General features: G+C 44.5%; 1 protein-coding gene and 1 pseudogene across 9 annotated transcripts; one reads left to right on the forward strand and one right to left on the reverse strand.

The window, feature by feature from the left end:
- Positions 1-7,093: 7,093 nt before the first annotated feature.
- On the reverse strand, positions 7,094-9,055 carry LOC100579771 (annotated as a pseudogene).
- A 7,016-nt stretch (positions 9,056-16,071) lies between these two features.
- CHST10 (carbohydrate sulfotransferase 10) lies at positions 16,072-42,306 on the forward strand. Of its 9 annotated transcripts, none has more exons than XM_030827406.1 (10): positions 16,139-16,395; positions 18,595-18,665; positions 24,323-24,406; positions 24,661-24,778; positions 26,201-26,353; positions 27,382-27,513; positions 31,442-31,533; positions 35,966-36,200; positions 38,482-38,587; positions 40,381-42,306. In XM_030827406.1, exons 6-10 carry the CDS (start codon positions 27,414-27,416, stop codon positions 40,916-40,918), a joined length of 1,071 nt encoding a protein of 356 aa, XP_030683266.1. In that variant the 5' UTR covers positions 16,139-16,395; positions 18,595-18,665; positions 24,323-24,406; positions 24,661-24,778; positions 26,201-26,353; positions 27,382-27,413; the 3' UTR covers positions 40,919-42,306. The 9 variants fall into 9 exon arrangements, with proteins under 9 accessions (XP_003274897.1, XP_030683266.1, XP_030683265.1 ...); XM_030827405.1 differs by having other exon boundaries at positions 24,712-24,778; XM_030827402.1 differs by having other exon boundaries at positions 24,323-24,778.
- The last annotated feature ends 29,340 nt before the right edge of the window (positions 42,307-71,646 follow it).

Below are 71,646 nucleotides of genomic sequence, written 5' to 3' on the forward strand. Positions count from 1 at the left end.
AATCATGGAGGCTGGGAAGTTCCACCACCTGCCCTCTGCAAGCTGGAGAATCAGGAAAGCAATTTATTCTGAGTTCAAAGGCCCAAGAACGAGAAGCTCCAATGTTGAAGGGCAGGGGAAGATGAATTCTCAGCTGAAGGAGAGAGAGAGATAATTTACCCTTCCTCCACGGTTTTGTTCTTTTGGGTCCTCAGTGGATGGGGTGATGGCTGCTCGGATGTTCTTTCCTCAGTCTACTGATGCAAATGCCAATCTCTCTCAGAAATGTCCTCACAGGTACACCCAGAAATAATTTCACCACTATGTGGGCATCCCTTAGCCCAGTCAACTTGACATATACAATGAACCATCACAGTCAGGGTATTTTTAAATCAGTACACACCGACAATTTATCTATCTATCTATCTATCTATCTATCTATCTATCTATCTATCATCTATCTATCTATCTATCTATTATCTATCTATCTATCTATCATCTATCTAATCTAATCTATCTATCTATCTATCTATCTATCTATCTATCTATCTATCTATCTATCTATCTGAGATGGAGTCTCACCCTGTCACCCAGGCTGGAGTACAGTGGCATGATCTCAGCTCACTGCAACCTCTACCTCCCGAGTTCAAGCAATTCTCCTGCCTCAGCCTCCTGAGTAGCTGGGATTACAGGCACATGCCACCATGCCCGGCTAAGTTTTGTATTTTTTTTTATTAGTAGGTTCAGGGTTTCACTATGTTGGCCAGGCTGGTCTTGAATGCCTGACCTTGTGATCCGCCCACCTTGGCCTCCCAAAGTGCTGGGATTACAGGCGTGAGCCACCACATCTGGCCCACACCCACATTTTTCAATAACACCTTTATTGAAATATAATTTCACGTTATTACAAAACTCACCCATTTAAAGTGTGTAGTTCCAAGATTTCTAGGATGTTCACAAAGTTGTGCAACAATCACAGTGTCATTTCAGAATTTTCATCACCCCCCAAGGAAACCCTGTACCTATTAGTAGTCATTCTCAATTTCCAGCCCCCAATCACCACTAACCTATGATCTGTTTATAGATTTGCCTTTTTTGCATATTTCACGTAAGTGGAGTCACAGAATCTGCGGTCCTCTGTGATTACCTTCTTTGACTTAGCATAATGTTTTCAAGTTCTCCATTTTGCAGCATGAGTCAGTACTTCATCTCCTCTTCCTGACAAATAATGTTCCAGTACATGAATGTACCACATTTTAAAAATTCATTCACCACTGGGCTAGGCATGGTGGCTCACGCCTGTAATCCCAGCACTTTGGGAGGCCAAGGTGGGCAGATCACTTGAGCCCAGGAGTTCAAGACTAGCCTGGCCAACATGGTGAAACCCTGTCTCTACACAAAATACAAAAATTAGCCAGGCACGGTGGTGCACACCTGTAGTCCCAGATGCTCGGGAGGCTGAGGCAGGAGAATCGCTTGAACCCGGGAGGCAGAGGCTGCAGTTAGCCCAGATCACACCACTGCATTCCAGCCTGGGTGACAGGAGTGAAACCCTGTCTCAAAAAAATAAATAAATAAATAAAAATAAAAGTTCATTCACCACTTGATGGAAATACGTGTTTTTTCTACTCTGGCTATTACAAATAACAATGTCTTGAACATTAACATACAAGTTTTTGCATAGACATATGCTTTCATTTCTCTTGGGTATATACCTAGGAGTGAAATTGCTGGGTTATATGGTAACTCTACATTTAACATTTTTAAAAACTGCCAAAAATTATTATTATTTTTTGAAATGGAGTCTTGCTCTGTCGCCCAGGCTGGAGTGCAGTGGCATGATCTTGGCTCACTGCAACCGCCGCCTCCCTGGTTCAAGCAATTCTCCCTCCTCAGCCTCCCGGGTAGCTGGGATTACAGGAGCATGCCACCATGCCAGGCTAATTTTTGTAATTTTAGTAGAGACAGGGTTTCACCATGTTGGTCAGGCTGGTCTCGAACCCCTGATCTCAGGTGATTCGCCTGCCTCGGCCTCCCAAAGTGCTGGGATTACAGGCATGAGCCACCACGCCCAGCCTGCCAAAAGGTTTTCCAAAGCAACTGCACCATTTTACATTCTCATCAGCAATGTGTAAGGGCTCCATTTTCCACAACTCACTGACACTTGTTGTTGTCTTTTTTCATTATAGCCATCCTGGTGGGGGTGAAGTGGTATTTCATTGTGATTTTCATTTGCATTTCCCTACTGATGAATGATGTTCAGCATCTTTACATGTGCTTATCAGCCATGTGTATATCTTCTTTGGAAAATGTCTATGCAGACCCTTTACCCATATTTAAATTGGGCTATTTGTCTTTTTATTATTACACTGTAGAATTTGTAGATATTCTAGATGTTAGTCCTTTATCATATTGCTATAGTTTGGATGTTTGTCCCCTCCAAAACTCATGTTCAAATGTGATCCCCAATGTGGGAGGAGGGACCTAGTGTGAGATGTTTGGGTCATGGGGGTGGATCCCTCATGAATGGCTTGGTGCCCTCCTCATGGTAATGAGTGAGTTTTCACTCTATGAGTTCATGTGTGATCTGGTTAAAAAGAATTGGGGATCTCCCCACTCTCTTTCTTGCTCCTTTTCTCACTGTGTGACATACCTACTCCCCCATCACCTTCTACCATGAAGGAAAGCTTCCTGAGGTTCTGACCAGAAGCAGATGCTAGCACCATGCTTGTCAACCCCATGCTTGAACAGCCTGCAGAACCGTGAGCCAAAACAAACCTCTTTTCTTTATAAATCATCCAGTCTCAGGTATTCCTTTACATCAATGCAAAATGGACTAATACACATATATATGATTTGCAAAAAAAAATTCTGTGGGTTTTCTCTTCATTTTCCTGACAGTATCCTTTGAAACACAATTTTTTTTAAAAACTTATCTATTTTTTTCTTTTGTTGCTTGTGCTTTTGGTGGCATATCTAAGAAAATACTGTCTCACCCAAGGTTACAAGATTTATGCCTATGTTTTTACTAGATTTTTAGTTTTAGCTCTTGTTAGGTCTATGGTCCATTTTGAGTTAATTTTTGTGTAAGTGTGAGAGAGGCATCTAAATTCATTCTTTTGCATGTGGATATCCAGTTGTCTCAGTACCATCTATTGAAAAGGCTATTCCTTTTTTATTTTATTGTCTTAGCACTCCTGTTGGAAACCAATTGGCCATAAATGTGAGGGCTTATTTCTGGACTCTTAATTTTATTCCACTGATTTATATATCTGTTTTTATGCTGTTACCACTCTGTCTTAATTACTGTGGCTTTGTAGTACATTTTAAGATCAGGAAGTGTGATTCCTCAGACTTTGATCTTCCTTTTGAAGATTGTTTTGGCCACTCTGAGTGTCCTACATTTTCATGTGAATTTTAGCTTCAGATTGGCTATTTCTACCAAGAAGCCAGCTGGAATTTTGATGAGGATTGCAATAAAGTTGTAGATCAATATGGAGAGTATATCTTAACAGTATTAAGTCCTCTGATATATGAACATGGGATGCATTTACATTTATTTAGGTATTCTTTAATTTCTTTCAAAAATATTTCTAGAGTCTATGTTTTGAACCTCTTTTGTTACATTTATCCCTAATAATTTTATTTATATCTATTTTTTTATTTCTTTTCATGATCTTATAGCCTGTAATTTTCCTGAACTCATGTATTAGTTCTAATAGTTTTCTGGTGGAGACTTTGGGATTTTCTATGTGCAAGACTATGCCATCTGCAAATAGAGATAGTTTAACTTCTTCTTTTCCAATACGGATGCTTTCTTTTTCTTGCCTAACTGTCCTAGCTAGAGCCCCAATAAAATGTTGAAAAAAACTGATGAAAGCAGAATGTTGAATAGACATGATGAAAACAGACATCCTTGTCTTGTTCCTGATCTCAGAGGGAAAGTTTTTAGTCTTTTCTCATTGATGTCATTTGTGGGTTTTTGTAGATAATGTTTATCAGGTTGAGGAAGTTTCTTTCTATTCCTAGTTTGTTGCATGTATTTATCATGAAGGGGAGTTAAATTTTGTCAAATGCTTTTTCTGATTCTATTTAGTCATATGATTTTGTCCTTTGTCCTACTGATATATATTAACACAACCTTTAATTCTTGGGATACAATCCACTTGGCTATAGTATATAATTCTTTAATTTAATGTTGCTGGATTCAGTTTGCTTGTATTCTGTTGAGAGTTTTTGTGTCTATAGTCATAAGAAGTATTGGTTTCTTGTTTTCTTGTGATGTATAAGTCTGGTTTTGGTATCAGAGAATGGGTTGGGCTGTGATATGGTTTGGCTGTGTCCTCACCCAAATCTCATCTTGAATTGTAGCTTACATAATTCCCTCATGTTGTGGGAGGGACCCAGTGGGAGATAACTGAATCATAGGGACAGTTTCCCCCTCACTGTTCTCGTGGTAGTGAATAAGGCTAATGAGATCTGATGGTTTTATAAGGGGAAACCCTTTTGCTTGGCCCTCATTCTCTTCTCCTGTCTGCTGCCATATGAGATGTGCCTTTTGTCTTCCGAGGTGATTGTGAAGCCTCCTCAGCCACATCAAACTGTGAGTCCATTAAGCCTCTTTCTTTTGTAAATTGCCCAGTCTTAGGTATGTCTTTATCAGCAGCATGAAAGTGGATGAATACAGGATGTATTTCATCCTCTTCTGTTTTTTGGAAGCGTTTGTGGGTGCTGGTATTAGTTCTTTTTTAAATGTTTGGTAGAATTTAACAGTGAAGTTAAGTAGGCTGTGTCTTTACTCTGTAGGAAAATTTTAAGTTACTAATTCAATCTTTTACTTCTTAAGGTTTGATCCAAATTTTCTATTTCATCTTGAGTTAATTTACCAGTTTGTTCCCCTAGGAACTTGTATATCCCATTAGGTCCTCTAATTTGTTGGCATACAATTGATATATGACCTTTTTGTTTCCATAAGGTTTGTAATAATGCTCCTTCTTTCAATCTTGATTTTAGTAATTTGATTCCTCTTTTTCTTGGTCAGTCTAAGAAAAGGTGTATCAATTTTGTTGATCTTTTCAAAAAACCAACTTTTCATTAGTTGATTTTCTCTATTGTTTTTCTATTTTCTCCTTCATTTGTTTCTACTCTTTATTATTTCTTCATCTTGCTTTGAGTTTAATTTGCTATTCTTTTTATAGTTTCTTAAGGTGAAAGATTAGGTTAGATTTCAGATTTTTTTTCTTTTTAAAAGTTGACATTGACAGTTATAAATTTCTGAGCATTGCTTTCAGTGCATCCCAATAAGTTTTGGTATGTTGTACTTTCATTTTCATTCATCTGAAAGTATTTTCTAATGATATGGCTTGGCTGTGTCCCCACTCAAATCTCATCTTGAATTCCCACGTGTTGTGGGAGGAACCCAGTGGGAGTTAATTGAATCATGGGGGCAAGTCTTTCCCGTGCTGTTCTCGTAATAGTGAATAAATCTCACGAGATCTGATGGTTTTTTTTTTCTTTTTCCCAAATGGCTGAATTTATTTGCTTGATCAATAATGGTCCTGGCAAAAATGAGTTAAGCAATGCTGAGACATTTGTAATGAAATACTAATTTTAAAAATCCATGACACCTTGATAAAAATTAGAGTTTACAACAAACAAAAAAGGAACCTTCAATATTGCCAGCAACTATAAAGTGAATGTACTGAGACCGACAAGACAGCAAGAAGGCATTTGCACATTTATATCTGACACCTGACCATACTTTCAGTCACCAGAATATCTTCTCTTCAGATTTAAAAAATAGTACGCTGATTTCTATAACAAAGCTTTTTTTTCGTACAAAAATCAGATAATGGCCAATGAGTCACAACAGTGCAATAGGTAGAGGATTAAAAACTGCATCAAACAGGTGCTGAAAATAAATACTACCTAGGAGGAGGAGGAGAGCGCCCACGTGTGGAGTTTGTTTTCGTTTCCTTGAGTGTGTGTGGGGTTTGTCTTCTGAGCCACGAGCCTGGCCTGTCTCGCGGTGCTATTCACTCTGACAGAGTGCGCCTGCAGCACGTTGCCTCCAGAACCCGGCCTCCCAGAAGCTTCAGAGCATCAGCGCATCTGTCTCATCGGACAGACCAGAAACAAAGAAATGGGACGGGGTGAATCACAGCTATCATTAAAAGGAAAGGAATTTTTTTATTGCTCAATCTTGTCAATTGGGAGTCCACCAGCAGGTTCACTGAGACGATATGGATAATTTCAAACTTTTGTTTAAGAGCATAGGTATGGCTTATTCAGGCAAGAAGACATGTATATTCTAACCCAAGCAAGCAATCAGAGTCATTCTGTTTTTAAGGAAGGTCAGTCATTTAAAAGATTTCTGGTTTGAGCAACATCCTCTGTGAATGCACCAGGCCAAGGTGACTACCTTTGATCAATCCAGTGAGAAGGCCTTTGCTGGTCGCTGCGGTAAGAAACTGGCAGGAACGGGCGGCCTCTCGGCTGGCCTGCACTGCCCGGGGTGGGTGGGCTGGCTCCACAGGCAGCCCGTCTATGGCCAGATAGGCCGTCCTGGTGACTGGGGCTTATGGACTGTGGTTTAGAACTGCAGAAGGAGAGAGTTAGGAGGGTGGGCCAGGAAACACCCACCAGGCACTGCTCTGACCAGTCAGAGAACCTGAGGCAGCTCCCCCATAGGGATCTGCACCGAGAAGGTGCTGAAGGCACAAGCAAGAGTGAAGGTGACCTGGTGTGGTTCCCCCCTTGAATGATCCTGATTCTGCTGTGATAAAAAAGCAGAGAAAGATGATTTTGGGTTTAAAAAGAAGCCACTAAAGGGTTAAAATAGTTACTTCAAGTTAAGGAAGGAAATTAATCTTCAAATATGCTGACACTATCTGGAAAACTAATCTGTCCCTAAAGCACACAATGCATCCACTGCTTCGTCCTCCCATGGAACTAAGCCTGACGCGAAGAAGTCAGACGTGTGACAGAGGAAGAGTCTGAGAAGAGAAGACACTTTTACAGAATGTACAGTGAGAGAGCCGGCCTGGCCCCCGGGTTACAGTAAGATGCACGAGTCCTTTCAGTCTCACGGACTCCGGATGGCCACGGAGGCTGCTCAGATGGACGTCTCCTTCCTGTCCCTGCTGGACGATGGCTTTGCCGGCTTCTTGCCTGCCTTCGGTGGCTATTTAGCTGCTATTGGCTCGAGGATGCCATTCTTGGGTGGCTGGATGGCATCCCCACGCCAGTCGGGCTCCTCGGCCTCCTGCCTGCTGCTTGGCCTTGTCTGGCTGCATCTGGAGCAGCCAGAGCTGCATGCACAGGTCAATGATGGCCTCACTCTCCTTGTGAATTGCTTGATTCAAATGGTTGTTCTTTATTTCCAGCTCTTCGTTGTGTCTCTGTAAATCTTCCAGAATGATCTGCAGCTCCTCCTCATCCTCTCTCTCGCTCTCGGAGGAGTACTTCTCAGTCTCGCTTAGGCCCTGCTGTTGGCGACTCTGAATTTCCGCAATCTCGGCTCTGAGGCATTCAATCTCTTCTTTTTCTGAGGCAATCTGCTGGCGCAGAAACTGCTCCATGGCCAGGAGCTCCTCCTGTTTAGTCAGGATCTCTTTCTCCTGAACAAGGAGAATATTTATAACTTCTTCATTTTCATTCATCTTTTTTTTGGAAACGGCCTCTTTTGAAAGACTGGCTATCTCTTGTGCAATCTTGGTTTCACACCCCTGTCTTTTAGCTTCTCTCAGTTTTCTTTTGAGACCTGTCAAAATTCTTTGTACTTCCCATAATCTTACTTCTTCAGACAAATCCTTTATCCCACCCTGCAGATCTTGATGTAAACAATTCAAAAGCAACTCCTGTCTCCTGATCTCCTCCTTGATGCCTGCCTGGGTCTCTGGCAGCATGGGCATCGTGGCCATGTTAGACCATCGCCAAGGTTTCGTCACTTGCTTTAGAACCACATTTCCAAAGAGTTCTTGCACATGTGTGAAGAACACATACAGGACTAGATTGCTGATCTGCACAGTTGGGCTGAGCACTATATAAATGTTCTGTATATTCATTTTTGCTTCCAGTTCCTTTGTGATGACATGGTCCATGTGCACAATGAGCCAAGAAATCAGAAGATAGTTACCTTCTGGCAGTTCTTTGAGTAAACGCTGGAATTCCTGCACTTTCTCAGTCTCCGTGGTCCTCCCATAAGCCTCTTCAAATCTGGGCATAAGCTCTTTGGTAAGCAAATTCTCTGGAAGGTCTCGCAAATACTGCTTCTGCAAACTGGCTACAGTGTTAGGCTCATATTCTTCCAAGTTTGTAGACTCCTCCTGGTCATAGGCTGCTTTTAGCTCATCCACCTTTGATTTAATTCCTGATACTTTGTAGATGCCTTCGCACTTCATGCCATACTTCTCTACGTAATTCACGGAAAATGGCCGGCAGCCAAATGGCATCATATATCATGGTCCTCTCTACTGCACCAGACAAAGGAATTCCAAAATGGGTTTGAGACTTGGAACATCAATCTCAGGCACCTCTAGCTCCCGAAATGGCTTTTTCTTTTACTTCTTTCCCTTCCACTGTTTTAACAACATCAGCTGCTGTCAAGTCTTTTGACAGTTTTTTTTTTTTGACTCCTTCTCTTTTTTTATTCTTTGTGCTTTTCTTCTTTACACTTTTCTTCTTTGGGTGTCTTTTATTTTAAAATCCTTCTCCTTCTTTTTAGAAAAGCTGGGATTCTTGAACACATGGATTCCCTTGGGCCTCCTCATTTTAGAAGGACTTTCTGCCTCATCTCCAGAGCTATCTTCCTGAAAGGCTGCATAGCCTTCAGTCCTCTTTTCTTTTTTCTTAAAATTTCCTTTTTTCTTCCCATGGTCTTTCTCAACATCAGACACTATATCAGGAGGATTGTGGAGGATGTCATGGGGAGGTGAGGGCTCGCCAGTGTGGTACAATCCAGGAAATTAGTAGGGCTGATCTCTTCAGAGCTGGGGGTCTGGGTAAGCCCACTGCCATGCTCCACCCTGTGGTGTTCACTGGGGCTGCTGGTGGTGGGTAGGAAGCACTTGGTCATGCTGATGCCCTGACTAGGAAGGGATGAGGTCTTCTCTGTTACCTATCCATTACACCTGTGCCCGCCACCGTGAGACCACCTGCCCCGCCGCAGCCACCACCTCCTCGCACTCACATTGCCACTACAGCCACTGGAGCCATCTCCTGACTATCTGACGGTTTTATAAAGAGGAGTTCCCCTGCATAATTTTCTCTCTTTGCCTGCTGCCATCCATTGATGACGTGACTTGCTCCTCCTTGCCTTCCACCTTGATTGTGAGGCCTCCCCAGCCATGTGGAACTGTAAGTCCATTAAACCTCTTTCTTTTGTAAATTGCCCAGTCTCAGGTATGTCTCTATCAGCAGCATGAAAATGAACTAATACATCTAATTTTACTTGTGATTTATTTGACCCATTGGTTATTTAAGTATGTTATTTGATTTCCACATTATTTGTAAATTTCCTAGATTTCCTGCTGTTGTCTAATTATTAACAAGTTTAATTCTGTTGTGGTTAAAGAACATACTTTGTATGATTTTAATTTTTAAAAATGTACTGGGGCTTATTTTACAGATTAGCCTATAGCATATATATGAGGATAAATGTTCTATGTGTCCTTGAGAAGAATGTATATCCTACTGTTACTGGGTGGAGTGTTCTACAGATGTTTATTAGATCTGATTTTTATAGAAGAGAAAAATGAGATCCAGATGGGAGTAATGGATTAATTCAATGTCATATACCAAGCTGGTCAGGGGTCACATGAATTACTGGGGTGAATCATGTGAAACTGCCACTTGAACATCAAAAGCTGTTAAAAACCAACAAATTCTTTTAGTTCAACATCATAGAACACAAGCCTCCTGACTTTCTGTCCAGCATTTTCATCACTGAACTGGTAACCTGTATTAGGGCAGGCTGTGCTGTGTAAATCATATGTCCTGAATTATCCTTGGCTTAAAACAATAGGTATCAACTACTTGCTCATCACATTCCTTGAGGATAATGCAACTTTCCTCCAAATGGTGATGTAGGGATCACAGCTGCTTTCATCTTGTGTGTCCACCTTCTAGAACACATGGCACATATCAGGGGAAGAAAACTTCAGGATCATAGGTATGTTCTTAAGGGTGAGCCCTAGGGGTGGCTTAGATCACATCTATACACGTCTCATTGGCCAGAACCCAGTCACGTGGCCCAAACCAACTCCGTGGGGTCACCTTACTTAGAGCATAATTTTGTATCCTTAGCCAATTCTATTGGGAATGCAGTCTAACTGGACAGTGGGAGGTGTCTGTGATCTCACCTCAATAATTCAGCACTTTTTTAAATTTTCCCATTTTGGTAAGTGTTAAAATATATTTTCAGGAATTCAAAATGTAGGTCTTGGCAGGGCATGGTGGCTCACTCCTGTAATCTCAGCACTTTGGGAGGCCAAGGCAGGAGGATGGTTGGAGGCCAGGAGTTCAAGGTCAGCCCAGGCAGCATAGCAAAACATCATCTCTAGTGAAAATAAAAATTAAACGTAGGTATGGAAAATGTCTCTTGGGCTTAAAATATGAAATAATTCCTCTTGTTGAATTTTTCCAAATGTGCAGTCCTATTATGTTTTAGATAATTTAGAAGTTCTTAACAAGGCAAAACAGCTCCCCATTAAGACTGTAATAAACACACCAAAGGTTTCCAAGGGCTGGAGTACAGAATCCAGCTTGTTTCATTCAGCCATCTCCTACTTAAAAACAAAAAGTCTTTGAACTGCATTGCCATCTATAAATAGGAAAGGGAAATCAACTTGTGTGGGTTTGTAATCCCTGCCTCCAACTCTACATCTACTGAAAAGGGCCCTCTGGCTGAACATTTCTCAGTTACGGTACAACACAGAGATGCCTGGCTGTGGTCACTACAGTTCTGCAACTTTACCTGGACAGAGTCTCATTTCAACTCTGGTAAGCTTCTCATATATCCACCAAGTGAGCCAAATGGAAATTTTCAATGTGCTCAGAGAAAGGAACCGAGATATGTACTCTCTGCAATTTTCGATTACACTTACTGCCAAGAGTGGCCAAGAAGTCATTTCCAAATCTGCTTCTTAAAGGACCCCAAGAAAGGCTGAGTGACTGGTAGCCACTGTGTATAATGAGAGGAGAGTTCAGGACTAAGAGTGCCAGGATTCTAGGAATTGTCCCCTCCTCTGGCTGACATGGAAACTGCAGGAGCTTCTCTGTGGCACAGCTAGGAGCTGGGGAAGAGGCTGGAGGGAAAACAAAGTCAGATTCTAGCACCCAGCACTAAAGGACTCTGAGTTCATACAGGTTGAACCCAAAATGAAGAACAGGGGAAAAATTTATCAAATCATGATAGAATATTGAGGGGAACTGGCAAATCCCTACCTGTGTAGGAGATGATTCTCCACATGTCCCCATCCCTGTAAGAGATATCTTGGTTTTTCTAGATGCATCTGTTCTATTATTCCACTTTCAGGAAGGGCCTTGGTTTGATTCAAAACAGAAATATTCACTTCATAGTGGGTGGGGTGGGAGTAGCGGGTTGTTAAAGAACCTGGTATATTTTCCTTTTACTATTAAGAATTTGGGTTTCTTTGAGAACAGAAGTTCTCAATCATTTTGGCCTGAGAACCCATTTACACTATTAAAAATTATCAAGGAACCCAAAGAGCTTTTGTTAATCTGGACTATATCCATCTATACTTATAACATGAGAAATTAAAAACCTTTATTAATCCATTTTAGAAAATGAATATTCCCATTATATGTTACTTTAAATAGCATACTTTAAGGAAAAGTAGCTATGTTTTTCAAAACAAAAATATGGCATTGTTTACCTTTTTGAAAATCTCTTTAACGTCTGGCTTAATAGAAGACAGCCGGAATCACATACTTCTTTCTGCACTCAATCTGTTGCAATATTTTAGTCAAAGAATATGAAGAAACTCCTTCCTCACATAGATAAGTAGAAAAAAGAAGAAATATTTTAATCTTTTCAGATAATTTGGGGGTATTTTGAGTTTCCACATCCAAACCCAACAAGTGGTAGCCATCTAAAGGTTAGTACAATGTGTAATCCAAAACCCTATCAATAAATATTTTATATTTGGTGACATTAAAATTCATCAGTTTGGCATGTTTTCCAACACCAACAACCATTTATCTGATTCTCCACACACCAGTTGGCTGTCCTACAATTCAATTTAATGATGACACTAACTACCTGGAGTTACAGTCAGACCCCACAGGTTCAGGGCTCAGTCTCAGAAGACTTCCCTCACTTCGGATGCCAGTTGCAAGAATTGGATCCCCAGATTATCCCACTTCTTTCCAGCTTGGCTATAAGTCGGGGGTTCCATGACTCCCTCCCTCCTGTTTGGTAATTTGATAGAACAGCTCACAGAATTTGGGAAGACAGTTTATGTCCTACTATGTCCAGTTTATGTCCTGTTATAAAGGATACAACTCAGGAACAGTCAGATGGCAGAGATGCATGGGACAAGGTAAGTGGAAAGGGTGCAGAGCTTCCCTGCTCTCACTGGGTACACCACTCTCCCAGCACCTGAATGTGTTCACCAACCTGGAAACTCTCTGAACTCTGTGGTCTAGAGGTTTCCATGGAGGCTTTATCATGCAGACATGATCCATTATTAACTTAATCTCCAGCCCCTCTCATCTCTCCAGAGAACTGGGTATAGGGCTGAAAATTGTAGGCTTCCATACGAGGCCTGGTTTTTCCAGTGACCAGTCCCCATCTGAAAATATTTAGGGGCCCAGGAAGAGTTGCTTCATTAGAACAAAAGATACTCCTATCACCCAGGAAACTCCAAGAGATTTAAGTGCTTTATGTCAGTGTATTAGTCCATTCTCACACTGCTATGAAAAAATGCCCAAGACTGGGTATTCATAAAGAAAAGAGGTTTAATTGACTCACAGTTCTGCATGGCTGGGGAGGCCTCAGGAAACTTACAATCATCGTGGAAGGCATCTCTTCACAGAGCGGCAGTAGAGAGAATGAGTGCGGAGTGAAGGGGGAAGCCCTTTATAAAACTATCAGATCTTATGAGAACTCACTCACTATCAGGAGAACAGCAGCACGGGGGTAACTGCCCCCAGGATCCAATTACCTCCCACAAGGTCCCTCCCATGACACGTGGGGATGATGGAAACTACAACTGAGATTTAGGTGGGGACACAGCCAAACTCTATCAGTCAGGAACCAGGGTCAAAGGCCAAATATATATTTCTTATTACACTACAACTGGTTGATCGCTATACAATATTTTTTTACAACTAGTTGTTAGTACTACTTCTGATTTCATCGGAAAAATCTTTAAATATTGAGAAGCTGTCAAACTTACAGTGATGGATACAGGTTTTGCAAAAGTCTGATTTTTCACTTGAAAGCTTGGATGTTATCACTGGCAACAAACACTATCATTTGTTTTTCTTGAAGTGACAGGCTCATGTCATTCATTTTGGAGGAAATGTCTGCCAAATGCCCAAATCTGAGTAACTGCAGTTTGTCTGTCAGTTCTGCTTTCAAGTAAAAATGGCGTTCCATAAAAAAGAGCTGCAGCTTGTGCATTGCAGGCCATCGCACAAGGGCACGGCCTTCAGCAACCATCATCCTTGGGATGCAGCAGGAGTGTTTCTGTGCATTTCCCACCCTGTCATGACGGGCATGACTGCTTCATGGGGGACATTCTTCAGTGACACTTTGTGTTTGTTTTTACTGCAAGTGCATGGTGGTGAAGGATGCAGTTACTACTGATTTGGTGTTGTCCCACTGCTGGGATTTGTGCTTACTTTTGCACAATCAGAGCAAATGTCTACATTGTAAAGAGGACAAATAATGTCCCAGTACAACTATGAAAACAGCTTTGTCATTGTAGATCCCTAAAAGGATCCTGGAGACTCCTAAAGATCCACTTTTTGGAGATCACTCTTTGCGAACTGCTATTTTAGAAACAATCCTCCTGCTACAAAGACTAAATATTTGGCTCACATGTGTAATCCCAGCACTTTGAGAGGCTGAGGCGGGTGGATAACTTGAGGTCAGGAGTTTGAGACCAGCCTGGCCAACATGGTGAAACCCCGTCTCCACTAAAAATACAAAAATTAGCCAGGTGTGGTGGCACACACCTGTAATTCCAGCTACTTGAGAGACTGAGACAGGAGAATCACTTGAACCCAGGAGGAAGAGGTTGCAGTGAGCTGGGATGGCACCACTGCACTTCAACCTGGGTGACAGAGCGAGATTCCGTCTCAAAAAAAAAAAAAAAAAGACTAAATACTAATATTTTCCTAGAAGTTCATTTATAGGAAAAAAAAGAGGAACTAGAATAATTTGGAAAAACTCCAAAAAAAAAAAAACCTCAGTTACCTTAGTTGTCAATGTGTAAGCCTCTAGAACAGACTCCATCTTTTAAAGTTTTGAACAGTATCTTGGGAATGCAGTAATAACAGTGACAATAGTGTGTGTTTGCTGCAATGTTTACTACTGGGGGATGACTGTGCTTTGTAGTTTAAATGCATCCTCTACAATATTCTTTAGTACCACACTCTTCTTTTTTTGAAGGAGTTTCGCTCTTGTTGCACAGGCTGGAGTGCAGTGGCGAGATCTCGACTCACTGCAACCTCCGCCTCCTGAGTTCAAGCGATTCTCCTGCCTCAGTCTCCCGAGCAGCTGGGGATTACAGGCACGTGTCCCCACGCCCAGCTAATTTTTTTTGTAGTGTTAGTAGAGACAGGGGTTCTCCATGTTGGTCATGCTGGTATTGAACTCCCAACCTCAGGTGATCCACCTACCTCTGCCTCTCAAAATGTTGGGATTACAGGCATGAGCCACCACGCCCGGCCTAGTACCACATTCTGTAGATGAGAAGACTGGGACACAGAGAGATGAGAGTGCGACAAGGTCACAGTCATACGTGGTGACTAAGGCTCTGAATCCATGTGGTCTGATTCCCAGAGCCTTGATCTTTAAATCCTGCATAATATGCTGCATCATATCTAAGCTTCACATTTACTTACTTCTTTTCTGCCGTGCACGTGCATTGATTCAAATCCTCAAAGGGAAACCCAATGTCTCATCTCAACCATAGGGCCCCAAAAAAGGGCTCAGTAAACGTCTTCTGCATGAGGGACAGAACCTTTAAACCATGATTAGTAATGGGGCTAGAAGTGAAATACTCAAACAGCCAGCTCCCTCAATATTATTAACTCATTAAGGAGGGAACCAATAAAAAAGAAAAAAAACAAAAACAAAAACGCTTGTTCCTTGAAAGCTTTGATGAAAATTGTGTGTGTATGTGTTTGTGTATACATACACGTATCTATTTTACTTGTTTCCTAAATAGACACCGATATAGTCGGGTAGTTAACAAACATGTGGTCGTATAAACATAAAACTAGTTTATCTTCTTTTGGGCAATAAAATCCCAATACCTTTGAGGTTCACTCAGGCCTTATCCATTTCTGCAGGTTAAGAAGTTACAACTCTTCAGGTCTGTAAACTGTTCAGGCCGTTATCATTGTCCTTTGTTAATCCACTATACCTGGACAAGTTACATCCCCAACCCGGACAGCCAACGGGGTTCTTTAAAGAATAGAACGTCCCCCTTTCACCAAGTAGGCTTATTAGAAAATGCTAGAAGTTACCCTTAACGCAAGCAAGTGGCCTTTTTCCAAGCTGGGGATTTAAGAAATTTACTTATCTATCTTTTGCATTTTTCCAAGGTGGTTTTGTGTGTGTGTGTGTGTGGCTTTGTTGTTGTTGTTTTGGTTTGTTTTTTTGCCTTTTTCCAAGTTCGAGTTTTTTTTTTTTTTTTTTTCATTCTCAAAAAGCAAACCTGTTTTCTGGATGGAGGCCCAGCGGGACTTGTTCCGGCAGTAGGTCTCAGTCAGAAAGAACGCTCTTGCAGCGGCAGGAAAGGAGGCTCGGGATCTGGGCCTGGGGTCCCGCGGCCGCGCCCCTCCTCACTCCCCGCGGCCCGCTGGAACGCGCACGGCCGGGGACGGCGGCGGGGACGCGCGCGGGCAGGCGGCGCGCACGGCCGGGTAGGCGCGAGGGGGCCGCGTGGGGCGGCGGCGTCCTGGCCCCCAGAGCCGGTCTCGCGCGCCGGGCGTCTTCCTTCCTTCCGCTGCCGCCGCCGCCACATCCCGGGACCCGACGGGCCGCGGCGCGGAGGCCGCCGGTGGCGGCGTGGAGGCCTCGAGGCAGGGTAGGGCGGGCCTCCCGCGCTCCCGGGACCCCGCGCGCTTCGCCCACAGGCCCGGCGAGGCCCGACCCGCGCTGCGCCCCCAGTGCCAGGGGAGGAGCCTAAGGACCCGGACGAGCGCCGCTCCAGTAGGGTGAGCTCGGGGACGCGCAGGCGGGTGGGTTTCAGCGCTCGGGCCCCTGCCCCCGCCGCGGGGCGCACCGAAAAACCGGAGAACCTGCGGGTTTTGTCCTGGCGAGCCACATCCCGGTGTGTTTTGGCGACTTGAAGACCTCCCTAGTTCGCGGGAGTAGCGGGAAGAGCCTTCCTCGCGTTAATTATGCAATAAGAAGGCGTCCTCGTGCGGGATGCTGTGACCCGCGGAATTATTGATACTTGTGCGAGCCTACAATTTACTTCTTTCATCCTTGGCTGAGAATTTGCTTTTGTAATTGTCGATGGAGAGAGGAAGAAAGGGTTCCGCTCGGGTCCAAGGAGCATGCAGAGGAAGGCAGGGAAGAAGGAGCATGTGCAGCCTCGGTGCGAGGGGAGGCAGGGGTGGGAATACACGTTCCGTGCCTGTGGGGCCCCGGGGTGCCCTGAGCCTCTGATCTTCGCTGTCAGGAGACCTGTCCGAAGTTGGAGGTTGAGGCATGCAGTTCTGCACTTCTGGCTGGGAAGGTGAACCAGGTTTTCCAAAAACTGTCATTTTTGTTTTCCAAGTCTGCAAGGCAGGAAAGGGTTGGGCAGTGAATGAAAAGTAGTGCAGCCAGGTTCTGGTTAGCTCAGCGGCAGGACTGTCATAAAGGTTTTTTTGTTGTTGTTGTTGTTTGTCTGAAAACCAGAGTCTGGGGCTTTGGGCCATGAGGAGTTGGGTTATTGCATTGCTTAGAGTGCCAGAGTGAGAAATGTCTCAGACGCTGTTAAAATTAGGCAGCTCAGTTTAGCTCTGGCTCTCTGATCACCAACCACCTCCTCCTTCACTCTTTTCAGTGACTGGGTTAAAAAGAAAAGACACAAAGAGAGAAGTGGTCTTTCCCCTTCCCTCCCCATTATAATTAGAGCTTAGTCCATCTTGGCTCAGAATTGGAATTCGGAATTCAGAATTCAGAATTGCCCTTGACCCTGAAGCTCAAAGAAATACCTGAGCAGAAAATTCTTTCCTTCGCTGAAATGAAAATTGGGGTGTTTGCAAAACTGAACAGAGAAAGAATTTGTAAACATCACAGGCAACTTGCAGTTATATTCGGATCAGTTTTCAGTGTTTGAGGAGTTCATACAATAAAAAGGTGAGAGAGAGCCAGGAATAGAAACAGGGGAGAGAGGTGGTTGCAGGACCATAGAGATTGCAGAAACCCAGGAGTTCATTTTCTTTTCATACACGTCTGGATAACCTGGATGTGAGGACCATCAAATGCCATACATGATGTTTCTGACAATGATGGACCACATATACAACAGTGGTCCCATAAGACTATACTACCTTATTTTTACTCTACCTTTTCTAATTTTAGATACACAAGTACTTACCATTGTATTACAGATGCTTACAGTATTCAGTACAGTAACAGCAGTACAAGTTAGTAGCCCGGAGCAATAGATGATTCCATATAGCCTAGGTGTGTGGTCAGCTGTACTATCTAGGTTTGTGTAAGAACCCTCTGATGTTTGCAGAAGAACATCGCCTAACGACACATTTCTCAGAAGGTATCCCTATTGTTAAGTGATGAATGACTGTATATAAAGCTTAACCTTTCAATCGACACAATAGGAAATTACTTTTAATTTTAGCATTGAGTTCTTAGAGTAAAGGGAGGCAGAGAGAGACCGTGCTGCATGTGTCCCAGTCAGCTTGGGCTTTATTGTATGTTAAATGAGTTGTACGTAAATCCATGATCTCTCTAATTCCATGAATTTGGCTTGTTTCTGGTTATTTATGATATGGCATTTGGCTAAAATTTTCCAGGTGCTAAAGGTGTAAGGAGTACAAAAATCCAGAGAACATTTTGCATTGGAAGAATTAATCATCTTATATAGGAATCCTTTACCTATTTCAAACATATGAAACAGGCATAATTGGATTTGATTATTTTTGCTACAAAAAATGTTTCATTTTTCACACTAAGTTACATGGAAGAGTCTTTTAAACAGCTAGTGGTTTTGGTACATTTAGAATATTCATTTACCAAGAAATCCAAATATAACCTGTCTTTGTAAGAGACCCATTCTGTCGAATATATTTGAATCATCAAAATGGTTAACTATTTCCTTCCTAAGTATAAACCAAGTTGTGTTAAGTAAGTTGATCCTGTAACTTTTAATGATGCTTTTAAAAAAAAATTTTCCTATCCAGTGACAAGAGGAACCAAGAACCTCAGTTCAGGGGAAACACAGCAAGGAAATGTGAGCCCCAGGCTGCAGAAGGTATGCAAAGGAGAATGTGAGCTCATTAGTTATTTGAGCATGCCATTCAGGATTGTTCCTGCCTTTTTTCTTGCCTGTGCAGATTTTAAACTCTTGATAAGGAGTATGTAAATGTGTGCTTAGAAACGTTTCCTTAAATATAATAATAGGAGCATGCTCTGAGGCTGGGATTATGTGAGTTAGTACCTGCTGAGACCTGTGCTTGGTACAGAGTGAACCCCATACAGGTGTTTACTGTGTATTATTATTATTGTTCATGAAAACCTGTCGTAACTACAGGTGTATTTCTCATTGGACAGTTAAGAATATGTTTTCATTCTCCTAATTAAGGGTGGTTAATTGTTCCAAGGGAGTAAATTGTAAGGATGACAACAGAGAAGACAAAGGAAATTTCTGAATGCAGATTGAGAGAAACCTTTACTATGAATTTGAAAGTCTCAGTGACATGCAATAGAACTTTATAGTATAAATTCATATGCCACACTTTGCATTATGAAGTTGTAATTTAATGATTCTATTGATAGGGTAATGCATTGTAGTTCAGAACGTGCTCAGGGTTGATGGTGAAATGTCCCCGTTTCTGCAGCCCTGGTCTGTCTAGTTCTCATCTCCCCTGTCATCCTCCTGGGGTTACCAGTTCCTTGTACATTACCAGATTTGTGTGTGTGTGTGTGTGTGTGTTGTGTGTGTGTATGAAGTTTCCTTTAGAGTCTGGCTGTGTTTTAAAAGTTGAGCCCTGGACATGTGATCCCTGGTGTGTGTATGAGGTGAGGTTGTCAGTAAAGGGCCATTGACAGGCCTTCTCATCTGACCCACCCCTGTCCCTGCTTGCCCACTCTGCATGAGGAACACTGGCCTTCTTGCCACTTTTGGAATTCTGGGACCCAGACCACAGTCTTTGCCCAGGAGTCTGCATGGCTTGCTCCCACGCTCTGTCCTGCCTTTTCTCAACATCCTGCCCGTGTCCTTGTTTGTTAGCCGGTGCACCTGTCACCTGGCTTGATCGTATACATTGATCACTTGATTTGTTTATGGCGCGTCTATGTCTGTTAGTAGGAAGCACTGTGAGAGCAGGGAATGTGTGTTGCTATATCCCCAGGGCCTAGAACAGCCCTGGCTCAGAGGAGGACTTTGGTAAATATTGCCGAATGAAAAAATGTCTGCGAAAAGACTGGTTAAGCAGAATTAAGTGGGCTCATTTACCATGGGACTTTTCAGAACCTTTAATAAGTGAATGCGCATATTAGAAGTGGGGCCTGGCAGGTGGGAGGCAAACTCATCAGCAGAGTAAGAAAGGCACTGTGCTTCTGGATGACACCTCAGACTTGGGGAAAAGCTGCTGGCAGGAATGGTATTGGCAGCTGAGCAAAATGAATTTACAAGTTTCCTTTTCAAAATGCAGGGGAGGAAGGATTTGCATCAAGAGATGGTAATAGTAACATTTCCATTGTTAGTAATTACAAACATGTACAATGTGTGCTATTTTTCTTTTATTTAAGGTGGGGAAGGGGGTAGATTAGGGCTTCTTGTAGATTCTTTCTTCCTTGACCCTGCTTTCCCTATAAGGCCTTAAGTTCTTTGGCTGCCAGTTCAGCCTTGTGGGTTGAATTGAGGAACCAAACCCTCTGATTTGGTTTCAGATCCTGACATCTTGACTCGCGAAAATCCCATTTAATGACTGGAAGTAGAAAAGCTCTGAAGATGGATATGCAGATTCTAGGGGTCAGGAGGCTCTGTTCAGGGCCTGCGCCATGACTGAAGGGAGGGCGTGCAGGGGCTCAGGTTCTGCTCCCACCATTAGCTCTAGAGGCACTCTGGGAGTTGTCTTGGCTCCTTGAACAAAGGGGAGTTAATTACAGAAAATGCCAGGCTTTTTAAAGGCCATTTGTCCCCTAGCTGTAGGGAGAGCAGCAGCCCTTGGCAGAGTCCTGAGGAAGGACTCTTTATGTCAGGCCCCAGTCCTCTTGTAGACAGAAATAATGAGCCTTGGTGGTGTCATCCTCAGATAGGAGGCAAACCCCATGGTGAAATTCTGTATTCAAGGAAACAATGCAGAGAATGGGGCAGACTTAGAGGAGCTGGGGAGAAGTGAATTTGGAATGCCTCTCTTTAAAAAAAAAAAATGGGACAGAGTTTTGTGTTGTTTTCCAAAGTCAGACAAAGCCTAATTCTACACAGTCTAGTTAACCGTAGGTGGGAGGGCTGGAAAGGAGAGTGAGATGAAGGCAGTGATGGAAGGTCTTAGATTCTAATTAAACCTCTTTTAGCTGTGTATTTGGAACACTTGTAATTCAGAGCATCAATAGACTCTCGTTGACTAGATGCTTTTTTGCTGCCAATTTTCCTTCTTAAGATGGAAGGAGGTGGTGGGAGAATGGCATTTATGCCAGAATGCCTAGAGTCTGCATTTTAACAAGATCCCCAAGGGGATTCATGTAGGCATTAAAATTTAAGAAGGGGTGAGGTCCTGGACCAGCAATTCTCAGTCCCAGCTGCTCATTAGAGTCATGAACAGAGCTTTTAAAAAATGCCTGGGTACTGCCTCCAGAGATTTGTGTTGTCTTGGCTGGGGTATTCTTGGGGCCCGGGGTATCACTGTGTTTCTTGGAAGTTTCCCAGGTGTCCAGCTAGGGCTGTGATCCACCACCCCAGACATAAAGCCAGACACCTTCAGGTAGATGTCTAGATTCAGAAGGCACATAATCCCGAAGCAAATGACACCGCGCTTAGCTGGGCACACCACTCTTTAGGATTCATCAAAACCCACCACACCAGATAATGTGGATCCTCCTAGCTCATCTGCTGGCTTCTAGAGCCACAGCCAGAGATGATGGGATGTGGAGCACCCAACCGGGGTTGCTTGTACCCAGTTAGAATTCTCCCTCCTCCATGAATGAAAATGACCTTGAGACTGGGCAGTGGCTGAGTGGACATTTGCTTTTTGCACCTTTGACTCTGCTGCTGAAGAAACTGTTTCAAAATTTAAATCAGATCATGACATCACCACCTCTCTTCTCATGTAAAACTCTCTTCAGGGTCTCCCATTGCTTGCAAGGAAAAGACCATAATAGCTCTGGAAGGCCCCATGTTGTCTGGCCTGCATCTGCCTCAACCTGTGCCCCAGAACTCCAGCCACATGGGCCTGCCTTTAGTTACTCAGGGGCCTGTTCTCTTGGCCTGGAACCCTGCCCTTCACCTTAGGTAACTGTGCTGGCCCAGACCACTCTGCCCAAGGCACATCCCCTTGTATTTTCTCCCCACAGCACCATGTGCCTCTCACACTATCAAGTACCACTCCTCAGATAGATTCTTTCCTTCGTGTGGGCCTGTTAGATGACAAGCTCTGTAAGGACAAGAACTGTGTGTGTTTGGTTAGGGACTCAGGATCATATCCTTGGCAGCTGTTTTACTGGCTGAATACACTGGATAATGAATAATGAGCTTGAAGTCATTATTTTTAGGTTATTTTGTCCTTAAACTTGTATGCACATACACACCTACTCATGTTTGAGCGCTGTATTTTGTTAACTGTAGAGATATTGGACCTGAGGGAAGTGGGTATTTTGAGAGAGGACCAGGCTGTAGTCTTACTGGTTCTGATTGGCTCATGTAGGATGTGACTTGTAGAACAAGTCCCAGTTTTCTAAATTTTTAACTAGGCCGGGTGCGGTGGCTCACGCCTATAATCCCAGCACTTTGAGAGGCCAAGGCAGGTGGGTCACTTGAGGTCAGGAGTTCAAGACCAGCCTGGCCAACATGGTGAAACCCCATCTCTACTAAAAATACAAAAATTTTCTGGGTGTGGCGTGCCTGTAATCACAGCCACTCAGGAGGCTGAGGCAGGAGAATCGCTTGAATCCAGGAGGTGGAGAGGATGCAGTGAGCCAAGATCGCACCACTGCACTCCAGCCGGGGCAACAGAGAGACACCCTGCCTCAAAAAAAAAAAAAAAAAAAAAAGAAAAAATGCTTATTGCAAATATTTAAAATATGAATTGTATAAAGTACAAAAAGACCTCTTACTGTCCTCTCATGATTTTTATTGTATGTATTACATATATGTGTGTATGTTTGTATATGTGTGTAATCATATATATTTCACACATACATGATTTTTTTAACAAATGGGATCATACAATCCATCCTGCAACTTGTCTTTTTCGTTTACTGGTATATCTTGACACTTTGGATATGGATCTGTGTCATTGGCTTGCCTTTCATCATAGAGTTTTATTTAAAATGAAAATGTTTTTGGACTTTGGCATGATTTCCTAACCGCCCCCCCCAATCAATGTGTTTTAAGTAGTAAGTGTATTTGAATGCAGATACATACTGTGGCTTAGATCATTTTGTTTTCAAATAATACTGAAGTCTTTATAGCATTTGGTTGTTTTCTAGTCTCAGTTAATGGATATTAAATATAGAACTGCTCTGTGGAGACTAGAGAAATATTTTGAGGTTGAAAGGGGGCCTCATTCTTGAAAAAGCCTGGAGACCCTCAGGGAGAGGGTTGGGCAGGCTGCCTCCTGAAGTACCTTTCCACGTTCCTGAGTTCTAGTAAGTTGCTCAGTTGACACAGTCATTCAGCAAATAGTGATTGTTGGCTCGTGGTACGCCAGGCACTGTGCTGGTCCCTCCTGTCCTGACCAGCATGAGCCCACATTCTGCAAGGAGAGCCAACGGCACACAGCGAGAGCATCTGGGCTGTGCTAGGTGCAGTGGAGGAAGTGGAGCAAGGTCAGGTGGCACAGAGCGGTGCTGGGGGTACCACCTAGGTGGTGATGAGGTAGAGCTGACTCTTCCTCTGCTCCCCATGGGAAAGGGAGCAGGCCCTGCTCACCCCGAGTGTACAACAAGCCCAGTGGCTGGGAGCAGCTCCTCAGAGAGCTCCCTCCTGGACTCCGCAGTGACTGCCCACAGGCTCTGTGGCCTGCAAGGGGCGCTACAGCCAGATATGGGCATGCTGGCAAGCAGCTGTGCTTGAAATGCTGTTAGGGGCCTGGGGTTTAATGCTCTTCTCAAGAGAGTGGTTTTGGCAGGGCTAGGGTTTTGCCCCTGAAGCTTTGCAAATCCGTATCCCCCACTGGAGTCTCCACGTGTCCTGGTACCATCCCGGGGACAAGAAGCAGGGAATAAGCAGGGGAAGGAGGTGGGAACCCTGTAGTCCATCCTTCTCCTGTCCTAATGGAGTGGCCAGGGAAGGGACTCTCTGTATATCTTAGTTTAGTAAGAGTTTGCAGAAGTCAAGTTAAAAATGGATTTTTTGGGCCGGGCGCAGTGGCTCACGCTTGTAATCCCAGCACTTTGGGAGGCTGAGGCGGGCGGATCACGAGGTCAGGAGATCGAGACCACGGTGAAACCCCGTCTCTACTAAAAATACAAAAAAAAATTAGCTGGGCGTGGTGGCGGGCGCCTGTAGTCCCAGCTACTCGGAGAGGCTGAGGCAGGAGAATGGCGTGAACCCGGGAGGCGGAGCTTGCAGTGAGCCGAGATTGTGCTACTGTACTCCAGCCTGGGCAACAGAGCGAGACTCCGACTCAAAAAAAAAAAAAAAAAAGGATTTTTTGAAAATGAAATACCCATCTGAAAGAACACATTGGATGATACATTGTCAGTTGCATGATTGTTGAGACAGTCCTCTGACTGATGGGTGTGCAGTTAGCTGTTTGTTCTCGTGGATGAAAAATGGGAGCCCGAAGAGCTCTTCAGTGACACACCCACAGCCACCTAGCTGGGGAGAGGGTGAGTATAGACCAGTCCCTGACCCCCTGCCCGGGTGAAAGACTAGCTACGGAGATGGTGAGTGCAGACCAGTCCCTGACCCCCTGCCCGGGTGAAAGACTAGCTACGGAGATGGTGAGTGCAGACCAGTCCCTGACCCCCTGCCCGGGTGAAAGACTAGCTAGGGAGAAGGTGAGTGTAGACCAGCCCCTGACCCCCCGCCCAGGTGAAAGAAGCTAAGAGCTCCTGACTTTAAATGAAAATCCAATACTTAGGAAGGCACGTGTGGCTTCAGGATAGTGCGCCTCTGTTTTCACCTCGCGCAGATGGAGAAATCCTATCCCTAGGCCACCTGGCTTCCTGGAGAGCAGAAGAGGTGCTCTTCATTTTCAGGTAAGGCTTCATTATCTTCCCACTTTACCTGCAGATGAGCTCAGTGGGCGAAATCATATTAGATTCCTTTAGAAGACTAGTTCCATTGGAAAGATTTGATTCTTAAACTATAAAAACCTCCCAAGTGCTGTCCTGAGGCCGGGCAAGGGTGATCAGGGGTTGGAAACCTGGAGAGAATGAGCAGAGCAGGCAGTGGAATGTGCAGTTCCCAGGTCCTCCCGCCACATGCTCTGCAGAGTCAGCGCGTCACGTGGAGGAGGGAGGCAGTGTCTTTTATCACTGTTCCCTTTTTCATAGCACTGATCCTAGGAGAGGGTGGGTTGCAAGCCCCAGGACACTCAGAGCCAGGACCTCTCTGTTCAGAATTGCATGCAACCTGCTTGGTACATCCTGTTCTTTTTACTCTCTCCCCAACCCACCCTGGTGCCTCTGCTGCTCGGTTAGAAATGGCCTGCAGCTGGCATTTTTCAGGGGGGTGCTCTCACTGTGACCCATGAGGATGGACCCCCCTGAGTGTGCTGTCTTAGAGGGATGAGCTCAGTGGACTTGGTACTGCTGGGCCCTGCATCCTCTGGCCACAGTCTAAGCCTCAGTTTCTTGAAGGGAAGTTAGCAGTTGCTGGAATGAGAGTGTGTCTTGTTTTTTTCTCTCTTCTTGATGTAGACCATACTGTTGCGTTAATTTCTGGCAGCCACACTGAGAAGGGTATAGATTAAGCTGGAAAATCACAAAGAGTGCCAAGGGATTGGTCAGTTTTTACTGGGGGTCTGCACCAGGCCAAATGGGTGCTGGTTTTTTGTCTACATTGTCTCATTTAATCCTCATGGCCACTCTGGTAGGAGGAGGGCCTTCTATTAGAGATGGGACATTGAGGCTTAGAGAGGTTAAGTGACTTATGGAGTCATAGAGCTAATGGGTGTGAGCAGGGACTTGAACCAGGTCTGGGGTTCTCTGTGCCTCACTGCCTCTGACAAGGAGTGGTGGAAGGAGGAGGGGATTGTGGGATGGAGACAGGAGACAGGACAGCTGGCTTCGAAGGAATTTGGCATGCCCCCTGCTGGGTGGTGTTGCTGATAAAATACAGTACACTCGGTTAAATGTGAAGTCCAGGAAACAACACATAGGTTTTTGGTTTTTTTTTTTAGTATAAGTATATGTAATATTTGGGACATACTTTATGCTAAAGAAATTAACTGAAATTAAACCTAACTGGGTATCCTGTGTTTTTATTTGTTCAACCTGACTTGGGGAACCCAGGAAGGATACTGGGCCTCATATCTGGGCACAAAAAATACTGGTTTTGGGGGGGGTTGTATAAGTATGTCTTATGCAATATTCGGGTTATACTTACACTAAAATTTTATGTTTTCTGAAATTTAATCTTAACTTGGGGGTTGTCCTGTATTTTTATTTGTCTATCAGGCAACCCTATTGGTGATCCCAGGAAACACACGAAGCCTTATACATGGGCACCTGAGGGTGGCCTGCGAGCCATTCGGAGAAAACCCAGGCAGCTTGGCAGGTGTTGAACTCCCCACTGCAGGCTGTATTCAGGTGTGGCCGGATAACCACGTGGTGTGTGTGTCATGGATCCTATTTGCATTCCAGATGCCTGGTTCCTGTGAGATTCTAGGATGTAAATGTTGAGACAAGGAGAGTGATTTACCTGGGTCTTCATGGAGCTCTGACCCACCCAGGGTTAGGAGGCTCTCTCTGAAATTATTTGCCGTCAGCACCGTGTTGAGGGGACCACTTCTCCCTGCCATGCAGAAGTGATGAATGGCCTCAGTCAGTTGGTGGAAGCCAGCTCAGCCCAGGGTCGTGTCTGTACGTGGAGAGCTTTGGCTTGAAGAAGCACTGTGTTAAAGGTGAAACGAAACACACTTTCTTGTGTCACCTGCCAAGAACTGACAGTGACTTCCCAGTTCTTTATGTGCCTCCTGCAGGAGAGTGTGGCTTTTGTGCCAGGCTGAGGACCGACATGCCCCATGTTGCTCCCTGGCTGTGATAGCATGAAAAACACCCACCTCAGTGTTCTACCCAGGCCGTTGCTGACGAGTGGGCGGAGGCGAGAAGCGTCAGTGTTCATTCCTTTGCTTTTTCAGAGCTTCTCTAGGTGTGGCTACATCTTGTCAGCCAGTCAGAATTTTAAACACAGCCAGCTTGTAATTGTCCCAGCATGGCTTCTGCCCACTATGAATGACCCTCAGCTGAGGCCTAGTTCTTGGCAGGCCTCTTACTGCCACCTGCTTCCAGACCATCGTGGGAGCTCGCTGGGACCTTAGCCTGGGCCCAACAGGAGTCAGGGATCAAAGGTGCAAAGGAGTCTTATTCTGTGTTCTGAGAACACACGGAGGTCTTCTCTCATTATCATGTCTCTCCATTAGGGTGTTCTAAATTTGATTTTATTATTGAATCAATCATTTATATTATTAATTCAATATGAAATGTTAAATGCCAAGTCAAACTATCTATTGTAGCAGTGGAAAAAACCGGAAATATTTGTGCTGATACTGCTGACTGAAATCACCTGCTGTCTTCATTCCTCTTTGTTGACTTGAAGTATTTGTAAGCAGCAGGGGCATCTCGCTTGTGTTTTCCAGGAAGAGTCAGTGAATGGCTGCAGTGTGACAACATGCACCACCAGTGGCTTCTGCTGGCCGCATGCTTTTGGGTGATTTTCATGTTCATGGTGGCTAGCAAGTTCATCACGTTGACCTTTAAAGACCCAGATGGTAGGTATGCTTCATGGTGGAATGAATTTTGGCTAATTTAGACCTTGCTGCAACACTGTTCCTAGGTACATGCACAGATGACTTCTGTCACAGAGTCAAAGGACTTTCATGCCAGCAGGGACCTTGGAGGTCATGGCCTCCATTCCTTCATGTTACAAAGGTGTGAGGGGAGGTGGGGTGGGAGGGGCTGGAGGGTCTTTTCAAGCGTCTCCTCTGGAGGAAGGAAGGTGTTCTTTGTGGCTGAGGCCTGAGTGGTGGCTGAGGCCTGGGTGGTTCCTAAGGAGCAAGGAGCAGGGTCTCCTCCCAGCAGCACAGTGGCCTTATGCCTTGCAGGAGGGCGCCTCTCAGGCTCGCAGTTGGGAATTGTCTCAGCCTCATGTCATCATGAGAGGTGCAGCCTCAACTGCTCGGCATGCCCGTGTGGTGGCCATATGTTTGAAGGTCACCCTCTGTGCAGTGGAGGAGGGTCATTTAAATGTATGTCTTCAGGTTGTCTTAGAGGCTTTCTTAGCTCACCTTTACTGAATGTAGGCATTCAGATGAGGACGGATAAAGAGCATCAAATTGGGTCTCAGAATGTTGATTCTACTTCATGCTCTTGTCATTTGCTTATCTACATCACAGTGTTTCTTCCACCAAATGGACACCCTGCCTGCTCAGGCACTGCCCATGATTGCCCTGAGCATGGTGAGGTGCTCTGTGGTCTGTGGAGTGCTGGATATGTCCAAAGAGGTGTGTGATGTGTTCTCCAGCCCTGAGGCCACTTCACTGAGTGGCCAAGCAGGCAAGCACGAGGAGGCCAGACACATGGAGTCATTGAAGTCCTCATTTGTGCCGTGGATTGGCCCATTCCTTTAGGCTGATCAGGAGATACTGGGGAACGTGGGTGAGCACAGCATCTTTACTCTGCGCTGTACTTTGTGTGTCCTCCTGCCGATGGTGACCTTGGGAAGGGGCAGTTAGAGATGTCTCTGTGCCAGCAGTTCTTCCTGGAGGCTGCGCTGACCTGTGCTGTCTGTGTGAATGTGGGAGACAGGCCCCTGCTCCACCCCACAGAGCTCCCAGGCATGTCCCTAGCTGTGTCAAGGACTGCCCAATGTCCTACACCTCCTGCCCCATCCTCTCTCTGCCCCATCCTGTCTGCAGAGGGACAGCAAGGTTAGAAGGGAGGTCTGCAGGGAAAAGAGGGACACCCTGAAATTAGCCCACATGGTGGTTCTCCCTGTGACAGTTGTTGGTCCCTGATTGGCTGTCATCACATGTCCCACCTCATCCTCCAGGAGCCCTGGAGAGAAACCTGTGAGGTCTGCACAGCCTCGGGAGGTGGTATTACACCTGCAAGTATCTGGGCAGGTGTCACAGAGCATGACAGCTCACATCCGGGACTCAGAGTTCCGTCAGCAGAGCAAGGGTCGATTCTTGGAGGGTTGCTGGAATGTGACACGATGATCTCAGTTTGACAGTTTGGACATTTCCATGGCAGCTTCAGCACAGTGACATGCCACTGAGAGATCCCTCCTGAAGCCCTAGAGCCGGGTTCTCATCCCCGCAGCCCTTCAGAATCACCTGTGGGACTTTACAGACCTGCTGCTGCTTGAGACCCAGTGAAGGAGAATCACTAGGGATGGGGCCCAGTTGAGAAGCACAATTGTAGATCCTAGCTGGAGAACTGAAGAGAAACAGAGCTGCTGCGAATAAGAAATAGGTGTTACTCGGGATTCTCCTAAATGTCACCTCCTGGTATGGAAGGCACTCAAAAGGCAGGTCATGAGGTTAAATTGTTTATGGTTTATTTTGTTTAGAAAAGTAGGAGTAGACATAATACATTTTAGTGAGACTTCTATCAGTAATAGTTAAATAAGACGTGTGCCTTTGTGTTTTACTGTTATCTGGCAGAGTGGCCTCTAAAGAATGCCTTGTTTCCCAGCGGCATCTGGTAAATGAGTTCTCATTCTCCTTTGATGTATCAAGTTTCGTGCTGAATGTTTTCAGTGTAGACACTGATCCTGGAAGGTAAGCAGGGGTGGGCCCGGTTAGAAAAAAAGCAAGTGTAGGCGCAGAACAGGGTTTTGTGAAGAGGAGAAAAGGAGTGGTAGGGAGTGTTAGAAGATAAAACCTATGAAGAAAGATGAAGGGCTTTCGGATTTTACACCTGGAGAGGAACACCGCAGCGGTCCTTAATACTGCCTGTGAGATCTTTCCAGCCGGCTGCCTTAAGGCAAGTAGAAGGGGGCGCTTCCCCTGCTCTGTGAGATCTGGTGTGGCATGTGGGTGCTGGGTCACTGAGATGGGAGTGCTGCCCCTGACCCCGAGGCAGGGGCTGCTGGTGGTGAGGATGCTGTTGGCCGCACAGTGTGCAGTGAACTCAGCAAGAATCTTCTGTTGTGGGCCCACTCCAGTTGCGGGGTGGCCACCACAGCACTACCCAGCCTGCCTCACTCATGTGAGATGTTACCTAATTGTCCCAAGGGACCTGGTTAAGATCCTGAAGGTGGATGTCTGCCAGCTGAGTTCTGGATGCAGGATGCGAGCTGACACGCAGCATCTTGCCAGTGCACAAGGACACTGGGCTGAAGCGTCAGGAGCATGTACACTCAGAGCCCGCCCCTGCAGGTGTCAGAGAGGCCCTGGGCTGGGGTGCTATAGGCCTCTCCCCTGGAGCCTGCCCCTCCAGCACTGTGCTTTAGAGAGTGTGTCCTGGAGTCTGGATCTTGGGCAGCACAGGAACCCCTGTAAGCTCATGGCCATAAAGGGTTTCTCACATGTTGGAGTTTATTTCACACACGTTCACAGTGTTTTTGATTATGAACCAGAAGCCCATTGCGAAGTGTCAAGACCAGGAAATTACAGACGTGGCAATGTCCATGGTGGGGAGTTCCATTTCCTGGAAAGTGCGTGGAGAAGCCTTGGCCTCAGTGCTCCCAGGCTGCTCCTTTCAGCTCTGTCCTCTGGGGACAGGGCCAGCCTCAGAACCCCCATCAGTGGTGTGCATGTTCTTCTCACCTACCTGCCTTTCCCGGTTTCTCCTGCCACTGGAGCCCCTAGGAAGAGCATGGTTGTCTTGAGTTGCTGTTTAAAGCAACACTTACTTTTTTTAGTGTTACAGTTTCTGTTCAGCTCAGCAGTGGAGCCAGTGATATTTGTGGCAATGATTTATCTTCAGTTAGCAAATTTCAGTATCATATTGAACTAGGATCAGGTGTTGTAACTAGACTTTCTCATAAGAAAATAAATCCCCCTCAGCGAAGAGAATGTGATAGAATCATATGTTGAGACTCAAAATGATGCCCTTGTGGACCTGGTTTGTGTTGGTAGGCGCTGGTTTTTCCTCTCTCCTGGTTGACTTCCTCATTGGTTCTGAGCTGCTTGAGGGCAGAGCCTGTGATGTGAAGGTCTCTGCAGCCTTGACCATCTTTGCATGTACTTACTTGCCATCTGTGGATACTCTCCAGTGAAATGTCTGGGTGTATCATACCTATTTTCTAATTGGATTGGTTGGTTTTTTAATTGTTGAGTTTTGAGGGTTTTTATATATTTTAGATAGGAGTCCTTGATCAGATAAGTGGTTCATAAATATTTTTTCCCTGTCTGAAGCTTGTCTTTTCCTCCTCTTCAAATGGGCTTTCACAGTGCAGATTTTCTCTTTGGTTGTTTTTTAAAAATTCACATTCAGGTCTGTGATCCACTTTGAGTTCATTGTTGAATAAGGGGTGAGGTTTGGATCAAGGTTTGTTCCGTGTGTGAATGTCCAGGTGCTCCAGCACCATTTGTTGGACAGACTGCCCTCCTCCGCTGAATGGCTTTTATGGCTTTGTCAAAAGGCATTTGGGCATCTTTGAGAGCTTCTATTTCTGGGGCCTCTGTTCTGTCCCATCCACCTGTGTGCCTTTTCCTTTTAGAGAAGACATTCAACCTCTCTGTCTTCCAGTGTACAGTGCCAAACAGGAGTTTCTGTTCCTGACAACCATGCCAGAAGTGAGGAAGTTGCCAGAAGAGAAGCACATTCCTGAGGAACTGAAGGTGGGCACAGCCAGGCCATTGTCCTTGTCCTCTCGAACACAGCACCCCTGTCACGGGGAGCTGGCCTTCCCCTGTGGCCGGTTCTGCTTGTCATCACGTCTGCATTAGAGCCTTTTCCTGTGTTACTTCTCCATGTTTAGTTCACCTTGTTAATATCCATCTGGGGGAGGCACAGGTCACGTCAATTTTTGTGCCCCTCACAGAGCTCTGTGCATCAGGGCTGCTCTGTCACTGTTGGTCGTGCAGCATTCCTGACCAGCTGAACATGAGCCTCGGCCAGGGAACCAAGAGTATTGGGCAGGGTCAGGAGGCAACCAGGAGTGGGAGAAGACATCTCACTCAGTTGTGGGGTTTTAGAGTGAAAGGGGGCCCTGGACAGCAGAGCAACTAATTCAGCCTCCAAATTGAATGGATGAGAGAACTGAGCCTAGAAAAAAGGCAGATCCTCCACAGTCCCATGGAGTTCCTGGCAGAGCCCAAGGCTCCTGACTTCCACCCCGCCCTTGCCTGGCTTGACATTCTGGCTCCATGGCTTCCTCTGCAGGCTTCTTGTGCACCTAAATTCCTGATCATTCCCTAGCTGGGATGAGGGGTGCACTCTGGAAGGCCTCTCACTTCCTAACCCCCATTCTGGATCTAGAGGGTTGAAGTTGCAATTGTGCCAGAAGGAATGAAATGGGTACAGCGAGCCCTAAAAATATTTTTAGCCCAGAATCAAGCCGTAGAGGTGGGGACAGCTCCTATCCATGGGTCACTATGTAAGGATGATAAATTAGAACTCAATAAACATAGAAAACATACACTAGTCAGAGTAGAGTGCTGCTGGAGGCTACTTCTCGTAGGACATTCATGGAATGGAGGTCAAGTCTACAGAACTCTGAGACAGCCTAAATGTTGCTTTTTGGTTGAGGCATCCCAGGGTAAGAAAATAATTTGGACGGGCTACAGAAACGAAACCAAAAAATCTTATGGGAAATAGGAGAGTGGCTTTAATAGGATGGATTTAATAGGAAATCAAAGTTACATGGATAAAAACAAAGGTAGGGTAAGCCTTCGGCAAAGTGTCGCAACAAGGTTCCCTTGAGGATGCCACACCCTGTGAGGAAGAGGGCGATCATCTTGGTGCTCCCTCTCCCCCTCTCCGGGTGGATGGTGCTCCCGGAGAGATTGCCAGCCTGCAGTAGTCATTGCAAATAAAAAGACTGCGCCTGAATGTGCTTTACAGTTTGCAGTGTACTTTACTGGGTTTCAATCTCATTGGTCTTCTGAGCCGCCCTCTGAGGTATATTTTTATTCTCAGTTTGCATTTGGGAAACATGAGGCTCAAGGTACTGTGCTCACTGGGTCAGTACCCCCTGGACAGCAAATTGTGGGCCTGGGCTTTGAACTCAGTGTCCTCTGTGCCCCTCTCTTACCCGCTGCCCCATTGATTCTCATGAAACTCAGATGGGAGGTGAGGGAAGTGGGGGATGTCAGAGGTGATGTCCGCTGAGGCCACATGCCCTTAGGTGACACCAAAACTCAGCATGTGTCTTCTCACAAGAAAGGGGATTTATCAACATGATAAGATTCTGTAGCTCACCTTTAAAAGTTTATTTTGGCCAGGTGCGGTGGCTCACTCCTGTTACCCCAGCACTTTGGGAGGCTGAGGTGGGCAGATCACCTGAGGTCAGGAGTTCGAGACCAGCCTGGCTAACATGGTGAAACCCCATTTCTACTAAAAAATACAAAAAATTAGCCAGGTGTGGTAGCATGTGCCTGTAATCCCAGCTACCCGGGAGGCCGAGGCAGGAGAATCACTTGAACCCAGGAAGCAGAGGTTGCAGTGAGCTGAGATCGTGCCATTGCACTCCAGCTTGGGCAACAAGAGCGAAACTTGGTCTCAAAAAAAAAAGTTTACTTTGTGCATGGTATAACCGAATGTTTGAATGGAAAATAGAAAATAATATCTGTCTTTAAGTTGGTTTTGTATATTTCCAAAGGGAAAAAAGAAAACAGTGCTCATTCGTAGATACAATTGAACAAGACATCTTTTTTCTTTAGCTGGACATGGTGGCTTACGCCTATAATCCCAGCACTTTGGGAGGCTAAGGCAGGAGAATCGATTGTGCCTAGGAGTTTGAGACCAGCCTGGGCAATATACTGAGACCTCATCTCTACACAAAATACAAAAACCAGGTGGTTATGGTGGTGTGTGTTTATAACCCCAGCTACCTGGGAGGCTGAGGTGGGAGAATCACTTGAGCCCAGGAGTTGGAGGCTGTAGTGAGCCATGATTGTGCCACTGCACTCCAGCCTGGGTGACAGAACGAGACCTCGTCTCTTAGAAGAAAAATTTTTGTCGTTGTCTCTAATGCTTTGCTCAAAGAAAACAATATCTAATATCTTTCTTTGTTCAAAGAAAAGCAATATCTAAAAGTGCAGAGTTTTCTGCATTTTCTAAAGGGAACTTGCTGGGAGGTGCTCTCCCGTGATGCTCTGTTCTTGAGTGCCATCCATGATCGGGGTTAGGTTTGGAACAGAGAGGGAGGAGAAGACAGAGAGGTTGTTTTGGGATAAGTGAGCAAGAGGTGGGATGGATGAGGAAATGAGGTTAAATGAGACCCATTCTTATAAGAGCAAGGAGAGTGCCTGGCGTGGCTCCTGGTTTTCTGTGGTGGGTGGAGGGCACGGGCAGCTGGTGATGCCCTGTGGGGAGGAACGGAGGCCAATCTGCAAAGGGGCCTCTCGCTTCCCCAGTGTCTTCATCTCGGAAAGCAGGCAGTCAGGAGCCCCCAGGATGCTCTTCCCACCACCAGGGAATCCCAGGAAATTCACTTAAACCCACGAGGGATCCTGGCCAGAGGTCATGAGTGTAAGGGAGTTTGGTTACAGTAGATCCACAAAGGAAGAGCTGGGCAGGGGGCACTGGGGCGGGACCTCTGTCATCCTGATAGTTCCAGTGTCCGAGTTCTAGTGTGTTCTAGAAGGCTTACGTCCTTCCCATTTTCTAACTGACATTGTCCCGTGGGAGGACAGGTTGTTAAAACTACCCTATAAATGGATTTCCTGGCAAGCCTAGTGCATGTTAAAAGACATAACAAGGACATTTGGGTCCATTCAATGCAATTATTTGGAAGGATCATCTGCTTTGAAATTTTGAGAAGTTCTGTGTAGCTTTAAGAGATAGATGTGGCTGGGCGTGGTGGCTCACGCCTGTAATCCCAGCACTTTGGGAGGCCGAGGTGGGTGGATCACGAGGTCAGGAGGTCGAGACCATCCTGGCTAACACGGTGAAACCCCGTCTCTACTAAAAATACAACAAAAAATTAGCTGGGTGTGGTGGTGGGCGCCTGTAGTCCCAGCCACTCTGGAGGCTGAGGCAGGAGAATGGCGTGAACCTGGGAGGTGGAGTTTGCAGTAGCCGAGATTGCGCCACTGCACTCCAGCCTGGGCGACAGAGTGAGACGCCGTCTCATAAAAAAAAAAAAAGAGAGAGATAGATGTAGCAGCAGAAGCCTCCAAATGCTGAGAAACAGGGCCACAGCTAGAAGGGGCCAATGGAGTTGGCGGAAGCAGCCCTGCTATTCAGGAATGCCTTCAGGATGCCCCTGGGGAACAAGGAGGTGTGAGCAGCAAGGGGACTTTAACTCTCTGAGGACAGGGGTCATCTGAGCAACTTCTGTGTGTACTGGTACATCTCCTTGTGCCCCCTCCAACCCACACACACACCAGGCCTCTCACGTTACAGGTATTCACTTAGGTTCTAAAACAGCCCTGAAAAGAATGGACCAGCATGTAGAATTTGAGCTTTTTCATCTTTTTTCCCCCCTAGCCAGAGGATTCCAAACTTCTTACTTTGGTTTTTAAATTTTTTTTTTCCCCCAAGACGGAGTCTTGCTCTGTCGCCCAGGCTGGAGTGCAGTGGAGCGATCTCAGGCTCATTGCATTCTCCACCTCCTGGGTTCAGGTGATTCTCCTGCCTGAGCCACCCGAGTAGCTGGGATTACAGGCGTGCACCATCACACCCAGCTAATTTTTGTATTTTTAGTAGAGATGGGGTTTCACTATGTTGGCCAGGCCAGTCTCGAACTCCTGACCTCGTGATCTGCCCACCTTGGCCTCCCAAAGTGCTGGGATTACAGACATGAGCCACCACGCCCGGCCTTATTTTGTTTTTTAAAGTCAAACTTCTCTCCAAAGACGTCCGAGGAACCAAGCTTGCATTCATTTTCCTTGTCCAGCCTGCCGATTGGGCTGGTGGAGAGGCTCTGAGGAAGGCCTCGGGAGGGGGCTGGGGATAGTGGGTGTCACTCTGTAGAAAGGCAAGGAAGGGAAGAAGAGAAGGCCCCAGATGGAAAGGAAGGAATAGGCCAGCAGGAGCAGCTCTGCTTGGCCGGGTCCTGCCTCCTTTAATGGTCCCTGAGCTGCTTCTGCTCTGTGTCACCTGCAGCCAACTGGGAAGGAGCTTCCAGACAGCCGGCTCGTTCAGCCCCTGGTCTACATGGAGCGCCTGGAACTCATCAGAAACGTCTGCAGGGATGATGCCCTGAAGAATCTCTCGCACACTCCTGTCACCAAGTTTGTCCTGGACCGAATATTTGTCTGTGACAAGCACAAGATTCTTTTCTGCCAGACTCCCAAAGTGGGCAACACCCAGTGGAAGAAAGTGCTGATTGTTCTAAATGGTGTGTGTGGGTCTGCTGAATGTCTGTCTGGGAAGGGTCTCGGTAGCTGGGGCTGAGGAGGCTGGGGAAGACGGCAAGGAGGAGTCACAGGAGGGCTGGTTTCTCCTGAAAGGACTGGTGGCCTTCCAGACAGGCCTGCTTTTGTTGTATCCTGTTAGTGTTGTGCCGTAAAAGTTAGTGAGGCTCGTTTAGACACCGATTCTTTTCAAAGGGGCACAGCCACAGTCCGGCTCTCCTTGCCTGTCACAGCAGATCCTCACTTTAAGTGGCTTGCCCACCCCCAGGCCCCCCTCCCTTGTCTCTTCAGGTTCCCTGTGGTGATGGTTATAGTCACCCACTCTGTCCCACGTCCCCAGGGCCCCACACTCGCTGAGCCGCCAGGAAGCCTCACGGTCGCCCTCTCTGCAGTGAGAAGGGCTCACGCTGTAGAGCCTGGGAGGGGAGCCCTGGCCCGGGGCCTGGAGCCTCTTTACCTGCAGACCAAGCGTTCTGTGCCAGCGAGCAGGAAGAAATTGTACCCCATTTCACACTAAGCATCTGTGTTCAGAGGATTGAGTCAGCTTGCTTCAGGAAACCTGATATTTGCTAGGGAACAAATTAGATCATCACAAAGTGACCTCATACACTGCAGTTTTGATTACTCACTACTCTTTTTAGAGATGTTTATTTATTTAAATTCCAATTAGTCTGAACTGATCCTGATAATTATGGGCTCTGCTTATGAAATTTAGCTTCAGACAGGAGTTAGTTCCAGTCAACAGCAGTGGGACTCCTGGGTCAGGAATCGGATTTTGGGGCACCATGGGTGGGTGGCCCTGAGGCTCCATGTCCTGCTTGCCACTCCTGATGCTGCCCACAGAGTCAGCGGTCATTCCTGGACACTGTTTGGCCTTCGCACTGGTTGGCTGGGAGAGAGAATGGTGGCACCTCATCTTCTGGTTGTTACATATAATTAATATGCTTCTGCAGTGATTGGATAGCATGTTGGGTTTTCAGAAGCAGAATGAGGCTGCAAATCGAATTGAAAACAAGGAATATACAAAGGCTCACAAATCAGCCACCACAGTGTGAAGCAGCATACTTTAAGAAGTAAACACCCACTTACAAGGGCAGCACAGAAATCGGAGTGGGCTTGCTGGATCATGTAATACAGAAGTAGGTGGTCCTTGTGGCTGTCTTCCGTGACCACTAGTGTACCTGGATGGGGACAGGTGCATGAATGGGCCCATGTGTGGACCCACAGAGCTGGTTCTGTCGTTGTTCCCTTGAGAGCAGTGCTCCCCATGCCTAGTTTACAGCCATCCATAGCATGTACCACAGAGTTCTGGACTGGGCTTTAAACACTCGGGGGAGCAATGAATAAAACAGACAAGACTGTGTCCACTGCTCAGATGGCCCAGGGAGATTCTTCCCTGCCAGGACTCCAATCTTAACCCTACAGGATTAACACAAAGATGGATATTAAGGCTTGCAGAGGCTTGGAGAAAACCTCAGCATACTGACAGTGTATTTCCATTTCTCTGCATTGAGAAAGTGAAAAACCTGCTCAGCCACCAACTCTAGGATGGCCTCTGCCCAAGTTCCATTCAGCAGCCTGGACCTGCACTGGTCCCTGATGACAGACCCTGGCTGTTGGCATGGCCCTGCCTTCTCGACACGCCTTGTCCTCTTTTGACTCCTGTCTCAAATGTATCACAGCTCCCATAGCTTAGTCAGATTTTTCCAGCATCAAAAGGTCTTTGCTCCTTGCCAGCCTGGGATGCTGAAGGGGTACCTGAGAACCACTGTGGGCCAGGGGGCATGTGGTGCTTGGAGAGCTTAGCCTGTCTATGGGATGGGGCTGTGAAGCTGCTGCAGGCATCTGTTAGCACGACGTTCCAAAGTCCTGCTTCTCTGGCATTTTCCCCCAGTCTCAGAGTAGAGTAAGTGTTGCTGGTGTTAGGAATTCTGTTTGCATGCAGCGATCTTCCTCTAATGGCAGATTTAGCCCAGTTAGGTCCATTGCCAGGGGTAGGCACTGCCAGCATTTCCACTCTTGCTCCCTCCCCCTCCTCCCTAAAATCATCAGTTTCCTCTAGTTGGCTTATGGATTCCCAGAAGCTTTTCTTCACTTGATCATCGTGCTGGCAGAAGCAGTTGAAATTCAAAGACCTAAACTTGGATATTGGGGGTGGGCTTGTCATGCACACATGGGGAACATGGGGCCCGAGGTAAGGACATGCCCTTCTCTAAGGGGCGCACTGGAGCAGCCAACCCACCTTCCCTTCTGTTTACTTCCCAGGAGCCTTTCCTTCCATTGAGGAGATCCCCGAAAACGTGGTGCACGACCACGAGAAGAACGGCCTTCCTCGGCTTTCTTCCTTCAGTGATGCAGAAATTCAGAAGCGGTGAGAGCAGCTTCCTCAAAGGGGAGGGGGGAATTTTTGTAAACCTGAGAAGAAATTTGGGAAAAACCCCAGGCTGAGTTCTTTACTTGCCAGATTGATTGGAGGACCACAGAGGGCTGTCGGTTTGCATCAGTGAGAGGCAGCTAAGCTACACCCCCCATTCGGCGCCTTGAAACTCTCAGTCCCTTCTGAGAATTTCTAGCCTTACCTTCACACAGTCCATTAACATGAAGGTTACATAATTTTATTAATAGAAATGAGCAGGCAACTTTATTCTGCTTTGGTAAAGTTTTATAGATTGCTTGCTGAATATGATCTTTTCTTTATAAGAAAGGGATTTGGATTGCAGAGACCTCACTGAGTATTTGATTCTCCCAGAGGCATTGTGCCCACTGCCATGGGAGCTGCCCCTGGAGTGGTTGTGTGGGCTGCACCCAGCATGGGCAGGGTAGAGAGATGGAACCCCTGATCGCAGCAAGGATGGAGTCCAGGCTGGGTACAGTGGCTCACGCCTGTAATACCAGCACTTTGGGAGACCAAGGCGGGTGGATCATTTGAAGTCAGGAGTTCAAGACGAGTGTGGCGGACAGAAACCCCGTCTCTACTTAAAAAAAAAAAAAAAAAAAAATAGCCGGAAACCCCATCTCTACTAAAACAAAACAAAACAAACAAACAAACAAAAAAAATAGCTGGCCGTGGTGGCACACATGTGTAGTCCCAGCTACTCAGGAGGCTGAGGCAGGAGAATCGCTTGAACCCCGGAGGCAAAGTTTGCAGTGAGCTGATATCTGGCCACTGCACTCTAGCCCGGGCGACAGTGCAAGACTCTGTCTCAAAAAAAAAAAAAAGAAAAGAAAAACGCATAGAGTCCTTAGCTAACAAATGAGAAAGTTCTCGTGTAGTAGCTCTCAGGTGGCCTGGGAGAGCAAGGCTGAAAAGTAGTGAGGGTGCAGAAGCAGCAGCTCACATCAGGTCACCAGCTGGATTTTGCCTCCTGGGTCTGCAGCCACCTGCCTTGCATGGCGCCTGCCCACCCTTACAACCCTTACCAGAGATGCTCCTGGTGAGGACTGTCCTGCTGTCACCCTGAGCACTCATGGGGCTTTTGTGAAACTCAGTGAGTGAAGACACGCAAAGCACAGAGGGCAGTTTCTGGCCTGTCGTAAGCACGCTGTGTTCCGTGATGTCACTGTTGTCATCGTCTTTGTCATCGACACTGCTACCGGCCCTCCTCCGCAGGGCCATGCTCTGCTGCCGCCTGCTTGCAGCTCACCCGTACCCACTCCTGCCCGCTGAAGCGTGAAGCCTCACTCTCCATTTTCTCTTGCCCCCCTTCCCCTGGCAATTTGAATTGAATTTTTAAAAATATGCCCTTAAAGTAACTTTCCCTGGCCTCATCTATTCCTGACTCACTCAGAGTTCCTGCCTTTATGATTTTCTGCCCAGGAACAAAATTTGTAAACATTCTTGAAGTTTTGAATCATTCAAGTAAAACAGAAGGTAGATTAAATAGATGTCTTCACAGTGACTGCCTACGATGAGTACTGTGGCCTTGGACAGGTAAGGTTTTCCAAGCCTCCGTTTTCTCACTTGCAAAGTATGGTAATAACAGGATTAATCCACAGGATCTTGGAGTAGATTAAGTAAGAGACGTGTGGAATGCGTTCATGGCAGCCTCAGCAGGTGAGGGTCCCATACACAGTGCTGCGCTCCGCTCATTCCTCCCTCTCCCGCCCCCTCAGCTGTGACCTCCTGTGGCGTCAAGTTAACCTCTTGTTCATTTTTTTCGTTAGATTGAAAACATACTTCAAGTTTTTTATTGTAAGAGATCCCTTCGAAAGACTTATTTCTGCATTTAAGGATAAATTTGTTCACAATCCCCGGTTTGAGCCTTGGTACAGGCATGAGATTGCTCCTGGCATCATCAGAAAATACAGGAGGAACCGGACGGAGACCCGGGGGATCCAGTTTGAAGATTTTGTGCGCTACCTGGGCGATCCGAACCACAGATGGCTAGACCTTCAGTTTGGGGATCACATCATTCACTGGGTGACGTATGTAGAGCTCTGTGCTCCCTGCGAGATAATGTACAGTGTGATTGGACACCATGAGACCCTGGAGGACGATGCCCCATACATCTTAAAAGAGGCTGGCATTGACCACCTGGTGTCATACCCGACCATCCCTCCGGGCATTACCGTGTATAACAGAACCAAGGTGGAGCACTATTTCCTGGGCATTAGCAAACGAGACATCCGACGCCTGTATGCACGTTTCGAAGGGGACTTTAAGCTCTTTGGGTACCAGAAACCAGACTTTTTGCTAAACTAATACATAGGACCTATGAATTCAAATATCTTTATTAGACCCAGGGCTAACCAGGTAGAGATCTGAGCCCAGAAATGACCCTTCCTCCACCACACCCCTCCTTTTAGGATGCCCGGGGTCTCCCACGGGCCTGTGAGTTGCCTCGGCATATGACGCAGGACCCCGACTGTTACAACTTAGTTTGGATGTAAGATGCTCTGAGGACCCTGCCCACACCCCTGCCATTGTCATTAGGATGTTGCTGGCCTTTGCTCACCTCAGAGGGGAGAAAAGACTAAAGATTTGCAGTTTGACAGCCCAGCAGGGAGGAAGCATCACACAGCATTAGGAGCCATTTCTCTCAGGTGTCAAGGAAGGGGATGCCCCTGAGGTTCTCCTGGCTAGTCGGGGTGGCTTCACCCATCACTGGTGGGTTGCAGGAACAGTACCCAGCACTCTGAGGAGGGACAGAGAAGCAAGGGGACTGCTGAAATCGCAGAGGCTTTTGCAGCATCAGATCTGAGGAGTAAAACGGCACCTCTGGCCTTCATCTTGGTGCTGCTACAATTGTGAAGGCAAAGCATTCTTTCTGTGACTGTTTTGTTCCTGTAGACAGTCAGCGATGGCCAGAGGGTGGTGTGGTGTCCAGGGGTCCATCTTTCCAGAATCCATGCCTGTGTAATGCTGGTCCATGCTTCTGAACCTGTGTCTGCCAAGCGCCTATTTCATTCGGCATAAGAGATAACGATTTTAGAAGGTGAGGGGAGGGGAGGCTTTTTCTACCTGAGAAGGGGAATGTCTTTGGGGGCCTTAAAAGGAACATGGCCCAGGAATGGGAGGGCTAGTTGGGCTTGGAGCTCAGGCTGCTGTGGATTCAGCACATCAGTTCTGACTTGCCTTACCTGGGTGGACAGCAGTGAGTCTCCACCTGTCTCCGCCAGGGAGCTCCCACATTGGGGCTGAAGACGAGCAGGGGCAACATGCCAGCATCATAGAATTCAGTGTAGTTTACACATTTCGATTCCTTTCATCTCAGCAAAATGGGCACCGCCAGAGCCATTTCTGATCACACCACCATCCTGGACCATGTGACTGGAAGGTGGGTAACCAAGTTCACCAGCAATAAAACCCAGGTCCCAGGTAGCCTCCAGCAGCGCAGCTTCCTGGCAGCGAGGTAGGCCCTGGTGCAGGGCAAGCCGCAGCAACCATTTCAGATACCGTCCACAGCCAGGGCCGCTGAGATCTGGGACAGATTCCTGGGATGAGTGCCAGCCTGACCCTGCATGGTGCCGCCGAGCCCAGGATGGAGGAGGGAGCCAGGCTTTGCTTCAAGGCGGCCTCTACCTTTTCTCAGAATGGTTTCCTGATTGTGTCAATGTGAAAGTAAAATAAAATTTATGTGCCAAACCTGACATGAGCTGCGGTTCTGGAAAGGGTGCCTGTGTCCACGCGCGCCCCAGGCAGATGGGATGGGCAGGTGTGCGTGCATGCATAGCTGCTCAGGGTAAGCAGACCCCAGGAGGCCCAGCCTTCAGCCGCCGTGAATGTGCAGGGCCGAGGATGCCATGCTGGGTTATGTTTCTATAACATTTAGCAAAGTCTTGTTACAATTTCAGACCAAATGAGCTGATTGATTACCTCTTTGCTGTTTGGAATCTGTGGATCTGTATATGAATGGAAGGCCTTAAAGCTAGTCTTAATTAAAATAGTGTTTTCCCTCAGAAACAAAAGGTTGGCCCCTGGGATGGTTTCTTCCTCCCCTTTGGCATTTGGGTCATTTTCGTAATGTATTTTGCCACACAAGTTGAGATTGCTACCATAGTATCTCCTGGACATCTCACTGTATCCACAGCAAGGATGCTCCCGAGCACGGCAGCCCACCCCGTTCATTTCTGCACAGCCAGCACCCCCACTCCCCTGTCCCCTGGCTTCCTTCCGAGACTCCAGATCCGCTAACTCCCTCCTCAGCTTACAGCAGGTGGTGCGCCTCCTTCTGCCCCCTGAGGCACCACCATGTGGAGGGCCCTGCTGCCCTGTCTGGGCGTTCCTCAGGACTGGGCTGGATGGTGGTACAGCTCATTCCCAGGCAGTGACACCAGGGCCGGGGTGGCTGGAGCAGGCAGGCCCGGGGGAACCTCTACACTAACAATCTGGGTTTGAGAGAAACATAAACAGCAACCCAGCCTCCAAGAAGTAGTGTTAGGGCCGGGAGGGCAGTTCCTAAATTAGGAAGTTTAGTAATACGAGGTTGACTTAACGGGCTTGTGTCTTAGACCACTTCTCTCCTACTGGATTTCAGTCCTAGTGTGTGTCCGGTTTGTTGGTCTTGTGTTGAGAACCACTACAGAGAAACGCCCAGAGCTGAGATGAGATTTGATTTTCACAGTGGCTGACTGGGTGCACACAAAGGTGTGCACTCACGGCCTGCAGGGGTCCCAGGTGGCCTCTGCCCTGGGTTCCTGAAAAGAAGAGCCTCTGACACAGCGCTGGGGGGTCCTCCCTTTCACCCCCCAGCTTTCTCACTCTAAACCCCGGCATGGTTTGCTCAACTGGAATCTCCAGAAGCAGGGAACAGAAAGGGAAAAATCAAGACAGCAGCTAAACGTGACGTGAAGGCAGCCTATTGGACTAAATTCAAATTATGCAGCATAGTTTCCCAAGCCACTCAGACATGCCGAGACCCTCAGCAGGATGGTGCGGTTCCAGGGCTGAGCAGAACCGCAGGCTCACGGGATATGAGAGGCCTGGGAAGTGCCAGGACAAGGCTGCAAGTATCCAGCTTGAGTCAGGAGGCTTCAGGCAGGTGAGGTAGCCACACTGGGGAGCATTACAGAAGGGTTGGCAAGAGGAGAGGATGCCCAGGGGAATGGAAGCTGCATCCAAGGTATGGTGGGTCGGCTGTGAAAAATGTGGGCGCCCAGACAGGAAGGCTGGGCAGCATCACATAGGGCTTCCAGGGGTGTGCTCTTCCCCTCCGGGAGGAGGGGCAAACACAAGGCAACCAACAGCTGTGATGATTGGGGTTATGGGGTGTCCCCAAAGCTGAGGGAGGAGCATGCACCAGTATAGACTCACACCCCTATAGCAAGTAGTTGGTGCCAGGAGGGGAAGGGCAGGTAGCTTGATGTGACCAGGAATGGCTGTGCTCTGCAAGTTTGGGTGTCATTTGGGTAATAGGGGCTCTGGAGGATTTATTTTTTCTTTTTATTATATAAATTTAAAAATATATGTCGGCTGGGTGCGGTGGCTCACTCCTGAATCCCAGCACTTTGGGAGGCCAAGGCGGGCAGATCACCTGAGGTTGGGAGTTCAAGACCATCCTGACCAACATGGAAAAACCCTCTCTCTACTAAAAATACAGAATTAGCTGGGTGTGGTGGCACATGCCTGTAATCCCAGCTACTTAGGAGTCTGAGGGAGGAGAATCGCTTGAACCCGGGAGGCGGAGGTTGCAATAAGCCAAGATCTCGCCATTGCACTTCAGCCTGGGCAACAAGAGTGAAACTCATTCTCAAAAATACGTATGTGTGTGTCAAAGTGATCACTGAACTCCAAGTAGCTCTCAGCTTCAACCGTTTGTTTTTTTGTTATGTTTGTTTTGTTTTTGGAGATGGAGTCTCACTCTGTCGCCCAGGCTGGAGTGCAGTGGTGCGATCTCGGCTCAATGCAACCTCTGCCTTCTGGGTTCAAACGATTCTCATGCCTCACCCCCCTGAGTAGCTGGGACTACAGGCACGTGCCACTATGCCTGGCTAATTTTTGTATTTTTAGTAGAGACAGGGTTTCACCATGTTGGTCAGGCATCTCGAACTCCTGAGCTCAGGTGATCCATCTGCCTCGGCCTCCCAAAATTCTGGGATTACAGGCGTGAGCCACCACGCCCGGCCCAACAGTTTTTATATAACAAATTCCCTTTCTCATTTCATCTGCCCCTTGCCCCACTCACTTACCGTGACTTGTATGGTGCACACACCTGAGAAGCTCAGACTGGGGATTTGAGTCCCAGTACTTTGACACCAGAGCCCACAGCATTGACTGCCAGCTACATTCTACTGACTCAAATCCATTTTTTTAACCCTGCTGTTCTTCGGTTCATTGCCCTTCATTCATCTGACCGCCCCACCAAGGCCCCCAACCCAGTGCCTCCCAGCAGCTCCCCTTGGCTTATCAGCTTGCTCTCCCCATTCACCATGGTGTCTAGTTCAACATTGTCCATTTTTCTCAAATTTCCTCTCCACTCATTTACTGTGGGCAGATGACCTTGTCCCCGACAGAGGGAACAGGTGCCATCAGATGAGCACTTCTCCAACATCCTGGCTCCACACCTGCAAACTTCCTGCATCCACACACCTTCTCCCCTTTCCCTGTGTTCTAGTACAGTGGGTGGGGCTTGCCTCCCACCTTATTCTGCACCTCCCCACATCTGTTCCGAATTACCCTCCTGCTCTAGTGCCAGCTGCTGTATCTGCACCCCTTCTCCCCACCAGGCTCTTTCCCAGTGGCATTCAAGCACGTTCAGGGCTCTTGAATCCTAAGACCATCCTGCCTTAGCTCTTTCCCCATCCCACATGGGGCCCTGCCCTACTTGTCGCCCCCACTCCATCTTTAATCTGGCAATTTTCAGGGCCGTCAGTCTATTTTCCAGATTCCTTTCTTCTGCGCATCCTTTAATTTATATTGCTTCCCGGTATTCTCAGCTCAGTTCTTCTCTGTCGCCGCTCTCTCTGGGCAAAGAGGCCTCCCTGTAGATCTTCAGTTGCCATCTGTGTGGAAATAAGCCCCATGGGGACCCAAGAACTTTTGTGTGTTTTGTCTGCTATGGTAGCACAACTGTCTAAAACAGTGCTTGGCACAAAGTTCTCAAGGCTTTTCGAATGCTGATTTAGACCCAAGTTTGTGCCTTCTGTCTGCATGTCTTCTTGAGCTTCTGACTCTTATACCACCTGCCTACTAGGTATTTCCTCCTGGTTGCCCCACACTCATTTCAAACTTATTAATTCCTGAGCAGAACCTTCATCTTCCCCTTCAAACCTGTTGGTTTATATGTGGCCGTGATTTCAGGGAACAGTGACACAAGCCATCCAGGTGTCTGAACCAGAAATCTGGGTCAGAATCTTGGACTCCTCCTTCTTATTCACTCCTCACATCCAGTCAGTCACAGCATCCTGTAGATTCAACTATCTACGGGTTTCAGGTCCCCAGCCACTTCTTTCCATCCCTATTGCCACCTCTCCAGTATGGGCCACTAGACGTCCCACGCGGGCCATGCCCACATACACAGACGCCTGCCCTGCTGCTCCCCCTGCCTCTGCTTCTGATTTTGGCCACCTGCAATCTTTTTTTTTTTTTTTTTTGAGACGGGGTTTTGGTCTTGTTGCCCAGGCTGGAGTGCAATGGCACGATCTCCGCTCACTGCAACCTCCGCCTCCCATGTTCAAGCAATTCTCCTGCCTCAGCCGCCTGAGTAGCTGAGATTACAGGCATGCGCTACCACACCGCCACACCCGGATAACTTTGTATTTTTAGTAGAGATGGGGATTCTCCATGTTGGTCAGGCTGGTCTTGAATTCCCTACCTCAGGTGATCTGCCTGCCTATGCCTCCCAAAATGGTGGGATTACAGGCGTGAACCAGCATGCCTGGCCCCACCTGCAATCATTTCTATACCCCACAGCTAGAGTGGGTTTTGTCAAATAAAACTCTAATTGTGTTGCTCCTTACCTGAAACTGTTAAATGGCTCCCCATTGCTCTTAGAAAAAAAGTCCATTTTCTTCCATATAAAGTACAAGGTCTTTAAGGATTTAGACTGTGGTTCCTCTGCAGTCTCATCTCTCACCATCTCCTTCACTTTCACTCCATGCCCCACCCATAAGCTTTGGCTGTAGCCACCTATTCTCATTTCCATGAGTTTGCCATGGCCTCTTGTCATCTCCAGACCTTGTCACAGGCTGTTCCCTGCACCTGGGATTCTCTTCGCTCCTCTTCATGTAGCTAACTGCTATTCATCCCTTAATATCCAGCTCAGAAAGCATTTAGGAACTCTTAAGCCCAAGATGCCCTTCTTTGAGATACAATTCATCCTGGGGCAAAATTCCTCTCCATCTGTGAACCTATGAGACCAGATAAGTTACATGCTTCCAAAATGCAATGGTGTGACAGGCACAGACATGCTCATGCCAAAAGGGAGCGATCGGAGGAAAGAAAGGGATGATGGGTCCTAAGCAGTTCCAAAACATAGTAAAGCAAATCACATTAGGTTTTATGGCGTAAGATTAATCTTTTTTGGTTTGATGCTCTGCCCTCCAGACCCACTGGAGCAGTGGTCTCACCTTCCAGAACCACTGGGGTGGCAAAGTCACTCCCATGGCTTGGACTGGTGGCCCCACCTCCTATGTTGCCCATGCTGGTCTCAAACTCCTGGGCTCAAGCAAACCTCCCACCTCAGTCTCTCAAAGTGCTGGGATTACAGGCGTGAGCCACCGCCCCTGGCCTCTGCTGTCATTAGTTTCAGCTGGCAGTGTTTCTGTTAGTATCATCCCATCTCTGTTCCTGGCCATCTCTGTTGAGATGGCTGGTTAGGTCCATGCTTCACACCCACACTAATCTCCTTATCAATTGGTAGGTCAGCCATACCCTTGTTCTCTTCTGAACATGTTTTCTTATTTTTTGCAACATAGACTAAGAATCTCAAAATCTTTAGGCTCTGGTTCCTTTTTGCTTAATAATTCAGTCTTCAAGTCATTTCTCTCTTCTTGCATTTTACTATAACCAGTCAGGAGAAACCAAACTGCTTCTTCAACACTACTTAGAAATTGCTTCAGCTAAGTACTTGATGTCATCACTTGCAAGTTGTACCTTCCACAAAACACTGGAACGTCAACATAAGTCAGGCAAATCTTTTGCCGCTGTATAACAAAGATAACCCTTTCTGCATTGTCCGATGTCATTTTCCTCACTTCTGTCTGCGACCTCACTAGAATGGCCTTTACCTTCCATATTTCTACCAACATTCTGTTCATAGTTACGTATATATTCTCCTCTAAGAAGATGGACGCTTTTTCTACAGCTCTCCTCTTTTCTGTCTTTTTTTTTTTTTTTTTTTTTTTTTTTTTTTTTTTTTTTTTTTTTTGCAAAGGAGTCTTGCTTGGTTGCCCAGGCTGGAATGCAATGAAGCGAGCTTGGCTCACTGCAATCTCTGCCTCCTGGGTTCAAGCAATTCTCCGGCCCCAGCCTCTTGAGTAGCTGGTATTACAGGTGCCCACCACCGTGCCCGGCTAATTTTTGTATTTTTAGTAGAGACAGGGTTTCACCATGTTGGCCAGGCTGGTCTCGAACTCCTGACCTCAGGTGATCCACCTGCCTCGGCCTCCCAAAGTGTTGGGATTACAGGTGTGAGCCACCATGCCCAGCCTCTCTTTTCCATCTGAGTCCTCATCACAATCACATTTCATGTCCATATTGTTAGCATGCATCTTGAAACTTCTCCATTATCTATACATCATCCATTTCCAAAGCTGATTCCACATTATTTGTTACAGTAGCACCCACTTCTTGGTAGTGATTTCTTAGTCTACTTGGATTGCTGCAATAAAATACTATAGACTGAGTGGCTTAAAGGACAGAAATTTATTTCTCACAGTTCTGGAGGCTGAGAAGCCCAAGATCATGGGACTGGCAGATTCAGTTCCTGGCAAGGGCTCTCTTTCTGGCTTGCAGTCAGCTACCTTCTCACCATGTCCTCATGTGGCAGAGAGAGAAAGTGCTCTGGTCTCCCTCCTCTTACAAGGATACTAATCAGATCACGGTTTCCTATCCTCATGACCTCATCTAAACCTAATTACCTCTCCGTGGCCTTACCTTCAACTACCATTGCACTGAGGATTAGAGTTTCAACATAGGAATTCTGGGGAGCACAAGCATTCAGGCTATAACACTATGTGATTGTCAGGGCAGGGAATATTTACATTTACCATAGCAGTGCCCAAGCCTGAAAACAATGGGTGCTTCATGAATGTTGAATTGACTTGTTATGGTCATGTGGATATGACATTTTCTATCTGGACATTCACTGACCTCCTTGGCTACCCAAGGTATTGTATACCTTGGCATGGCTGCAGCAACCACTGACTCTTCCTCCCCCCGCCTCCCCTGCTGCCAGGATTCAACTAGGGAATAAGATATTAACTGAAACTCCTTCTACCCTCACCCTATTCCAAAACCCTATCATGAGCAGCTCTCACCCGCCCTCCCTGTCCCATAATTTGAGGATGGGGATGAGGAAAAATAAAAGAGCATTCCCACAAAAAAGTGGTTGCCAATTTCTAAATGTGTATTTCCTTTTTGTGGGCCATCTATTGCCTTTTCCCTTAGAAAAGTGCCAGATGTAAAACAACAACAGCAATTTGCACTTTCATTAATCTCCAAGTAACTTAATTATAAGATATACTTTAGAGACCTTTGCACATATCAAAGCTGTCTATGAACATTGAGCAGCTCAACTCATGTCAGGCCTCACTGCTTTGGAAATAAAAACATGGGAATCTCATCTTGAGCCAGCCAAGTTGGCTGTGCTCCACCTTAAGACATGGAGGCCCAATGAGTTCCTCCAGGCCCAGAGGTTCTAAAGGAAGAGGTAGCTATGCCTGCAAGCTAAGCGGGAATGGAATGGGCTGAGCATAACCAGGAAGAAGAAAGTATGGCCACCTGTCTCCACACTGTTCCTGGTAATAAAATTTGGCTAGGAATGTAGAGGTTAGAAATGGTGCTTTGTGGCTGGATGAGAATGCGCTTTAATAAGCATTCATCCAAGGACTTCATAGAAAACCCACTGAGAACCCAGGTGCTAAGGAAGGAAAAGAGAATTCCTTTTACCTTCCTTCTAGGTCCCTTATGCAAGAAATAGACTTGGAGCATCTGGCTTCCAGGCCCTTTGGTTCTACACCAAAACATTTGCTCCATTGTCTAAATTCAGAACTAGTACCCATGACCCTACATGAATAAGTGAATGGGCTCTGGGCCTTGCGTTTTTCAGAAAGTGAATTGCCCACAAACCCTCAGTTTTCACCAAGTTGTTGATAAGGAATGACAAGTTAAAGTATTTGCTCAGTACTCAAGTCTGAAAGTACAAATTAGCATAGAACAGAATGTACCAAGTTAACCACCAGGGAAGTAGATCCTGTCCTGTTATCCAGGACCAGGTTTTATTAAATGATTCATAGAATGAGATCCATTTATTCCAAGTAGACTGGAAACACTCATGTCCTGATCCTTTTTGTATGGTTGAAACCACTTCGTTAGACAGGTTGCAATAGTAAAAACCCCGATTAGCTTAGTGTTTACTCATTTTATTTCTCAGTTATTTAATATTTTGTTTTCCTTAATATCCATGATGTTTGTCTCTGGTGTTCTAATGTAAAATCATAGTGTATATTTTTGACACTAATGTTGAAATCTGAAATATATGCACCTACCTTTAATTTTGTGTGATGTGTTTTAAGTGCTATTTTTTTCTCAGTGACAGAAATGAACAGACCAGAATTTGTGGGATTTGGGTACAGGGTCTCTATAAGCTGAGAATTCCCCTCCTGCTGTTGCTGCCAGACTTTCGGAGGCTCTGTGGCCGAGCCCCAGACTCCTTACTGTTTGGACACTGACATGGGCTCTGGCCTCTGCATTTTCCAGAATCCCAGAGAGACCTGGAAACTCATTCTCAGCCTCCATTCCTGGTCACAGATGATAATGTAGAACTGGCCTTAGCTATCTTTCCTGGGCTCTGGCTTTCTGCCACCTTGGACTTTGCTACTTTCTCTGGGGCTTAGTAGCACCTGACATACTCTGCCGCTCCCTCCCCTCTAGGCTGAGCCCTGTCTCACAGACCCTGAACAATACAATGCTTTTGCTGCCCAAATTTTGTCATGATTGATTTAAACTAGCATGCCAAAAATAAATTCCTGAAAGTCAGTAAGTCTACTTAATAACTGTGAAGTTCAGTTATCAAAAACTTATATTATTTCTAGGGACAAAATCTTAATAAGCTGGAAAGATAGATTTTTTTAAAATTAGTTTTTGTCCTTCAGCTTAACTGACATGTAATTTACCAAACATAGATTTTACCTCTTATAACTATGCAATTCTATGTTTTAGTAAATGTACTTTTGCGACTATTACTACAATCTAGTTTTAGAACACATTTGTTACCCAAAAAATCTTCTGAATACCCATTTGAGGTCCAGCTTTAGGCCCAGGCAACCACTGATCTTCCTCCTGTTTCTGTTTTTGCCTTTATTAGAAATTTCACATAAATGAATTCGTATGATGTATAAATTCTTGAGTATGGCGTTTTTCCCTTATTAGAGTCTTTTAGATCCATCCGTATTGCTGCATGTATCACTATTTAGTTCATAGACTGGGCGCAGTGGCTCACACCTGTAATCCCAGCACTTTGGGAGGCCAAGACAGGTGGATCATTGAGGTCAGGAGTTCAAGACCAGCCTGGCCAACATGATGAAACCCCATCTCTACTAAAAATACAAAACTTAGCCAGGCATAGTGGCAGGCACCTGTAATCCCAGGTACTTGGGAGGCTGAGGCAGGATAATTGCCTGAACTCAGGAGGCAGAGGTTGTGGTAAGCCAACATCACACCACTGCACTCCAGCCTGGGTGACAGAGTGAGATCCTGTCTCAAAAAAAAAAAAAAAACAATAAAAATTAGTTCATTTTTACTGCTGTGGGAATTCCATTATATGGAGATACCAATTTTATCTTTTCACCATTTGATGGACATTTGGGTTGTTTCCCAGGTTTGGCTCTTATGAATAATGCTGCTATGAACACTTGCATACAAGCCTTGGTGTAGGTATATGTTTCCATTTCCATGGGATATCTAGGCATGGAATTGCTGGTAATAAATATATTTTTTTCTAATGAAAAGAAAAATCAATGTTATGGCTTTTCTAAAGGGCAAAACTAGGCCCAACTTCCATGTTACAGAGAGAATAAAACTAAAGAATTAGCCACAGGCCAATTACACTGGTAAATTATCTGAAAACTAAAAGGTTAATTATAAAAATAGCAGCAACATATTTTGTAGTCTACAGTTGATCCTTAAATATTAGATAATTATGGCCGGGTGCAATGGTTCATGCCTGTACTGTAATCCCAGCACTTTGGGAGGCCGAGGCAGGTGGATCACCTGAGGTCAGGAGTTCATGATGAGCCTGGCCAATATGGTGAAACCCCATCTCTACTAAAAATAAAATAAAATAAAATAAAAATAAGCCAGGCATGGTGGCATGTGCCTGTAATCTCAGCTACTTGGGAGGCTGAGGCAGGAGAATCACTTGAACCCAGGAGGCGGAGGTTACAGTGAGCGGAGATTGCACCACTGCACTCCAGCCTGGGAGACAGAATGAGACTCTGTCTCAAAGAAAAAATATATATATGTATATATTAGACAATTATGATCAAAAGCTGTAGACTTCTAGACCAGAGTCTAGAAGGGTGTGGCCATGCCTGCCCTGGGCAGCCCCATGACAGCTGATGTGGAAAGTGGGAAGGGGCTGACAATCCTTCTTCTCCCCAGCATGTCTGCATGAAGCCTTGTGATTCACTTTCACCAAGTACCTGATGTTTCACAATTCCAGCATTCCCGTTAATGTTACCTCCCATTGATCCTAAAAAGAGGCAAATAGGAAGATGTATATAATTTTGGATAAATCAAAGGTGGTTCCTGAGGAGGAAAGTGTCAAGAACCTCTGATCTGCATAGTATTTTCCACACTTCCAAGCAAAAGAAGATGAACAGAATGGCAGAAGTGAGAGTACCCATTTTACAGTGAGGGGCATCAAAGAACAGGAACTGCAACAAGTGAAGGAGGTTCTTGGGCTACCGTTCAAAGCTATCCACTTGGAAGTTTCCCTATCAGTTTCATTTCCCCATATTCCTCCAGGGGGCACTGTTTCCTATTCTAGCTCCTGCTAAAGCCAGGTTCCCTTTCTGTAAACTCACTTGGGGAAACTCACTAAGGTACTCTCCGAAGCTACAATGATGACAGTTATAAAACACCACTGTTCGGAGATTAGGCCTAGGACATACGTGGTCAGATTTTTCTCTGTTGAAGAGCAGGTAGAGAATGGGAAAACAAGTGTACAGAGATCGCCAAAAATCTCAGAGCTGCGGGAACAGAAATTTTGTCTGTTTTATTAAATCATAAGTTCTAAAAACAGTGCAAAGCTTCCCTCCCTAGAAGATAATTCCTAGTAAAAGGCTGCTAAAATCTGCAGGGTTTTGTTGGTGGTGGTGGTGGTGGTGGTGTTGGTGATTTGTTTGAAATCTGGAATGCCTTGCTTTGGTCTTTGTATGGTTTCACCATGATTTTACCCATCCTGGAGCCTACCCCAGCAATACTTGGGACAAGTCACACCAACTATGTATGTCTTCCTCTGAAAGGAATGGTGACCTGTGGTGGGCCCAGAGCAACCGTTCCAGTTACAAAGGGGTATCTTCACCTGCAGTGAAGAAAGCAACTGTCAGCCACAGGGGGATTAGCCCACCTTGGCCTGAATAGAGGCTCCTCAAGGCTTTGGAGGGAGTTTTAGAAAAAGAGGCCTCTCCATGCCTGGCAGAACTGTTCTCATCAGCTTCAACAAAACCCATCTAACTAAATGCAGGGAGCATTCATGAGCAATTTTTCTATTCAATGATTGCTCAAAGTTGCAGATTATTCTCCAGATGATGTTCTTGCTTGATAAGAACCCAGTAAACAGTAAAATCAAGATATTCAGAAAAAGCTTTATGTGTGTGTGTACATGTATATACATACCATATAACTCAGATTGGTTTCAGTAAGCCTACAGCTATAGCTTCCATTCTTGGCAAAGATATATAAAATGTATACTTTGCTTTTATGTAATGCAGCGGGGTTTTTCTTCCTTTAAAAGCCTTCTGCTCCACACATTGACTGCTTTCTTGCTTCCCATGTTATCATGTACACACTTCACTGACAACCTGCAGCCTGTATCACCTGAGATATGTTTCTCCTGCACAAAGACACAGCATCCTGCTGATTCTGTCTTTGTGGTATTAATGGCAGATGACTTTAAAAATGCTTATGGGGGCCAGGTGCAGTGGCTCACACCTGTAATCCCAGCACTTTGGGATGCAGAGGTGGGATGCCGAGGTGGATCACTTGAGGTCAGGAGTTCAAGACCAGCTTGGCCAGCATGGCGAAACCCTGTCTCTACTAAAAAAACTAAAAATTAGCTGGACATGGTGGCAGGCACCTGTAATCCCAGCTACTTGGGAGGCTGAGGCAGGAGAATCGCTTGAGCCCAGGAGGCGGAGGTTGCAATGAGCCAAGATCGCACCACTGCATTCCAGCCTGGGTGACAATTACTTGTGGGAATCTGCATGTGAACATACCTGGCTGGGAACACCCTGGCAGATACAGTCATTTAATGCCAGGAATAAAGGGCAGGAAGGTGTATAGTGAGGGAATCTGAGAAATGGGCACCAGGTGTGGAAAGAGCTGTGAATGTGAAGTAGAAATGGGTAGGCTTGCTTTATGTCTTTAATTTCTTTCTTTTTTTTTTTTTTTTCTTTTTTGAGATGGAGTCTCACTCTGTCTCCCAGGCTGGAGTGCAGTGGCACAATCCTGCCTCACTGCAACCTCCGCCTCCCAGGTTCAAGCAATTCTCCTGCCTCAGCCTACCGAGTAGCTAGGACTACAGGCGCCCGCCACCATGCCCAGCTAATTTTTGTATTATTAGTAGAGACAGGGTTTCACCATGTTGGACAGGGTGGTCTCCATCTCTTGACCTTGTGATCCGCCTGCCTTGGCCTCCCAAAGTGCTGGGACTACAGGCATGAGCCACCATGCCCAGCCTATGTCTAATTTCTTTTTAGCCTGCTTGTTGCTTTTTTTTTTTTTTTTTTTTTTTTTTTTTTTTTTTTGCCACATGATTCTGGAGAATGCAAACCGATATCTAGGAGATCTATGAAATTGAATTATATATATAAGAACTACTTTGTGAAGAAGATTTACCAGGACACATGCAAAGGATTTGGTGAGAGAAATTTCCATTGTAATGCTGTACATGCTCATGTTCAGGGACTTCTAAAAGGGAAAAAAAGGCCACAGAGCTTTTGTCCAATCAATAGCCTCATTACCACTCAGCCAATAACTCCATTAACACTAATGATGGCTTGTTTCCACTCCTGGCAACAAGGTCTGTACTTGTAGAATGACTAATGGCCACTTCATACAGAAATCCACGCTTCTCCTGTTCAATGTGCATCTGTGTCCCAGGCAGGTGGGATGTTGTTCATAGTTTATTTTTATACTCCTTGAATCACGTAAATCTGGGCCCGATGGTAAAAACTTGTCTGCCAAGGGCCAGTATGTAACGACAGTGATCGTGATGTTAATTGTGGTGGCCCATGTTCATAACACCATCCCACAGGGACTCCTCATCCATCATTTGGCTTTAATGTTCAGCCAGTCCTGCTCATTTGGGAATCAGCATGTCTTCTTGATGTAATGGTTGGTAAGTTCGATTGTGAAAATGAGGAACAGGCATGCTCAGTGCTTGCCGAGGGGCTGGCACCGAGTCTGCTAGGTAGAACAGGAGTTTCTGCATCTAAAACATGTCATTGCGGTTCTTTCGCTGTCTTGGCATATGATTGATTACTTCACCTTTGTGTGTTCCTTAGTACTTTTCAGTAGACACAATAATGCCAGCTACCATCCTGGGATATTATGCTATAAAAACTAACTATTTGAACGTTTGTGTTTAGGAGGTGATACAGGCTAAAAATGTGCTTAAGATCAAGAAGATCTTAGATGCTATAGTAAATAATAAAGTACAGAATGTAATGATGAGAGTAGAATATTTTGGTTTTACTCAGCACTTTGAGGTTGATAAATGGACACTACCAGGCTCTCTTTCAGAAGGATACATTGCACAGAGCACCATCCCTGTCATCATCACCATCAAACAACATCCCTTTGTAGGGCTCAATAATATATGATCCACAAAGAGCTAATAATCTAGTGATAGGAACTCTCTGGCCCTTAAGAATGTACATTCTAAAATCAACTAATCATTTAGTATATCCTCTTGGTAAATGAGAAAAATGTAAATTTAAGCAAATATAATTGTGGAGAAGTTGGACCTCTTGTAGGAAGTCATTTCAGGATGCTCTTCTCATTTAGTTGAGAATCTTGATGTGTTGGGTGAGCAAAGAGCTGATTTCACTGAGGACGCCAAGAGCGCTGAATGTGCCACATAAGAGAGGGAGAAACAGAAAGAGGTAGGCTTTAAGGGGGTAAGGTGAAACCAGTTGACAACTGTGCTTCCAGATAAGCAGTAATAATATTACTTGTATTACTATTGTTTAAGTAACATTGGTATAACTACCTATTTTACCGATCTAAGAAAGTTAGTTCACTATTTCAGTGTTAGAACAACATGTAGTTTGTAACTAAAAGCACCTTGAAATTAGTATAGATATAAAGATTGGATCAAGGGGGCTGGCTGAGCACACACACCTACCTCTCCTTCCCTCTGCTTTCATTATTTCTTTGCAACTTTCTTCTTGCCCACCTACCCAGGCAACAAGTCCTCCTCCTTCCCCTAAAACACTGGGGACAGGAGACGGCAAACAAGAATGGCAGCTACCAATAAGCGAACAGGGAATCTCAGACGTAATAATGAGTGATGCGCAATCAAGAAACATCAGACACTTGGGGGCAAAGCAGCACAGTGAAGCAGAAAGAACATTCCCTAGCAATAGCAGAAGAATGTCTTTCTATGACATTTAGATTTGCAAAATCTGAACACCTTGGAATTGTCGCAGACGAACATCATGCCGTGGCCAGGGTAGATGGGCCCTGAACAGAAATAACACTTCTCAATAAGCATGTTGAACCTGTATGGGTCCCCACTGACCAAAGGCCAAACTTGAAGTGACTGAATACCTCTCTAGTAAAGCAAATTAATAGCAATGCTGTTAGTGCCAGGAAAAGAAAAAGGGTCATCAATTGAAGGCAAATTTTAGGTAATCCCCGAGAAACAGAAAACAGACAGAATATGATTAATGAAGACAATGATAGCCTGAAAGTACACCCAGAAAGGGCTGTGGCAGCAAAAGAGTGGCCACTACTCTGGGAATGTTCCAAGTTCAGGGACATTGGACACAGGGAGCAGCAGGGAACCTGGGGAACCTGAAAAGCGACTGGGTCAAGAACTATATTCAGAGTACCCAGTTAGGTCTGGCCCTTTGCCAAGCTTGTGCCAAGTAGATAACAGCAGAGGTGTTTTCCCTCAGCTCAAAATAATGAGTGGATGTGCTCTGGGGCTGGAGATTCCACACAACTCAAGAGGAACAGGGAGGCTGGGCATGGTGGCTCATGCCTGTAATCCCAGCACTTTCGGAGGCCAAGGTGGGTGGATCACTTGAGGTCAGGAGTTCGAGACCAGTCTGACTAACATGGTGAAACTCCACCTCTACTAAAAATACAAAAATTAGCTGGATGTGGTGGCACATGCCCATACTCCCAGCTACTCGGGAGGCTGAGGCAGGAGACTCACTTGAACCCGGGAGGCGGAGGTTGCAGTGAGCCAAGATTGCACCACTGCACTCTAGCCTGGGGAACAGAACGAGATTCTATCTCAAAAAAAAAAGAAAAATGAAAAGAAAAAAAAGGGAACAGGGAGCCTCGGACTCAGGAGATGAGCTGCTGCACACCTTCCTCCCAAAGAGACATGCCTCCTCCTTCCCCTCAAACACTGGAGGCAGGGCACTGCAAAGAGACAGCAGTTAATGACATAGGAGCAGGGAACCTCAAACCTCACAACCAAGGAGCATGAGACACTTGGGGGGAAACAGCACCATAAACAGGGGCAGCAAGGCCCACAAGGAACCTACAGGAGGAAGGAACCTACAGGAGGAAGCATCATAAACAGAGCAGACAGAACAGGACAATTACAAGAAGTATCACTAACCATAGTTTTCAACCAATTTTTTAAATTAATTTTTAATTTTTTATTATACTTTAAGTTCTAGGGTACAGGTGCACAACGTGCAGGTTTGTTACATATGTATACATGTGCCATATTGGTGTGTTGCACCCATTAACTCATCATTTACATTAGGTATATCTCCTAATGCTATCCCTCCCCCCTCCCCCCACCCCACGACAGGCCCCCGTGTGTGATGTTCCCCATCCTGTGTCAAACTGTTCTCATTGGTTTTGAACCAATTTTTGAAAGTGAGAAAGATGAAATTCTCTTGTCCTTCTTTTGTCTCATTTGAGCACAGGATTATACTGGGCTCCTAATGAGCTGGAGCTGGTTAGCATCACCCGCCTGTCCCCCCAACCCCTTTTTTTTCTGCGCCCTGGAACAGTTTGCATAAGCTATGAGTTATTTGTTCCCTGGAGGTTTTAGAAAATACACCCCAAACCACCATATGAGCCTTGAACCTTTGGCAGACAGAATAGCTCTTCAAATGTTATTTCATTTTTTTCTATGGTTGTTGGTTTGTATAAGCTTTCTACTCTACTTTGGACCAACTCTGGAATTTTTATAATCCTGTGAGTTGCCTATGTCATCTAAGCTTGCAAATTCAATGAAGTAAAGTAATATTTCTAATTTTAAAAAACTCTTTTGTATCTGTAGTTAAGCCTCCTTTCATTCCTTCTGTTTTTCATTACTATCTTCTTTCTGGTTTTTGTCTTAATTATACTTCTAAATATTTGTCTATGATGTTGGTCTTCTCCAATGTTGGTCTTATGATGTTGGTCTCTTGACTTATTTTTATTTTTATTTTTTTTGAGACAGAGTCTCACTTCATCACTCAGGCTGGAGTGCCATATCGTAATCTCAGGTCACTGCAACCTCCACCTCCTGGGTTCAAGCAATTCTCCTGCCTCAGCCTCCTGAGTAGCTGGGACTACAGGTGCCCACCATCATGCCTGACTAATTTTTGTATTTTTAGTAGAGACAGGGTTTCATCATGTTGGCCAGGCTGGTCTCAAACTACTGACCTCATGTGATCTGCCCGCCTTGGCCTCCCAAAGTGTTGGGATTACAGGCATTAGCCATTGCGCCCAGCGCTTTTGACTTTTATTAGTCAAATCTGTTTTATTTTATTTTCTATTATTAATTTTTGTTCATTCCTTTATGATTAGTCCACTTTCTTTAAGTTTATTTTCTTGCTTTTTTTTCCCTAAGAGAAATTTTAAAATTTTAAAATTTTTCTTTAAGGCTCTAATTTTTCTCTCAGCACAGTCTTTGAGTTGTAGGTCTTTTTGCTATTTAGTCCTAAAGAATTTTGACTTTGACATTCTTTTTAGATGTATTTTTAAAAATACCTTTAACAGAAATATGTATAGTTGCTAGAAATTCATATTTTGTTTGCTTGTTAAGTCCTTTTAATGATTACCGTATCACTAAACTGTGGTAGTGAATTCAGACTGTAGACAAAATTTTTAATTTTTTATTGAGATTTCCTTCATGGATTAGGGAAATGTTAAATTGTTTGAAAAGTATTTGCTTTTATGAAAATAATTTTATAATATCTCTATTGAGATATATTTCATATATCATACAATTTATCAATTTAAATGGTTTTGAATATAACCCATTGGTATGTGCACCTGTCTACCTTGTCAATTTTAGAACATTTTTATCACGTCAAAAAGAAGCACCATACTCTTTCATTATTATCCTCTGTTTCTTCCCCCCCTTTTCCCTCACCGAGAAATGACTAATTTACTTTCTGTCTCTATAGATTTGCTTATTCTGGACATTTTATATAAATGAGATCATATAATATGTGGTGTTTTATGTCTTGCTTTTGTGACTAAGTGTAAGTGTTCAAAGTGTTCATCCATTTTGTAGCATGTAACAATCAACATCAAATAGAAGTGGTAAGATACAACATTCCTTCCTTGTTCCTAATTTTAGGGAGACAGCATCCAGTCTTTCACCATAAAGTATGATGTTAATTATGAACTTTTTGTAGATGCCCTTTGTCAGATGGAGGAAGTTCCATTTCTAGTTTGTTTAGTGCTTTTTATCATAAGAGGCTGTCAGATTTTATCACATGATTTCTCTGCATCAATTGAGATAATCAGTGGTTTTCTCCTTTATTCTACTAATTTGGCATATTAATTTAATGGATGTTACAGTGTTAAACAAACATTGTGTTCCTGCGAAAATTCCCACTTGGTGATGATATATAATCCTTTTTATACAATTCTGGATTCAGTTTTTCAATATTTTGTTGAGGATTTTTATGTCTATATTCATAAGAAATAATGGTCTATCAATTTTTCGTGATATCTTTGTTTGGTTTTGGTATCATGGAAGCAATTGCCTCATAGAATGAGTTGGGAAGTGTTTTCCCTTTTTCTAAATGTTTTGGAAGAGTTTGTTAATAATTGGAATTAATTCTTTAAATGTTTGGTTAAATTCACTAGTGAATCCATCTGGTCCTGTGGTTATCTTTGTAGCGAGTTCTTTATTACTAATTCAATCTCTTTTTTATTGGTCTGTTCAGATTGTCTATTTGCTATCAGTTTTTGTAGTTTATGAGTTTATAATGAATTTGTCCATTTCATCTAAATTATCCAATTTATTGACACACAAATTATATTTCTTTATAATCTTTTCTATTTCTGTGATGTCCTTTTTTATTTCTGAGTCTGGTATTTTTTATCTTCCTTCTTTTTTTTCTTGGTGATTCGAGTTAAAGCTTTGACAACTTTGTTCATACTAACTTCATTCCAGCGAGATATAAAAATGTCACTACTATAGCTCTGTTCATTTCCTCACTTTCTGGGGCATTATTTTTATCATATATTAATGTTACACATGTAACACTACATTTTAATAATTATTATTTTTATAATTGTATATATTTTAAAGAAGCTGTTATGGGTTGAATTATGTTCCCCCAAAAGATATGTACTAAGCCTCAGAACCTCAGAATATGACCTTATTTGGAAATGGGCTTATTGTAAACATAATTAGTTAAAATGAGATAATTTTGAAGTAGGGTAGGCCCTTAACCCAATGAGTGGTGTCCTTACAAGAAGAGGAGTGAGAAAGACATAAAAAGGAGAATGCCATGTGAAGACACAGAGACACACAAGGAGAAGAAGAAGCACAAAGAAGGCAGACTGGAGTGATGCATCTACCTGGTAAGGAGTGTCAAAGATTGCTGAACACCAGAAGCTAAGAGAGAAGCATGGAACAGATTCTCCCCCAGAAACCTGCAGGAGGACTCAACCTTGCTAGCATCTTGATTTCAGACTTGTAGCCTCCAGAGCTGTGAGAGGATAGTCTTACATTGTTTTAAGCCACTCTGTTTTGTGATAATTTGTTGTGGCAACCCCAGGAAACTAATACAGAAGCTAAGGAAAGAAAGAAAAGTAAGTATATATGTGTAGCTTTTGTTATTTCAATCTTCTTATTTATGGCTCTCTTTATTTGCCTGGATTTGAGTTGCTAGCTGGAGTCATTTTCTCAGCCAAATACACTTTTTCTCTCATCCACTTGTGCTGTTATTGGTATATATTTCTATACATTATAGACTCCCCATAGCACATCGTATATATATATACACACACATATATAATTTCTATCATGTATATAATTTCTATAATATGTATGCACATATATACAGTTTTATACAATTACTTTGTAAAACAGTTAAGAGAATAAAAGAGAAGAAATATGTATTTATACTATATGTTATAATTACATGATTATCTTTCCTGGTGGTCTGTGCTTTATCATGGGAATTGAAATTACTGTCTGGGATAACTTGCTTTCAGCCTGACGAATTTCTTTAGTGTTTTCTGTAAGGCAGCTCTGCCAATAACAAATACTCTACTTTTTTGCTTATCTATGAGAGTCCCTATTTGCTGGCATTTTTGAAAAATAGCTTTGCTGAATATAGGGTTCTTCGTTGACAGGTTTTTTTTTCTTTGAGCACTTTGACTATATTATCCTAATGCCTTCTGGCTCTCATTGTTTGTACTGAAAAGTCAGTGGATAATCTTATAGGAGTTTCCTTGTAAGTGGGTTTCCTTGAAGGTTCCTGCTCAGAAGCTGGACGTCCTGCTTGAGATATTCTTGAAAGAATATCTCAAATGGAAAACTTAATATTTTACAGTGCTTAAGTTGTTACCTATAGAGCAGTTAAGGGGAGCGATAATCTTATAACAGGATCTGCGTGATTCTTGGACAGTGATTTTTTTTTCTGGCTGCTTTCAAGATGTTCTCATTGTCTTTGGCTTTTGGCATTTTTATGATGATGTGTCTATTTGTGAATATCTTTGCATTTATCCTATTTGAGGTTCATTGGGCTTCCTAGTTGTGTAGATTAATGATTTTTGATCAAATTTGGAGAGTTTTCTGTCATTATTTCTTGAACTCTTTGTTCTGCTTCTTTTTCTCTCTCCTCTCCTGGTACCTCAATTATATGTATGTTAATATGCTTAATGGTATCTCACCTTTCTGTTAGGTACTCTTCATTTTTTTTTTTCTCTCTGTTCTTCAGATTGTATAATCTGTATTGGGATGTCTTTAAATTTGCTAATTCTTCTGCCAGTTTAAGTCAACTGTTGAGACTCAAGTGAATTTTTTATTTCAGTTATTGTACTTTTTAATGCCATACTTATCCCGAATGCCAGGCTGTGCTGATATTTATTGGATACAAGACAAAGGGGCAGGGTAAGGAGTGTGAGCCATCTCCAATGATAGGTAAGGTCACATGGGTCACGTGTCCACTGGAGGGGGCCCTTCCCTGCCTGGCAGCCAAGGCAGAGTGAGAGAGAGAGAGACAGCTTATGCCATTATTTCTGCATATCAGAGACTTTTAGCACTTTCACTAATTTTGCTACTGTTATTTAAAAGGCAGAGCCAGGTGTACAGGATGGAACATGAAAGCAGACTAGGAGCTTGACTACTGAAGCACAGCATGACAGGGAGACGGTTAGGCCTCTGGATAACTGCGGGTGGGCCTGACTGATGTCAGGCCCTCCACAAGAGGTGGAGGAGTAGAGTCTTCTCTAAACTCCCCTGGGGAAAGGGAGACGCCCTTTCCCAGTCTGCCAAGTAGCGGGTGTTTTTCCTTGGCACTGACGCTACCACTAGACCACGGTCCGCTTGGCAACAGGCGTCTTCCCAGATGCTGGTGTTACTGCTAGACCAAGGAGCCCCCTGGTGGCCCTGTCCGGGCATAACAGAAGGCTCAAACTCTTGTCTTCTAGTCACTTCTCACTATGTCCCCTCAACTCCTATCTCTGTATGGTCTGGTTTTTCCTAGGTTATGATTATAGAGCAAGGATTATTATAACATAGGAATAAAGAGTAATTGCTACAAACTAATGATTAATAATATTCATATATAATCATGTCTATGATCTAGATCTAGTATAACTCTTGTTGTCTTATATATTTTATTATACCGGAACAGCTCGTGCCCTCAGTCTCTTGCCTCAGCACCTGGATGGCTTGCTGCCCACACCTGTTCTTTGTATGTTTTATATATTTTTATTGTTATAAACTGGTCATTTTATAGTGACACCATGCCTATGAACTTTATAGAGTTAATCAGGGAGCAAGAGAGGGGCAGATGGGAAAGTAACCAAACTTGCAGCACACTCAGCATTAATCATTAGGTCAGCTACTCTCAGACCTGCTTCCTCATAGTTTTTTGCTACCTACTGTCCAAGAATCATGCAGATCCTGTTAAAAGAGTATAATTCCTTTTAACTGCTCTATAGATAAAAACTTAAGCACTGTGAAACATTAGGTTTTCTATTTGAGATATTCTTCAAAGAATATCTCAAGAAGTAGGACACCCAGCTTCTGAGCAGGAACCTTCATAGCACCAGCAACAAAAGAGAGAATTAAATATGAGTGATGTTGAGAAAGGCAATAAGATTTTTGTTCAGAAGTGTGCCCAGTTCCATACCATGGAAAAGGGAGGCAAGTGCAAGACTGAGACAAATTTCCATGGCCTCTTTGGGCAGAATACAGGTCAGGCTGTTGGATTCTCTTACATGGACCCCAATAAGAACAAAGGCATCACTTCCGGAGAGGGTGCACTAATGGAGTATTTGGAGAATCCCAAGAAGTGCATCCCTGGAACAAAAATGATCTTTGCCAGCATTAAGAAGAAGGCAGACAAGGTAGGCTTGATAGCTACTAATGAGTAATAATTGGCCACTCCTTTATTTATTACAAAACAAAAATGTCTTATGATTTTGTTATATGTACCGTAATTTAATAGATCTCATACACCAGAATTCAGATCATGAATGACTGACAGAATATTTTTGTTGGGCAGTCCTGATTTAGCCAAGACTGGCTTGTGTTTAAAGACTGGCTTGTGGTTAAATGAATATGTTCAGTTTTTCTTAATTTTAATAGTAACTGATTCAGTAAATCCTATCACTGTTTACCCCTTCTAAAGATATGATTGGGCTTCATTAGTAATGTTTAACTTTTCATAAAGATGGTGAATGCCATCTTAAAATCTATTGGAGATTGGTTTTATATTTAGGTTTATATAACTGGTTATGTGAATATATTTAAATACTGAGGAAATTCCTTCACTGTCTCACAACCAAGTAAGATGCACCTGTGTTTTGTGTCCATTTGCCTCTTAAAGGCAAGGGCTGAAGATAAGGTAGGAATGTCTACTTTATATTTTTGGCCTTAACTATGCCGATCTGATTAGAATTCCCTGTATCTAAAATGGTTCCTTTGACCTATTGAAAGGCATTTTAGTGTGGTTTATGTGTAATATCAAATAAAGATCATTTAATACTTCTCACATTTATAAAATGTGATGATCTGTAAAGTCAGATGCTTTAAAAATAGTAGCAAGTTAAGCATCACTTTAAAACTCTTTACTATCTAAGTTAGACTAAGTTATAATTTAGGATTGTTTAGCCATTCAGAAACATAAAACTGTGAACTGCTCTGTATTTGTGATTAGGAATGGTGCTTTTGCCAACTTAAAGGATTAAAGTAGAGGAGATATACACAAATTTAAAAATTATGTGTAATCATAAGACTTAAGATAATTAAAATCACAGATCATGAAAAAAAAAAAAGAGATTCTTTTAGGTCCTGCATACCAGTGAAACAACTGATGCAAATTGGTCTTCGGGACCCCAGCAAGAAGTTCATTCACCAAAGAATGCAGTTTCCACTTCCTCGTGATTTCATCCCCTTTAGCCTGACCAATCAATGACCTCAATTTTCCAGCCCCTGCCCTACATAATCCCCTTAAAAACCCCAGCCCAGAACTCCTCAGGGAGATGGATTTGAGGGTCTTCTCCCATCTCCTCACTTGGCTGCCCTTCTATTCTTAATCTGTTTCTCTGCTGCAAACCCTGCCATCTCAATGCACAGTGGGCATATGAACCTATTGCTCCTGTAACAATACAATATATTGTAGTAACTCTGGCTACTGGTCCTTCCCCCACCTTTGGGGTTTGTTATTGTTATTTGCTTAGTTGTTAGTGACTGGCTGGATTATTAAGTCTTGTTTCATCCTACCTTCCCCCATCTCCCCTCCAGTGTCAAGCCTCTCATGTCTGATGTTGCTCTGCAGAGGGTATAACCTCCTATATGCCCACAGTGACTTTGGGATAACAGTGATTTTGGCAGTGCTTGTTTTTCTTGACTATACCCAGGTGTTAAGCTTCACTAATTGCCAGTTGATTTCTCTATTGTTTTCAACAAAGCCTGGGGGCATATATTGCTTCACAGGCTAATCCAATCAACCTGGGGGTCTTTTGGAAGGATAATTCCCTCCGCAGATGTTTGAGATTTTTTTTTCTGACTCCAGAAAGTTTCTTCTAAGCCATCTCTTTCTGGTTTTATTATTTTTTTTTTTTTTTCTGGAAAATACCTAGCTTGCAGTTTAGCCTATATCTCCAATGAATCTATTAATCTCCTCCCAACTGCCTGTCACTACACCTTGCACTGTTTATGAGAGACTTTAGACTTGAGCTTCTCCACACCTTGCAACTGCAGCCAGTTGCTTTTTTTTGGATTTGGAACTCTGTTACATAGCTTGCTTATCCCCCTGGGCAAAATCTATGAGCCACTGTTCTTGTCTTGGGGGTAGGGACAATGGCAGGCTTCTGAGTGACATCCCTGCTTTAAGAGCCGAGCACTCACTGGATGGAGGGAAGCAGCACCGGGTCTCCCCAGCTTGCCACACAAGCCAGGGCAAAGGCAATTGTTACCCCAGGATTCTCAGTGTCCTTCTGCACAGGGACAGCCTTCATCCCATGAGTGTGAGCTGGCCAAAGGAAGGGAGCAAACCTCTCTCTGTTGCACTAACCTGGAGCTTGGCCTCAGCAACAAATATCTGTGGGAAGGATGAGAAATCTGATTCCCTGCCCCTCCGGGAAAGATAGCCCTCTCTGACTAGCAGTTTGCGTGAGAGAGAGGAAGAAAGAGTCCCTGAGTTCTTGGCTGTACTAGTCTGGAGTGGAGTCTCCATCTAGTTGAGCTGGGAGCAGGAAGACAGTGCAGGTCTTGTTTTAAATACCACAGACTCTTGCAGTTCTGAGTTTTAGTAAATTTTTTAAAATTTAAACTGTAAAAAAATTTTTTAAAATTTATTGTATATCTCGAACTATTTTCAGAAAACTTTAAATGATTGTGTATTTTGCGCATGTGTGTTATTGTTTTGTTTTCTAATTTAAATACACAAATGTAAAAATCAAGTGTGTTTCTTTAGGTTTACTTGATAGAGATTTCTGTAGATTGTATATTTCAGAGGATTATATAACTCTACATGAAAACATAGAACTTCACAGGTTTTGTTACTTGAAGTAGAAGAAACATCCACAGGAAGTTTAAAACAAACAAACAAAACAAATCCTGTGACCTCCAGAGCCCTAAACAATTATTGAAAGGCAAACTAGGGAACAATGGCTGGTATCGCTCAACTAGGCCCACATTTTAGCAACATTCAGGCCCCTCCCATAATCCTAATCTTGTGGTCTTTCATAGGTCTTACAAAGTTGACTTCAGTCCTGAGCAAGGAGGGGGATAGCAAGGAAGGGACTGTTACCATCTTTGTTTTAAAGCTAACAAAGGCAGTTAGCTTATGAGGTTTAGAAACAAGATGGTATCAGTTAGGTTAGATTTCTAATTTTTGCAAAGCCTGTTTCAGTTCAGTGTTTTAAGATTCACCCATTTTTTTTTTAATTAATGTGTCCTGAATTGTTGCAACCCTTTGGTTAATTTGCAGAGCTCTAAAAACATTGATTCTGACAATTCTTTTTGCCAGTTTTTTTAACTGCTTTTATGAAGGAGATAATTTTCAAAGGTCCTTACTGTGATATTTTCTGTGATATCACCTTTTATTGTTTAATGACTGCAGAATTGTAGTAATAGACCTGATTTCATTCCTGATAATTGATGATTTGTATCTTCTCTATTTTTATTGTTATCAGACTTGCTAAAGTTTTATTAATATTAACAATTTTTTTCAAAGCTTTTTTGTTTCATTGATTTTGTCTATTAGTGTCTTATTTTCAATTTTATTGTTTTCTCTCATCTTTATTTTTGTCTTTTTTCTTTGGAATATTTTTGCTCTTCTTTTTCTACTTGATCAGATATTAATATAGCCTACTTTTTAAAAAACTAATTCTTTTTTTTGAGATGGAGTCTGACTCTGTCACCCAGGCTGGAGTACAATGGCGCAACCTCGGCTCCCTGCAACCTCTGCCTCCCAGGTTCAAGAGACTTTCCTGCCTCAGCCTCCCAAATAGCTAGGGTTACAGGTGTCCACCACGATGCCTGGCTAATTTTTGTATTTTTAGTAGAGACAGGGATTCACCATGTTGGTCAGGCTGGTCTCAATCTCCTGACCTCAGGTGATCCACTTGTGTCGGCCTCCCAGAGTGCTGGGATTACAGGTGTGAGCCACCATGCCTGGCCTTAGATGTTGGCTGGGTGTGGTGGTGGGCGCCTGAAGTCCCAGCTACTTGGGAGGCTGAGGCAGGAGAATGGCATGAACCCGGGAGGTGGAGCTTGCAGTGAGCAGAGATCATGCCACTGCACTCCAGCCTGGGCGATAGAGCGAGACTCCAGCTCAAAACAAAACAAAACAAAAAAATAAACTTTAATAATTTTAATTTAATGTCAGGAATGAAATAGGAGATATCACAATAAATTTAAATTTTTAACAATTTTAGCTATTAGACTTTTAATTTTAAAATTCATGTTTGCATGGTATATCTTTCTGTATCTTTTTTTTATGTATTTATTTTTTTGAGATGGAATCTTGATCTGTTGCCCAGGCTGGAGTGCAGTGGCACAGTCTCGGCTCACTGCAACTTCCACCTCCTGGGTTGAAGTGATTCTTCTGCCTCAGCCAACCTGCCTAATGTCACTGAATTTTAAACAGCAGATAATTAGTTCTTTTTAATATATATTTGGTTAGTCTCTGTGTTGTGGGAAGTCAGGGACCCCGAACGGAGGGACCGGTTTACCAGGACCCATGTCTGCCGGTAACCATAAAGTTGATCGTTTGGTCTCTTTTGCAACCCAAGAAGCTCAGGAGTTCCATAATCTCACTCATGTCAATGCTGCTGGATTAAAAGATAAATTTGCTCTTACCTGGAAACAGGCTAAGTTTATTGTTCACAGCTGCCTTCAGTGTCAGGTCTTCGTACTTCTAAATCAGGAACCTGGCATTAATCCCAGAGGCCTAACTCCTAATGCTTTATGGCAAATGGATGTGACTCATGTTAGCTCCTTTGGCAGACTGTCGTATGTGCATGTTTCTGTAGATACCTTCTCAGGTTTTATCTGGGCTACTTGCCAAACATGGGAAGGCATGGCCCATGTTAAAAAACATCTGTATTCTTGCTTTGCAGTTATGGGGCTTCCATATCAAATAAAGACAGACAATGCCCCTGGATATGTTAGTAAGTCTTTTGATTTATTTATGCAACAGTGGGGAATTTCCCATATTACTGGAATCCCTTACAATCCTCAGGGACAGGCTGTGGTGGAACGGGCCAATCGCACTTTAAAAACCCAATTGTCCAAACAGTCTGAACAACAAAAACATAATTTAACTACCCCCCACTCCCAATTACATTTGGCATTGTTTACTTTAAAATTTTTAAATGTTCCTAAAGATAATAATGTAACTGCAGCCGAACAGCATTATACAGGCAAAAAATTCTCCCTAAACAAAGGCAAGCTGATGTTATGGAAAAACTCCTAAACTAATACTTGGGAACCTGGCACAGTTATAACGTGGGGAAGAGGATATGCTTGTGTTTCACCAGAAGATCCTCAATCCCCTGTCTGGGTACCCACCAGGAGACTCAAACTTCACGTGAATACTGACAACAAAAACCACAGGGAAAAGACGTCCGTGTCAGAGACTGCCCTCAGACGTGGTGAGATCTGTGCTGACTCCTCAGAAGCAGGCACACCAAATCACAATGGGTCTGACTCAGTCCTCTCTGATGGCAATGGAGACCCATCCAACTAATCCCACTTCTGGTTACTTTTCTTTTTCTCCTTACAAACCTAAAAATCTCACTATTTCTATTAGTCTGAAAATAACCTCCCTCTGTTCTCTTCCTCCTTCAGCACTGAATCTCACTTACAATAGGTTTTATTTAATGATTCTCCTCCTTATACTTTCTGTCTCACCAGTTTCCTCTCACACTGATTTACGTGCTACACATAATTATTCTTATGTGCCTTTTCCTCCACTTATTCGACCTCTCACCTGGATAGATGCCCCTGCAGAAATCTACACTAATGATAGTGTGTGGATGCCTGGAGCTACAGATGACCGTTGCCCCCTTCAACCAGGAGAAGAAGGCACTGCATTTAATGTTACCATGGGTTATAAATACCTGCCTCTGTGCCTCAGACATGCACCTGGTTGTATCCATCTAGAAACTCAAGTCTGGGCTGCTTATCTTCCAGAGAGATCAGCTACAGAGGAACTGGGACATTTGGTCTCTGGCCTCTCCCTTTCTCCTTTAAAACAAATGAAATGGGGAGTAATGGGAGATACCCCATACTTTCAATATAAACCTGCAGGAAAACCATGCCCTAAAAATTTTGAGGGCCCGTCTAAAACTTTAATTTGGGAAGATTGTATTAACTCACATGCAGTAATATTAAAAAATGACTCATACGGTTTAGTAATAGACTGGGCACCAAAGGGCTATTTAAAAAACAATTGCTCCTCTGGCAGAAAGGAATGCCTGGAGGCTACTTATTTTATTTCTTACCGGGAGAACGAGAATCATCATTCTACTTTGCATAGGAGGTTCAGCTCATTATTTTCCTTAAAATGGGAAGATAAAGGCATTACCCCCCTGAGGCCTTGTATGATATTCTCCATTCGGAGCCCAGAACACCCAGAAATTTGAAAATTGGCTATTGCCATGTCTGGACTGCAAGTATGGGAAGGGGAAATTATTCTGTCTGTTGTCCCCACTACCATCCCCCTCTCTCAGTATCAACATAGATCCAGACATTCTGCTTTGCTTACCTCCAACCTGACTGTTCCCATACAGAGTTGTGTTAAGCCTCCTTACATGCTGTTAGTGGGAAATATCAAAATTTGGATGAACAATCAAACTGTCCAATGCATTAATGGTCATTTGTACACTTGTATTAATTCCCATTTTGACTCCAGAAAAAGTATAATGTTGGTTCGAGCTCGAGAAGGAATCTGGATTCTGGTAACTTTGCCCAGACCTTGGGAATCCTCCCCCTCAATACATTTAATTAATGAAGCGTTACAGCAAATTCTAAAAAGATCTAAGAGATTTGTTTTCACTTTAATCGCTGTGATCACGGGCCTAATTACAGTCACTGCAATGGCCACCACTGCTGGAATGGCGTTACATCAATCTATTCAAATGGCTCATTTTGTTAATGATTGGCAAGCCAATTCCACCCAAATGTGGAATTCTCAACAGGGCATTGATCAAAAATTGGCTAATCAAATTAATGATTTAAGACAGTCTGTTATTTGGCTTGGAGATCAGGTAGTGAGTCTTGAACATCGCATGCAAATGCAGTGCGATTGGAACACTTCGGATTTCTGTATCACCCTGTATTCCTATAATGAGACTGACCATTCATGGGAAATGGTCAAAGGACACCTTCTGGGTAGGGAAGATAATTTATCATTGGACATAACTAAATTAAAGAAACAAATTTTTGAAGCCTCTCAAGCTCACTTATCCATTGTGCCTGGAGCTGAGGATCAGGTGGCAGAAAATCTTTATGGACTAAACCCCATGACTTGGATTAAGTCTATTGGGGGCTCCACTGTAGTAAATTTTGGAATTATGTTTCTCTGTTTAATCAGCTTGTTTTTAGTGTGCCAGACCAGTCAAAGAATCTTGCGTCAAAATCGAGAGAACAAACGAGCCTTCATCACCATAGCACATTTATATAAAAAGAAAGGGAGAGATGTTGCAGGAAGTCAGTGACCCCAAATGGAGGGACTGGCTGAAACCATGGCAGAAGAACATAAATTGTGAAGATTTCATGGACATTTATCACTTCCCCAGTCAATACTCTTGTGGTTTCCTATGCCCGTCTTTAATCTCTTAATCCGGTCATCTTCATAAGCTGAGGATGAATGTCGCCTCAGGACCCTGTGATGATTGGGTTAACTGCACAAATTGTTTAAACAATATGAAATTTGGGC

Source organism: Nomascus leucogenys, chromosome 14, assembly GCF_006542625.1.
Source record: "Nomascus leucogenys isolate Asia chromosome 14, Asia_NLE_v1, whole genome shotgun sequence".
NCBI lineage: Eukaryota > Metazoa > Chordata > Mammalia > Primates > Hylobatidae > Nomascus > Nomascus leucogenys.

Excerpts from the sequence above, each read along its gene's own strand:
- CHST10 (XM_003274851.3), top strand. The coding sequence starts at position 16,741 with ATGCAGAGGAAGGCAGGGAAGAAGGAGCATGTGCAGCCTCGGTGCGAG. Across the intron at positions 16,923-18,594 it reads CTGCACTTCTGGCTGGGAAG|TGACAAGAGGAACCAAGAAC; the intron begins GTGAACCAGGTT and ends TTTCCTATCCAG. Across the intron at positions 36,201-38,481 it reads AGTGCTGATTGTTCTAAATG|GAGCCTTTCCTTCCATTGAG; the intron begins GTGTGTGTGGGT and ends TTTACTTCCCAG.